The sequence below is a fragment of the Bubalus bubalis genome, chromosome 2 (assembly GCF_019923935.1).
Source record: "Bubalus bubalis isolate 160015118507 breed Murrah chromosome 2, NDDB_SH_1, whole genome shotgun sequence".
In the NCBI taxonomy this organism is placed as follows: Eukaryota; Metazoa; Chordata; class Mammalia; order Artiodactyla; family Bovidae; genus Bubalus; species Bubalus bubalis.
Genome location: NC_059158.1, coordinates 156692272 through 156763970, shown reverse-complemented (window position 1 = coordinate 156763970; position 71699 = coordinate 156692272). Strand labels below are relative to the sequence as shown.

The window sequence follows — 71699 nt, the reverse complement described above, 5'->3', positions numbered from 1 at the left end:
GCGCCAGCCCCCGCCAAACCGCCCTAATCTGCGTCCCAGAGGACAGGCGAGGGTACGCAGGCCAGGGACACGGGACAGAGCGGGCGAGCAGAGGCAAGTTAGGGCAAATAAACCAAAAAAAGGGGCAGATGCAAGCGGATAGACGTTTAGGCCTCATCCTGACCAACACTCACCATGTTACCGCAACCTAGATCGGAGCGCAAGAGGAAGATGGAAAGTGCGCAGGCGCGGTTTTAGGCCGACAACAGGAAGTGGTGTATGCGAGGCCCAGATAGGAACTGAACTCTATGGTCTGGAGGTTTTCTCGCTCCGGTTCCTCCAGGGTAGTGTGGTCGGAAACCTCTCTGACAGAGTTAGGGTGATTTACAAATTGTAGCGACAAACTGTGTAGCAGAAGCTCTTTCAAATATCGACATTATCGTACATATATCTCACGAAATCCTGCAAAGGAGGTACGATTTCCTCCATTTATAGACAAGATTCAGATTTTAAGTAATTTGCTCACTCATTGGCACTTAGAGAAGTGCTTAAAATATGATTTCAGATCTCACCGCTTTCTACATTATGCCTTCTAGAAGCGGCAAGCCCTGTGGTTGTGGGTAGTGGGGATATTTAAACTGAGTTTTGTCTTTATATATTTCTGCATTTTTCTAATTATCTCTTAAAATGAATATGTATTTATAACTGGAAAAAAAATTTCTAAGTCCATTAGAAATGTGTACACCTCGCACTCAGATCTTGGTTTCTAATATCATTCTACAATGAAAGGAGCCAGGACTCCTTGGAGAAATGACGATCCCAGGACTGCTGAAGGACATATGCAAGATGAGCCTGGAGTGTTGTAGTGCCAGAAAGTAAGGAAGTGCATAAAAACCAAAACAAAAAACCCTGCTGTGATGGAGCTGTGTCAAAGAGACAAGGCAACCAGCTGAAAGAACTCCCAATGGATAAGTCTGGAAATTTTTGAACAAAAAAATCAAGTTTTGTTGATTTTTAACCCAGAGTAGAAAATAAATGACCATGAGTCCATGCTGATGTGAATAAATGATTGAATAAATAAATAAATGGGGGAGAAGAGGCCACTCACTCTTGCAGAAGAATTCTAAATGATTTATGTGGATTCTCCGCTCTCTAAGAAGGGGGATATAACTCCTCACTCCTTAACTGTGGGCTGTGTAGAGTGATTCCTTCCAAAGAGCACAATATGAGAAAGCGAGGAAAGAGTAACCACACAATGGAGAAACCTGCCAAACACTAGCAAAGCCGAGTCAAGGTCCGTATCAACAATTATGAATCATGGAGACAGCATGTCCCTCTGATACGGTGCGATGGCAGTGGCGCTTTACTTTTGTGGTCTTTCTCCAAACCCGTAACCCAAGTCCAATCATGAAAAATCAGACAAATGCGAATTGTGAAGTGTCCTACAAAATTAAGATCATAAAGAAAACAGAGTCTGAGAAATTATCACAGTCAAGAGGAGCTTAAGGAGACATGAATGTAAATGTAAAATGGGATCCTGGAACAGAAAAAGACATTAGGTAAAAACGAAAGAGCTCTGAATAAACTGTGGACTTTAGTTAATAATAATGTATAAATATTGGTTCATTGGGGGCTTTCCAGATGGTGCTAGTGGTAAAGAATCCACCTGCCAATGCAGGAGGCATAAGAGACATAGGTTTGATCCCTGGGTTGGGAAGATCCCCTGGAGGAGGGCATGGCAACCCACTCTAGTATTCTTGCCTGAAGCTTGACAAGCTCTGTGCATAGGGTTGCAAAGAGTCAGACACAACTGAAGTGACTTAGCACACACGCACATATTGGTTCATTGATGATAATAAATATACCATACTAATGTAAGATGCTAATAACAGAGGGAACTGGGTTTTTTAAAAAGTATATGGGAACTGTGTAGAGTCTGTTCAATTTTTCTTTTTAGGCCATGCTGCACTGGCATTTGAGATCTTAGTTCCCCAAAAAGGATCAAACTGGTACTCCCTGCAGTAGGAGCATAGAATTTTTTTTTCCTTTGTTTCACTAACAAAGATTTATTATTTTTGTCTTTCTAATTTAGTTATTTTTAATTGAAGGATAATTGTTGTATATTAAGTTGGTTTCTACCATTCAGTTCAGTTCAGTCGCTCAGTCGTATCCGACTCTTTGTGACTCCATGAACTGCAGCACCCCAGGCCTCCCTGTCCATCACCAACTCCCAAAGTTCACTCGAGCTCACGTCTATCAAGTCAGTAATGCCATCCAACCATCTCATCCTCTGTCGTCCCCTTCTCCTCCTGCCCCAGCATCAGAGTCTTTTCCAATGAGTCAACTCTTCGCATGAGGTGGTCCAAGTACTGGAGTTTCAGCTTTAGCATCATTCCTTCCAAAGAAATCCCAGGGCTGATCTCCTTCAGAATGGACTGGTTGGATCTCCTTGCAGTCCAAGGGACTCTCAAGAGTCTTCTCCAACACCACAGTTTAAAAGCATCAATTCTTCGGCACTCAGCTTTCTTCACAGTCCAACTCTCACATCCATACATGACCACAGGAAAAACCATAGGTTTCTACCATATAGCAACATAAATCAGCCATAGGTATACATATACCCACCCTCCCTCTTGAACCTTCCTCCCACCTCCCACTGGGAGCAAGAAGTCTTAACCACTGCCAGGGAAGTTACTCTTCTTAAAAAAAAAAAAAAATTATTTATTTATTTGGGTGTACCAGTCTTAGTTTCGGCATGTGGGATCTAGTTCCCTGACCAGGGATCAAACCTGGGCCTCCTGCACTGGGAGCATGGAGTCTTAGCCACTGGACCCTGGGAAGCCCCATTTTTTTTTTTTTAATAAATCTTAAACTTTTCTAAAAAATAAAGTCTATTTGAAAAAAAAGCCCACAAGCCAAGATCACAAGTCAACTCCATGAAAACAGAGTCTCAGTTGTCCACCTTTGCATCCCAGGACTGAACACAGAGCCTGGCGTGACAGTGATAATGGATACATGTTGCGTAGGGAAATGGTACCTTGCGTGGTATAATGTTGATGATGAGTTTTTAAAGGGATTTTTATTTGTCTGGGCTTCTCTGCATTTCAAAGTCAATCCACTTATGTTAGAACTAAAAAAGGCTTTAGAGCTTTTTTATAGCTCCAAGTGGAAACTGAGGCCCAGAGAGGTCAAGGGACTTATCCAAGGTCATAGAGCCAATGAATGACTTCCAGACCAGTGCTCTTTCTACTGTGTCACAAGATTTGAGCTGATTTCTCAGCTGCAAAATGAATATACCATAACATCTAAGGTTCTTGAAAAATGAAAGTGTTAGTCACTCAGTCGTGTCCAACTCTTTGTGATCCCATGGACTGTATGTAGCCCACCAGGCTCTCTGTTCATGGAATTTTCCAGGTAAGAATACTGGTGTGGGTAGCCATTCCTTTCTCCAGGAAATCTTCCAGACCCAGGGATCAAACCTGGGTCTCCTGCATTGGAGGCAGATTATTTACCTTCTGAGCCACCAGAGAAGCTTAAATAACTTCTATGAAGTGCCTAGTGAGCATTTCTAAATGATGGTTATTATTGTTGAGATGATGATACCTGATTTAAATATCTCTTGATGCTTTATCAGTCCTATTTTCTGTCCTCCCACACTCAGGGAACTACAACAGATTTGTTTTCTACTTTTACCTTAAAAATATGCCCATCTCTTTTCTCTTTAATTTCTTTAGCTTGAACACAATGAGACTATTAAAGTCTTGGCTATTGCTACCTGCCTCATGGGTACCACCAATGGAGTAGGATGTGCTCAGCATCCCTCAGTTTCACCAGAGGCTCCATTCACACGTTCTCTGCCTCGAGGATGAAAGATGGCAGGGGGCCAAGGGAATAAGTCTGTCTTCCCTCAGAAGAGAAACACACTGCCTTTAGGGGATGATTTCTGGAAATTTCTTTACCCAAACTATGCCCTGCCTCCAGAAAATTATAAATTAAAATATATTGCAAACAAATGGGACTGGTGAAGGACTGTTGAGGAACAAGTACTGGGGAATTCCCTAGTGGTCCAGTGGTTAATCCCTCAGAAGTGTCCGACTCTTTGTGACCACATGGACCATAGCCCGCCAGGCTCCTCTGTCCATGGGATTCTCCAGGCAAGAATACTGGAATGGGTTGCCATTTTCTTCTCCAGGGGATCTTGCTGACCTAGGGATCAAACTCAGGTCTCCCACATTACAGGCAGATTCTTTACCATCTGAGCCACCAGTGAAAGTGACATCTTGGGCTTCCCAGGTGGCACTAGTGATAAAGAACCTGCCTGCCGATGTAGGAGATGCAAGAGACACGGGTTCGATCTCTGTGTAGGGTAGGTCCCTTGGAGGTCATGACAACCCATTCCAGTATTTTCACCTGGAGAATCCCCATGGACAGAGGAGGCTGGTGGGCTATGATCCATAGGGTCACAAAGAGTTGGACACGACTAAATCGACTTAGCAGGCACGCCAATGGTTATGACTCAGCACTTGCACTGTGGTGTGACTTGAGTTCAGTCCCTGGTCTGCTATTGCTGCTAAGTCACTTCAGTCGTGCCCGACCCTGTGTGACCCCATAGACGGCAGCCCACCAGGCTCCCCCGTCCCTGGGATTCTCCAGGCAAGAACACTGGAGAGGGTTGCCATTTCCTTCTCCAATGCATGAAAGTGAAAAGTGAAAGTGAAGTCGCTCAGTCGTGTCCAACCCTCAGCGACCCCATGGACTGCAGCCTTCCAGGCTCCTCCGTCCATGGGATTTTCCAGGCAAGAGTACTGGAGTGGGGTGCCATTGCCTTCTCCAAGTCCCTGGTCAGGCCCAGCCAAAAAAATAAAAAGAAGCAAAACAAGCAGTCTCCCGGTCCTTCTGTTCCAGCTATTCCAGTCTGTGCCTCTAGGTCAAGCAGGAGCTGGGTAAGCACAGGCAGCCTGGCACTGGGGCAGCCTGAGCTGAGGTGAGCTCCCCTGGGTTGGGTCTAGGGTTTAGTTTAGATCATCTTTTAGTGCATTTACCACCTCCCACCCCATCTTCTGTATGGCTTCCCCTGTCTCTGACCTTCAGAGGGATAGAGAGAGAAAAAGCAAGAGAAGAGAGAATGCATAAGTAGAAATGCAGTAGAGTGGCTGAAAATGAGACACTCCATTATAAGAGGAAATTGTTCATGTTCAGAGCAATTTTTTCAAAACCAAACAATTCTCTTTAAATAGCAAGCTTGAGGACGTACAAATAGCACTCTCATGAAATCAGCTCTAAGTGGCTTCAGAGAATTGTGTGTGGAGTCTCAATTTATCTTATCTGTGGGCTTGTAAATCTCATCCCCATTAAAGGACCATCAGGTGTACAGGTTGTTAATGGTGATGTGTACCCATAAAAGTCTCCATCAAAAGCTCTGCTGAGTCACCCCCACTCCACCAGAGCCAACAGAATTCACTTTTTGCTTTTAGAAAAATAAATAAAAGTTGCTTCTAAAGAAGAGTGCTTTTAGCTGTTTCATCAACCAGTTCTCTTGGGGGCATATGGAACATTTTATTTTTGAAAGAAATCTGAGGTGCATGCAACATCCTACGTTCATCTCACGATGCAGACAGAAAGGGCTCATCCCAGAGTCCTGGGCCCCTGGTTGTTTCCTCACTTTGTGCCTGAAGAGCTCTTTGTTCATTCTTCACTGGTGGCCACAGATGAAAGTGAAGTCTGCACAGGACTGTTGAGAGTGCTGCGGGCCCAGCTCGACTGGGAGGGACTGACCAGCAAGAGGAGGGCAAGGCTGCCAAGGCCTGGACACCTGGGAAGGATCGGGTGTCCGAAATGGATTTTTTCCTTCTTCCCTTCTCTCTCCACATTTACTGCATGGCATGTAGGATCTTAGTTCCCCAACCAGGGATGGAACCCATGACTCCTGGAGTGGGAGCTCAGAGTCTTAACCACTGGACTGCCAGGGAAGTCCCTACTTGGCCACTCTTAAAAGGGATAAAGGAGATCACTATGACACAATGGCCAAATATGTTATGTATAATAAAAGGAGCCATTGCCAGTATTGAAGAGTTTGATACAATTTTTATAAAAACAAATTTTATGTATGTTTACACAGATTTGTTTGCGTAGGGAGTAAGTTACCAGTGGCTTCATCCCAAATTGTTGAGTTATCCCAAAGAGTTATCACATCTAGGAATAGGGCTGGGAGTAGGGTGGGGATGTAGGACTTTCATTTTTGTATTCAAACATTCCTAGATTAATATTTACATAGAATTTATAATAATGACTAGAGCAGTGGATGAAGGGACAGGCTTTTCAATAAGTGGTACAGAGCTAACTGCATCTTCATATAGAAAAAAATTAACTTTGATCTTATCTCACCCTTTGTACCCCCAAATAAACTTCTGGTGGGTTGTCGATCTAAATATTAAAAGCAAAACAATAAAGCTTCTAGAAGGTATTGTATTTGCAACTTTGGGGTCATGGTTACACAGGTGTTTATTTTATAATATTTTGTTAAATTGTAAATTTGTTTCATGGACTCTTTTGCATATTCTATATCATTACCCTCCCCAAAAAAAAGATTAGAAGGAAGAGTAAGAGTGCCTGGTACTCAATGTATCTGTTGAATGGTTTGGGGTAGGGAGCATGTGGGCAGAGGGTGTCATAATACCCCAAAGACTGTGACTCACAGGCTTCTCAATGCTGTCTGCTATGATAAGGAATCCATTTTCTTCTTGGAGAAACCCCCTTCCCTTGGAAAACACACCACCAAAATAAAACTTAGGTATGAGAGACTGTCAGTGAATCCTCCTTAAGCTTCTAAACCTTTTTTTAACCTTGTAATCCTGAACTTGGTAAGAAGTCAGAGGATAGGGTGAAAAAATAAGATTGGACTTCTTTTCATCCCCTTTGCAGTTTAAAATTCACTTGAAAAGGGCTTCAAAAAACATCATTTCCAATAGATAAGAATGCACAAATAAGGCAAAACCCAAGAGTCAGCAGGCACCTCCAGCTGTTTCTCAGCTCTCCCTCTGACCTAGAAAAAGGCTTCTGGGAAACCAAGTAGGAAAAGACATGATTAATTCACGCACAAGTGGATTGATGCCAGCAGGATTCCTTACTGCCTCTCAGAGTCTTCCTGATGCCAGCCCTCGAGGCAGAAATTAACCAGGGTCATTCAGGGAACCAGACTTCACTTGACAACCTGGTGAGGAGAGGCAGAGACAGCTGCAGAGGGCCTTTAAGGGGAACACTGTTGGCGGGGACAAGAATGGGATGAGATGCCCCCAGATTTTCTTCATTCCAACTGGGACATTTCCAGAAAACATGGTGGATGGTGGTGTGCATGTCTGGATTGAACTGCAGAGTGAAGGAGGAAAAGAAGTTAGTGTGGAAATCCTTCCTTAAACCCAAAGGTATTCACTATCTAAATAAGTCCAAATATCTTTTACTGAATCACACAGAAATGGCTGGACAGATCTCAACGCATTTCAGAGATACATTTGGGGAGGTATAACTTAAAATATATAGGCTGCATGAGGTAAATGAAATTTGCTTTGGAGGACTTCAGAGACATCTTGGGGGGGGAGGAGGAATTTTTCTCCAGAGTAGCTGAAACTGAAGTTTAACTGGAGGCCTCAGATAGTGGCTCAACAGGCCATCTTATTGATACTAAGACTACAAAGGAAAATGGTTTCAAATCCGAGCACCCTCCCACTGGCAGGCACTGACCTGACACCTGGAAGTACCTCAAAGACAGGCCCTGGGATGAATGCAGCAGGTTATCTGTTAATTTGATTTGGAAGTGATTCTTCCAACTGTATGTTTCAGAATCCCCTACACATTCACTTTTACTTTGAAGCGTACCCCTCATATCCTAGCCACATTCCTGGAGTGAGAAGGGATTATTAATGGAAGCAGGAAATGAGGTCCTAAGCAATGAAAGAACTTGACCAAACAGCAGCAGCTGGGGATGTCCACAGACTCATGGGAGAGGGCTTCCGAACATTTCTCAAGCTGTGTGATTTAAGGGCATTATGCAGGGGCTAAGGAGAGGCACTGGGACACGCTGGGGAGAAACGCTTCTTTCTGAAACTCAGGATCTGACTATGATTCCAAACCTTTTTGCTTCCGGAGTCTCGACTCATTTCAGCAATTTGTCCTTAATGAAGAGACTGTATTGTTTCCACTAATGAGCTCCCAGGACAGCAAAAATCACATGGGCAAACTTACTGTAGGATTGTTAGCATTTCTTTTCACAGAGATTCTGTCCCCACTGGGCCAGCTCCTAACAGGCCCCCTGGTGCACGACTGACCCTGTCCTTCTCCATATCTGCATCATTCACATGTCCACTGCAGATGGACAACAGCCATGCTGCTGCTGCTGCTAAGTCGCTTCAGTTGTGTCCAACTCTGTGTGACCCCATAGACAGCAGCCCAACAGACTCCCCCGTCCCTGGGATTCTCCAGGCAAGAATACTGGAGTGGGTTGTCATTTCCTTCTTCAATGCATGAAAGTGAAAAGTCAAAGTGAAGTCGCTCAGTCGTGTCTGACTCTTAGCGACCCCATGGACTGCAGCCTACCAGGCTCCTCCATCCATGGGATTTTCCAGGCAAGAGTACTGGAGTGGGGTGCCATTGCCTTCTCCGGGACAACAGCCATGCAGTGATGTAATTGGCTCTCCAGAACTGCTGCTCATGAGGGGACTTAATACAGCTTATGTGAAAGAGATGGGAATACCAGACCATCTGACCTGCCTCTTGAGAAACCTGTATGTAGGTCAGGAAGCAACAGTTAGAACTGGACATGGAACAACAGACTGGTTCCAAATAGGGAAAGGAGTATGTCAAGGCTGTATATTGTCACCCTGCTTATTTAACTTCCATGCAGAGTACATCATGAGAAATGCTGGGCTGGAGGAAGCACAAGCTGGAATCAAGATTGCTGGGAGAAATATCAAATAACCTCAGATATGCAGATGACACCACCCTTACGGCAGAAAGTGAAGAAGAACTGAAGAGGCCCCTTGATGAAAGTGAAAGAGGAGAGTGAAAAAGTTGGCTTAAAACTCAACATTCAGAAAACTAAAATCATGGCATCCAGTCCCATCACTTCATGGGAAATAGATGGGGAAACAGTGGAAACAGTGTCAGACTTTATTTTTCTGGGCTCCAAAATCACTGCAGATGGTGACTGCAGCCATGAAATTAAAAGACGCTTACTCCTTGGAAGGTAAGTTATGACCAACCTAGACAGCATATTAAAAAGCAGAGACATTACTTTGTCAACAAAGGTCTGTCTAGTCAAGACTATGGTTTTTCCAGTAGTCGTGTATGGATGTGAGAGCTGGACTATAATTGATGCTTTTGAACTGTGGTGTTGGAGAAGACTCTTGAGAGTCCCTTGGACTGCAAGGAGATCCAACCAGTCCATCCTAAAGGAGATCAGTCCTGGGTGTTCATTGGAAGGACTGATGTTGAAGCTGAAACTCCAATACTTTGGCCACCTGATATGAAGAGTTGACTCACTGGAAAAGACCCTGATGCTGGGAAAGATTGAGGGCAGGAGGAGAAGGGGACGACAGAGGATGAGATGGTTGGACGGCCTCACCGACTCAATGGACATGGGCTTGGATGGACTTCAGGGGTGATGGACAGGGAGGTCTGGCGTATTGTGGTTTGTGGGGTCCCAAAGAGTCGGACATAACTGAGCAACTGAACTGATGTGATGAAACAGCGGCCTCTGCTCTATGTTAATCACTCTTAGAAAAATACTTAAGTTCCTGTTTGGGAGGAAATGATAGTAAAATTTAGGTAGACCATTTGTCCTCTGGAAGCTTCCAACAAGATTACTTGTTGTTAAAGACAAATGTAGTCAGGTGGAACAGCTCGCAAAGTTAAAAAATAAAATGCAAAGCTGGGAGTGAGATGGTGTGAGACAACCTCAGGTAGCCCAAGGGAGAGCCCAGGCAGGAGTTCTCTCCCAGGTCTTTGGTCCTGGATTTTCTCCAGACAACCACAGGTAGTTCTTATGTCAGTGGGTGATGAGGAAACCAAAGTCCTGATTATTCATGGAGATCTGGGGCCACAGCAGAGAATTCAGTGGCAGGATAAACCTGTAGGTGCAGCCTCAGCTGCTAATCCCACAATCCCTCAGAAAGACAGAAGCAGCATCTCATGCCCCTTAAGCTTAGGTGTTCAGGTGAACTTTCTGAAGAGCTCTGACCCTGCGGGGAAGTCAGGAGCAGCAAATCGATAATGGTGATTAATAGGAAGCAGTCATCAAAGGCCAGGTTTGACCCCAGAAAGCAGCAAGGTCAGCGTCTTCCTAGTTATTCCTTGAGGCTGGAGCTTATAGAGGACGTGATCCTCAGCCCAGACTGTGCTGAGAGATCAGAGAGCCTGAACAGCAGTGAGGGGGCTGCGTGGCCCCCAAAGAGCCCCTCTCTCACCTGCAGCGGTCTGGGAGCCCAGGAAAGGGTGCTCAAAGGGATAGAAAGGGGTATATCCCAGGGTCTTGTCCTAGTCTGTTGAGCAGAGAGCTGACTGGGAGCCTGCAGAGAGACCAGGCTAGGTTCACGGCCAGGGCTGAGGCCCTCAGGAGGGAGGCTGTCTAACACACTGCTCTCCATCCCCCCGCCTCACCAAGCATCGTGGGCCTCCTGCCCTGGCCAAGTGTCACACTGACCCCTAGAGTGGGCCCTTGAGGGGGCCTGGCTGCCATGCTGCTCTGTCTTTTCCCAGCCGAGACACCCTCAGTTCAGCGTCTGCATCTACACAATGAAAATGCAGCCACCTACCTCAGGGCTGGGGTTCACCATGTCCGTACGCGAAAAGTGATCGGCTGGGTGGGTGCCCATCTGCAGCACAGTGCAAAACCGTTAGGGCCTAACCTTCTGTATAGCTCCAGGAACCCTACTCAGTGCTCTGTGGTGACCTAAATGGGAAGAAAATCCAAAAACGGGGGATATATGTATATGTTACTGGGGCTTCCCTGGTGACTCAGTGGTACAGAATCTGCCTACAATGCAGGAGACACAGGAGATGCAGGTCTGATTCCTGGGTCAGGAAGACCCCCTGGAGGAGGGCATGGCCACTCACTGCAGTATTCTTGCCTGGAGAATCCCATGGACAGAGGAGCCTGGTGGGCTACAGTCCATGGGGTCACAAAGAGTTGGACACAACTGAGGCAATGGAGCATACATGTCTACGTATAGCTGATTCACTTTGCTGTACAGCAGAAATGAAAACACATCATTGTAAATCAGCTATACTCCAGTAAAAATTAATATAAAAAATCATTTAGACCTAAGAATCCACACCAGCAAATGTGGGCCTCACTCCAAGCCAGCACTTACACCTGCCCCCTGGCTTTGCACACCACCAATTAGAGCAGCAATGCCTTTATTTTTGAAACACTTCAAAAAAAAAAAATCCACTTCCTGGATCCCCATTTGGATCCTCTTCTCCTCTTCCCAACCCAATATTGTGCAGTGCTCAGCTTTGGGTCAGATTTGCTTTGCTCCTGAAGCCACCAACCCCCTCGATGATCTCATGCGTCCCCATGACCATAAACACCATTCACATCAGGGGAAGGCAGAGTTAGAAGACTCAGATCCCCTACTGCCCACAGAACATGTCTGCTTGGATGAACCTTGCTATGGCTGGTTTTCCAGTCACACACTGAGATGCAGTTTGGGATGGAAGAGGCTTATCAGAGATGGCCTGTGAAAGGAAGTGGGAGGAAGCAGGGCAGAGGCAGGTGAGCTGTGAGGCTGACAACCCAGTGTGAAGTGGGAGTTGTGCAGTGAAGACCGCCCACTGGTGGTGTCTTGCATCAGACCCACCTTGCTCAGTCCCTGATGCAGGCTGCCCCAGGAAAGGTGTAATCAAGAGTGCTCTGCGGCCTGAGACTCATCAGAAGTGGTGGGCAGGTGGAGGCTATTTGCTGAGTATACTTTCACAGCTGGGCAGCAAGCTCCTCCTCCAAGGGAAGCTGGGCAGGAGTCGCCAGGGCTGCCACAGCTTGTACGGGGGCCACTTCAAACTTGGTAAGTCCACAACCAACCCTGGACTTCTCCCTGACCCCCAACCTCTACTCTCCCACCTTTGTGTGTGTGTGTGTGTGTGTGTGTGTGTGTGTGTGTGCTGGGTCTTAGTTACAGCAAGATCTTCGCTCTTCATTGCACAGCACGTGGGATCTTTAGTTTTGGCATGTGAACTCTTAGCTGTGTAGTGTGAGATCTAGTTCCTGACCAGGGATCGAACTGGGCCCCCTGCTTTGGGAGCATAGGGTCTTAGCCACTGGACCACCAGGGAAGTCCCCTTCTCTCCCATCTTTTTAATCTCAAAGTGGCTAAGAGTACTAGCAGTTTGCTGAGGCCAAACCCCCAGGTCTCAGAATTGACTCTTATCTTCCTCAAATGCCCACGGTCAGTCCATCCACAAATCCTTTCAGCTTTACATCCAAGATCTATCCAGACTCCAACTGCTCACTTCCTTCACACTGCTCCCTGTTCAACCACACCCCAGAGTGTCCCCCGTGGTCAGTGGCTAGAGCTCAGTAGCCCCTCCTACCAACTGGTCCCTCTGCTCATCCTTCCCCATCTATTTTCTACACTCAAACTGGGTGATCTTTTCAAAATATTATCAGACTGCCTCATACGCCTGCTCAAAACCAGTCAGTGACTTCATGTTCAGGATGAAATTAAAAAATCAACCCATTACCAGGACCCAGTGCTACACCATTTGGACTCAGTCTCTCTCTTCAATGTCATCGCCTTACTCTTCCCATGTGCTACTCCACTCCTCTCTCCCCTCTCTAGAGCTGTGGTGCCAACACAGGAGCCACCAGACACAAGTGGTCACTGGGCACTAGAAACGTGGATATTCAGGCTGAGATGTGCTGGTATGAGTGTCAAAGATTTTGAAGACTTGGTATGAAAAAAAAGAATGAAAAGGTTCAGACTTCCCTGGTGATACAGGGGACAAGAATCCACCTGCCAATGCAGGGGACATGGGTTCGATCCCTGGCCTGGGAAGACTCCACATGCCTCAGAGTAGCTAAACCTGTGTGCGCCACAACCGCTGAGCCTAAGCTCTAAGGCCCATGAGTCGCAATTACTGAGCCTGTGTGCCACAATTACTGAAGCCCACCAGCCAAGATCCCATGCTCCACAACAAGCGAAGCCACCACAATGAAAAACCCACACATTACAACAAAGAGCAGCTCCTGCTCGCCACAACTAGAGAAAGCCTGTGCAAAAGTAACGAAGACCTAGTGGAGCCAAAAAAAAAAAAAAAAGAATGAAAAGTTTCTTAATTTTTTAATAGTGATTATGTTGAAATGGCAGTACCTTGATTGTCCTGGGTTAAAGTATTACTAAGTTGGTCCTTCTTTGTTTTTAAAAATACTCTTTAGAAAATTAAAATCACATATGTGCCTCATGTCTTGTTTCTATTGGATGGTGTTACTTTACACCGGGGGTTGGCAAACTATGGTCTGTGGTCTAAATTCTGCTCACTGCCTGTTTCTGCAGGGCCTGTGAGCCAAGTCCAGTTTTTACATTTTTAAATGGTTGAAAATAGAAGAATGGTAATTCATGACATATGAAAATTATATGAAGTTCAAAATTCAGTGTCTGGAATAGAGTTTTATTGGAAAAGAGCCCGAGTCGCTTGTCTCTGGATTGTCTATGGTGGACTCTGCATCACAGCAGCACAGCTGAGTGGTTCCAACACAAACATCCTGGCCCATAGAGGCAAAATTAACTACTCTCTGGCTATTTATAGGAAAAGCTTGTCAACCCCTGCTCTACACGCTTAGCTTACTTTACCTTTCTTCATAGAAAAATACTGCCTCTCCTGTTAATAACGTTGGCAAAAGCGTGTACTTTCCTTCCCTGTTTAGGGAAATGCTGTCAGCACCTCAGCAGGGCCTGGCACATATTAAGTGCTCTATAAATATTTGCGGAATCAATACATTAAAAAAAAATCTAGATTTCAGGGGCTGTGGAGGAAGCACCTTGTTAATTAAAGAACACGATTTACCGTTACTACGACCTACTATCTGTTTCTCGGTAGGTCCAGCTAAGGTTAATTAAGACCCAGGCAAACCCACACACAATGAAAGGAAATGCTGACACTTGACCTGGTAACCCACTGGGCTTGGAGACAGAGACCAACACTGAAGTAAGGACGAGAGGAGCATCCGCCTCAAAAAAAATAAAAAGCCTTATGTTATTTTAATAAATTCCACTATTTTTAATGCTCCCCCCCCCCTCCTCTTATAGAGGAGAGGTAAAGCTGTCCCAGTTATCAAAAAATTCAAATCTCTTCTTCTTCACTGGGCTGCCCATCAATGATGTGCTTTCATCCAGCTTGTCTCCCGTGTCCTGGGAACCTGGATCAAAGGACTCTGCTGCCTCCAGGAGCTCCATATCGTTTCCATCTTCCTCGAAGGACTTCTGAAATAGGTCGTAGATCTTCTGCTGCTTTGAGTCCTTCATCAGAGGAAGAAAAGACATCAGTACCCAGGCATTAACATTGACTTTTCCTCCACCTCCGTGGGACCAGCTCAGTAAACTGTTTATCACTCGAGCAGCCTTACTGCCTTCATGTCTGGCTTCTTCTCTACTGCTTGTTGGGAAAAAAGAAAAAGAAATGGTTGTGAAAGCAACAAAGGATCTGCTCTCACACTAATTTATGTTGGGAATGCTTCTCCCTTCTAACTTTACAAATCACTATCTCAGTGATGAAATAGTTTCAAAGCTCTCACTTCCTCCAAGGCCTTTTTCCACTAAGAGGTTAGTTAAACTGCTAAGTCAACTCCCAAATCAGTGTGTTCAGCCTGGTTTATACCTAATTTTCAGAGTGGTTATAAAACATACACTTAACATACTGATAAGTAGATACATGCACCCATTTCTGACTCCCCTGAAGTTACAACGATTACAACTGTGCCTATGTGCCGATGACAACAGCGCAGGGCTAAAATCACACCCAGTGGTCACGACACACGCGCTGGGCTCGCTCTCACCCCTCCACTGATCTCTCCTCTGTCTCGGCTCCCAGCCCTGACCATCATCCAACCCAGAGGCGCATATTCAGTGTCTCCAGTGACTTCCCACAGGTCCATAAAACCAAACCTGTCTAAAAACCACAGCCATCTCTCACCTCAACCCTACATCTCCGAACCAGCTCCTGCTCCCTGGTTTTGATGGTCTCCCACTTCTCACCCAGTCCCCCGGGCTTGTGATCACCGGGGTGTCCTGATTCCGTATCTCACACATCAAGGTTGGCTTCTCCCTCTGAACCCTCCTAGGTTCCTCGCAGGCAGTTTGTTTACTTGGGCCACATGGCTCTGGACCTGCCTGGACCTGAAATGGTTTCACTGCACTTCCTGCCTCAGGCCTCTTCCCACATCACCTGCCCACAGGTCTGGCCCAGGCCTGATTTTTCCCTCTAGACTGCCCTCTACTAAGATTCTCCTGTCCCGTCACTGGGCACCCTGTGTCTACCTCATCAAGTCTGCTTCCAGGCCCTTTGTAGTCAGGTCTCAACCCAACTAGCCACTCTTTCTTTGCTTTCATGAAAGCCTTCCACAGTGACACGAAGTTCTTGAAAACTGATGCTGCAAGGACTCTAGATTATTCAGTAACCTGTGCCCTACATTCGCTAGCCATTCAGGATCCCAAATATTCAGATGGGACATGACATTAAAGGTAATTAAGATCAGGCTCATAGCAGCCATGTGCCCTCCTCTACGATAACCTTCACCAAGCTTCTGTCTGGGCAACTAAAAGTCAAGGAAATGCTGCTCAAAAGGCAGCCTACTTCAGATAGAAGTAACTGTCCACGTTCATTGGAGTCTGTGACAGCAAAGCTCTGTGCTAATCTGGAGCACACACAAAGGGAAGCAAATTCTAAGATCAGACAAATATTTCACTTTCCCTCTCAGCAGGCAGGCAGACATGACCTTTTTTGCTTTTGGCTCCTATACAAGGAGGCAACATTTTCTTGTCCTAACAGTTGATAAAGCTTTCAGTTTTAATTACTAATCAAAATAAATATTGATAAACTCCGTTTGTATTATCTTGCATTTGTACTTTTAGGCAGAAAGTCTTAATTCAGAGCAACTGAGGGTCAGGCCAGTATAAATAAATGAGTTATAAATAAACCTATTCTTATTAGTTGAGAATCCTTTAAAAATAAGGCTCTTTCTTTTTAAAGGGCAAATAATAAGCAAGGCTGTCAAAACAGTCATTATTCAACTGAATTAGAGAGTTCTTTAAAAATTTTAAAAATAAAGTTTTTTTTAAAATTGGTTTATTAACTGTAAGGATAATTTATATTATATCTCCCCTGAGTCCAATTTATCCCAATAATTACATCCTGAAAAAAGAATTTAGTTTTAAGTAAATGTAAAGATCACACCCTCAGACAAGTCTTAGAATCACCTACAAGACCGTGTTGATTTAAACTCAGCTTTGATGCTCAGTGATTCCACAGGAAGGAGAAGGCACCTCAGTTTTCTGAAGAGCAAGGCTGCCTTTCAGCACAAGGCTCAGACCTCTGTCCAAGTTCACTCTTTAGAAACAATCCTCTCGGGACCTCCTGAATTCTCACCTTCCTCGTCAAGCACCTGAGCAGGTGAATGAAGACCAGCCCTGGGAGTCTTTGCACCACTCACTCCTCTCTTCCTTGTTTCACAGAAATGGAGGAAGAAGGGCTGTGGGTGCCATGGGGCTGGAGAGCTAGGCCAGGGCAGGCCTGCTGGGCCCAGGCTGTTCTCACCAGAGGCAAACAGATCTCCTCTCAGCCCTTCTGACGAGGCCCAGCTGGTCACGGAAGGATGCTCATGGGCCTCTTACTCTCCTTGATAATAAGAGGCTGTCACACAGGGAATGCTGGCGGAGCCCAGAAGCCTTCTGCCTTGAGCTGGCTTCACGTGACCAGTGACTGTGGGCCAGCTTGTGTGAAAGTGAAAGTGTTAGTCACTCAGCCGTGTCCAACTCTTGGCAACCCCATGGACTGTAGCCCACCAGGCTGCTCTGTGTATGGAATTCTCCAAGCAAGAATATTGGAGTGGGTAAACAGAGATTTGCAGGGCAGTTGTGGGCTAGTCTTACTCCTATGCAAATCTCTGCTCACCCCTTTATAAAACGGGGAGACACTGAGAATAAAACGCAGCTACAGAGCGGAAAATATGTACATGAAAGCAACACCCTATGTGAAACACTCCCCACTGTGGGCTGGGGACATGTTCTGGTGCCAGCCTGCTGAGTGGTGCTATGTACTTTTTGCAACAATTTAGCAGTTTGCATGGGGAGTTTTTTGTCAGTTTGGCCTGATGGCAGCATTTGGAGGCCCTGGTTTTAGGAGGATCTAGGAGGGTATGTGAAAAGCAGCAGGAGTTAATGTCAGCACTTCTCCATAAAGGGATGCACACATGGATTGACCTGAGAACGACTGCAGCCGTTTATTTCGGCTCTCAGTCTGGGGGAGATTCCAGGAGTGATTTACACCTTCCTATTCCAAACCTCAGGATGCCCCAGTGCAGGGAGCCATGGGCTGGTGTTACCTTGTAGAAGTAATCTGTGGCTTCTGTCATTTCTGAAAAATTGGTCTCAGAGAGCCCGGCTTCACCCAGAACTTTAATCTTCTCTTGAATCAGGGGCCTGTTGGGGAAGAAAGGAGCTGCAGTGTGTGGACCCAGCAGACTGATTACAAGACCACCCCTCCTGTGCTTATGGGACAGCTTACTGTCTCACATCTCTGCAACTCTCCAGGCACAAACACCCTTCCTGAAACACATACTTCCTCTCTATTGTAAACCAACCAAGTCAGGGCTCAGGCATCAGACTCAAAGTTCTTTCTACTGGGAGATGTGTATGAAATAAATGCCATTACAACAAAATTTTGGACCTTGTGCTGTTATGAGCTGCCTGAATAACAAATCCACTAACAGAGACAGGGAAGAAGAAGCAAGCCACACACCAAGTAAAGGTAAGATACCTCAGTCATCATGCTAGAAACAGAGGTAGGCAGTGGAAACAAATTAGATAATCAAGAAACTTATTATCAGGAAGGGAGAAATGGAACTGGGAGGGAGCATTTTGAGATCGTTCTCTTAGGTAATGGATATGAAACTCCATAGAGTTGAAAATTTTATCCCAGTTCTGCTAAGAAAGCACTGCATGACCCAAGTGAGCCACTTCTTTGGATGGCCCAGCAGCAGCACTGAAAATGTTGCCTTACGGTACCAGCAGACATCACAAGGGGACAAAGGGGGCGTTTCCCTGTCTAAGCAAGAGCCTTCACGTCTGGGAACAGAGTATTTTACAAACAAAATTTCACCTACATTTCGTCCCAGTAAGTTCTCCTTGTTTTCTCAGGTCAGTGGGAAGGAGCCACGTACTCTTATTCCTGCAAGGCTTCCTCATTCCCCCCACCCCCCTGCAGTCACAGTAACGCTGTGCAGGGGGCCAGACAGGGTCATGATGAAAGCGGGAGGGCACTACCAGTGAGTCTTCTGTGTGGGTCCCTGGAGAGCTCCCCCAAAGCAGAGTGCTCTCAGGGAGCAAAGAAAATACATCACTGGCGTCAAGCCCAACTGCTGGGCCAGCCAGCGGCCTCACCAGAGGTAGTCATCAGCCGTGCCTCTCGCCACCAGGTAGTGGATGCTCACGGAGCTCAACTGTCCGATGCGGTGCACCCGGTCCTCAGCCTGCATCAGCACCTGCAGGGCGTGGGGCAGGATGGAGACAGGTCGAGGCTGCTCGGTCCATCACAGCCCTGCCTCCTCACTGTGGGTCACACGGCTGGGGGCCTGCGAGCCTGTGCCCACAACCAACCTGTCGTCTGACAAAAGGGAGAGGCAAACACAGCACTGGGCACCACGGGGAACTCAATCTGTAGCTGCGGCTGTGGACGCTCCCCAGGGCTGGGCCCGGTGCTGGAGGGAGGCTGAGCTGCAGCTCTGCCACCAGCCGTGACGAAGGGGACCCGGCATACTTTCTGTCTTCCGCCGAGGAATGAAAAGTTATCTTCTAAATAGATAAAATACTGTGCCTGGGCAGAGGCCAGATAGGATCGGGGGTAGGGTGGCTATTTTATACCGTGGTAAACCCTACAACGAACAATGAAACCCACCAGCCATGGTTTCTATTCTAAAAAGCCTTCCGCCTCTAAGCCCCCCATCGTCATCGTTATGGCCATTGCCAGCGTGTAGCAGTGAGAGCCACACGCAGTCAGGACGTCAGGAGGGAAAGACCTTCTTTCTTCAGTTGAGGAGAAAACTTTACAAGTCCCAACAAATGTCTTCCGTCTGTTGCCACAGTAGTCAGCTCATCAGATAAGGCCAGTGGGCACCGTGGCGGTGTCCAGGGAACACCACCGTGGTCGCCCTGCTGTGGCCCCATCACTAAAGTGGCTCCCAGGGGTGGTGGATAAAAGGGGCTCAGGGTGGGAAGGCAGAGGCCTGGGACCGGGGCTGCCACGTGCTCCCCTTAAGTGAGCCGCCAGCGTCTTCAGGGAGAGGTGGATCCGGAGGTTTCTTCAGAACATCAGCCTACCCATTGATAATGAGACGGAGTCGATAATCCTGCTACAAAGCAGGGTGCTGTGAAGACCTAAGATCTATTTATGAAGCTGACGGACAACGAGGGGCCATGACGCTAGCACCAGGGACAGCGCACACAAACCCCGCCTCTCACCGCCACCCTGCCCCTCCCGACGAGCGCCCCTCACCCCCGGGTTCCAAAACAGCTCCCCGAACACCACCAGGTCAGCCGAGGAGAAGGTGAGGCCCATGTTGGCGGCGGTGATGGACAGCACGGCCACGGCAGGGCCCGGGGACAACTGAAACTCCTGGCAGAGGTCCTCGCGGTCGGCCGAGGAGGTGCAGCCGTCGATACGGATGTGCTGCACACGCTGCGGAAATAGGGAGAGAGGCGGTTGGGCAGGGGCGCGCAGAGAACGGCGCTGCTGGGGCTCTGAGCTCCAACAGGCGCCCTCTGAACTGCTTTCCGAGCTTTTTTCTGGCCTTTCCTTTCAAACTGAACCTTGTGTTGACAGAACTGTAGGTTCGCGTGTGTATTAAGCAATAAAACAGAGGGATCCCTTGTCCATTACCCCAATGATAATATTGGTAAAAGTTAAAGTATTGTTAGTCGTTGGGTTGTGTCCAACTCTTTGCAACCCCATGGACTATATATAGCCCACCAGGTTCCCTGGTCCATGGAATTTTCCAGAGTTCTCCCGAATACTGGAGTGGGTAGCCATTCCCTTCTCCAGGGGATCTTTCCCACCCAGGGATCAAACCTAGATCTCCTGCATCGCAGTCAGATTCTTTACCATCTGGGCCACCAGGGAAGCCCAATATTGGTAAAACTATAGCACAATTATACCCAGGAGATTGACTTTGATACAATCCACTGACCGTATTCAATTTTCCATTTTACTGAGACTCATGTGTATGTGTTCTTTACAGTTTTATCCCACATGTGGGTTTTCACATATCTGCCTTCACAGTGGAGACAGTGAATGGTTCTAACCACACAGGAATGCTCTGTGGCCCTTTTATAGCCCTGCCCACTTTCCTCCTGCTTCACTCTCACCCCCCTGCTCCTTACTAATCTGGCCTGCATTTCTAAAATGTTCCATGTCAGAAATGCTATATAGAGTCAAACACTATGTAAACTCTGGGGCTGTGGTCTCTACTCAGCATCACGGCCCAGAGACTCATCCCAATCATTGCATGTACAGACAGATAACATGTACCTATAATTATACCTCAGTAAGGCTTCCCTGGTAGCTCAGACAGTACAGAATCTGCCTGCAATGCAGGAGACCTGGGTTCGATCCATGGGTTAGGAAGATGCCCTAGAGAAGGGAAAGGCCACCCACTCCAGTATTCTTACCTGAAGAATCCCATGGACAGGGGAGCCTGGTTGGCTACAGACCATGGTGTTGCAAAGAGTTGGAAATGACTGAGCAGCTAATACTTGCACTTTCAAAGCAATTAAAATTTAAAAAATTTTAAAAGATGGGTTAAAACAACATGTTCATGGTTCTAAAAGCAAGAAAAATCCTTCAGAAAGTCTTCAGCAATGGTTCTGGAAAATTTCATCTCACTGCTTTGCTCAGATCTGACCTTGGCCTGCTCAAAACAACTCAGCAGCCAACACACAAACAAGAAAGCATCCTGTGCTGAATTTCAAAGGGTGCTTACCTTCCTCTCAAGCTCCTTAGTAATTGCATCCAGAACCACCTTATGGTGCGCAAACACAAGAAACTTCTCTCGTCCACTTTCTAGCAGGTCCAGGATATATTCACTGCATTTAACAAAGACAACAATAAATTGAAAACATATGCAATCCGACTGAAGTTAGTTCCTGAAAAGTGACTGCATCTGTGGCAGACACCTTTGGGGTACCTGCCTCCCTGGCCCATCCACTCCCTCCTCTGAGAGCTGACCTTTCCCTCTCACCCTCAGAAGGTGTAGGGAAGTCATCTTCTGCCACGTACAGAATTCTTCCATACTTTTTAGTCATCTCCCAAACACAAATAAGTCAAAGTGTCTTCATGTTTTACATGTTTCTGACAGGTTACTGAAACATTCTTATAACCTAAGATCATACTAGATAATTAACAGTTTTCACTTTGGCTGCTACTATCATTCAAGTGTGTTTTCAATAAAAACTGAAGTGCTGTCTATAGATCTGAAAATGCCTGGGCAAGGATTAAGGGATTCTTGACAGTAATCAAATTTCTTGCAATGTAGTATTGAGAAGTAGGAAATGGCAACCTACTCCAGTATTCTTGCCTGGGAAATACCATGGACAGAGGAGCCTGGGGGATAGAGGAGTCATGTCGCAAAGAGTCAGACACCGCTGAGCATGCACACGAACACATGTACTCATACTCAGGAGATGCGTCAGGGATAGCCCTCCAGCTCCCTTCCCCATCAGACTGCATGCCAGGGCCTGCAGTTAAGGCAGTGTTGAGTGAATTCTTTTCGAGGCCAAGGAATAGCAGGTGAAAAGGCATTGTTTATGTGGTCTTTTTTCCTCCCTTTAATTTATTTCTCTTCTCCATCCACTGTGGGTTTTTTTAAAGTACTTATTTTTAAAAAAATATTTTTATTATTCTTATTTACTTTTTGGCTGTGCTGTGGGACACGTTGGATCTTAGTTCCCTGATCAGGAATTGATCCCACACCCCCTGCATTGGAAACTTGGAGTCTTAACCACTGGACCACCAGACAAGTCCTTAGCATTGTGTTGTTTTCTTGACTTTCTGCTCCTTATCTTTAGCTGTGGCCTTAAAGAAGGCAGTGACCCGTGAGCTCTGTAGGGAGGAGGGTCGCTCAGTCAGCAGACCCTAAGGCTTGCCCTGGCACTAGCGCCCTGCAGAGGGTTCCCAATCTCAATACAGGTCAAGGCTCCTGCACAGGCAGCAGGAAGGTGAGCCTCAGTGGACAGGACACACACCTGGGTGTCTGGGCAGAGAACAGACACTGCTCTCCTTAGGGGTCAAATCTCTAAGGCTTCCTATCACAGTATGGGCAGGTGGTGAAAAGGTAAGTGGACGCTCTTCTTAACACTTAAGAATTATTTTCAAAAAACACTGTGGTCAGCCACAGTATGGAGTTGAGTTCAATCTGTGAATTGTTGGTACTAATAGAATCTAATTAGTTTGAGAGACAAAATTTACCGTGATATAAGCAAAAACATTTATTACTACATCATCAAAAAGTCACAAGGCCATAAAATCAACTTGCTCAGGCCATAAACACCACGGCCCCCCATTTTCCTAATGCTTTTCTCCCCTCTGCGTCTCAGACATGGCACCGCTGCTCTGCCTTCCTCAGTCCCTAGGCTACCAGGCTGGAAATATTTGCCAACCACAATAACCTTGGCATTATATTGAAAGATGTCCATTAAAATGAAAACCAACAACAGTAAAAAAGAAATGAAAGAAAGAAAGAAAAGCAACTATCAGAGGAAATTGGAGTTTTAAGATTTATAATCTAATTTCTACTTACTAGCTGTTTGATTCTGAAGTTTAAAGATTTACATGAGATTTACTCAGTTTCTACATTTTAACTTATTCTACTGATCTCACGAAGAGGCTGTAAATGTGAAATGAGTTAATAGATGTCAGAACTGTTGGAAACTATAAATCACTATAATTTATCATAGGATTTTGAAAAAGTATGTATAAGATATGTTAGGGACTGAATGTTTGCGTCCCTGCCCACTAGCTCATATGTTGAAATCCTAACCCCCAGTGTGATGGTTCGGGCTTCCCAGGTGGCCCTAGTGGTAAAGAACCTGCCTACCAATGCAGGAGATGTAAGAGATGAGGGTTCAATACTTGGGTCAGGAAGATCCCCTGGAGATGGAAATGGCCACCCACTCCAGTATTCTTGCCAGGAGAATCCCATGGACAGAGGAGCCTGGTGGGCTACAGTTCATAGGGTCAAAGAATTGGACTGAAGAGACTTAGCACGCACACACACAATGTGATGGTATTGGGAGCTGGGGCCTGTGGGAGGAGATGGAGCCAGAGTTCTTACAAAAGAGAGCCCCGAGAGGACCCGTGCCCCTTCTGCAAGGGAGGACACAGCAGGAAGACTGCTGTCTACAAGCCAGGAAGAGAATTCTCACCAGACTGAATCTGCCAGCACCTTGAATTTGGACTTCCTAGCCTCTAGGACTGTGAGAAATACAAGTTTGTTAAGGCACATGGCCTATGATAGTTTTGTTATAGCAGCATAACCATACTAAGTCAAGGTATAATCAAAGTTTCTTTACAAGATGGGAAAATAGCTAGATTTAAATTTCTAGGGGGAATGGGTGGCTCTGAGCCAGCACTCAAGGGACCCTGTCACAAGCTGAGAGAGCAAAGGAAGGGCTGACACCCTTGCCATCTGTTATCCAGCAGCATATGAGAAATGGGTTGGTGGGGGCAATTCCGGCTGGTATCTGAGAGAGAAGTTTTCAGGCTATAAAAACCACACCTGGAGTTCATTAGTCCCATAGCAGTATCATAAATGAAAAGGGTAGTAGCCAGAAGGTGAAGGAGGGCTGCCCAACACTCAGTGGTCCATGTGGAGAGCCTGCAATTGGAACAATGAGGTGAACTCACTCTTCAACCACATATGAGGATGCAGAGGGAGAGGCCAGGGAGGCTGGGCGATGCAGGGGCTGAGTGAGGGGCCGGGTAGGCTGTGTGGCTCAGTTTAACCCAAGCTGAATTCCTTTCATTGTAACCTAATCACTTGGACCATTATCGTGCCAGAGTCTCATACAAATGTTAAACAATAAAAATTAGGCAAGCTCCACGTCATTAGACTCGCTTCAAGCTTCTATCACAGTGATATGTGAAAAGCAGTAGGGGTTTCTTTCTTTAGCAAAAGCAGACAATTTTTTTCAAGTCACTGAATAATTTTAAGGACAGAATTCATCACTTCAGCTTTAGTTTAAAAGGCGGAATGAGACTCAAGTGTGACAACAGCCACTTGCCCGTTATCTTTTGAACAAACCCTGACATTCACTTTCTTTCTTATTTAGGTAAATGATGGCTGAAACATGTCTTTGGAGAAGACTAGAGACTCTCTGAAAGGCAGCTTCTAAGTCTTCTCTGAGTGAGTGAGTGAGTGAAGTCACTCAGTCGTGTCCGACTCTTTGCGACCCCATGGACTGTAGCCTACCACACTCCTCTGTCCATGGGATTTTCCAAGCAAGAATATTGGAGTGGATTGCCATTTCCTTCTCCAGGAAATCTTCCCGACGCAGGGATGGAACCCAGGTCTCCTGCATTGTAGGCAGACGCGTCTTCTATGAAACCCCTAATTTCCTCCTACAGGCAAGTGAGCACAGTTCTTGGAAGAGGAACACTTCGCTTCAGTGTTTGGGTTATTCTGCCCTCCTTGGAAGTGGCCACAGCTCCACTTCACTTGAGTTAAGACATGATCACTCAGGGACCTCAGTCACATCCAGGAGGTGTTCCAGCTACAGGCCTACTTATGCCTCCTGAACCATGAGGCTGTGCTGCCTTAAACTGTATATTCAAGGCAATTAGGATTCAAGTCTCAGATGATAAAGAGTTTGCCTGAAATGCAGGAGACCCGGGTTCAATTCCTGAGTCAGGAAGATTCCCTGGAGAAGGGAATGGCTACCCATTCTAGTATTCTTGTCTGGAGAATTCCATGGACGGAGGAACCTGGTGGGCTACAGTCCATGGGGTCACAAAGAGTCAGATATGACTGAGTGACTAACACAATCATTTCTTACAGAACAATAAAGCCATCCTGATGGACTAAGGTAACAGGTGTTTCTTTTTAAAAGAGAGAGAAAGGAGGGACACTTGGTGACCACTTACATGACAGATGGAATTTTAGCTTCAGCTGTTCTGTTGAAGAAGAGAATGAGGGCTTCTTTTTGCTGCTGCTTCTGTGGAAAGAGAAAGGGAGAGTTTAAAGTCTCCCACTCTGAGAACTCTGCAATAGACTGATGTAATTATTGCCACCACGAGCTTTATAGGTCCCAATATCATGTGGCAGAGCCAAGAGTCCCTGACTTATCTGCTTGCTTTAGCCACACTGTGGCAACTGTCTGGACCCTGGGAGACACGGCGTTATAGCTCCTCCGTCAGCCTTTGAGAGCTGTCGTGAGAATCCAACAAGGCAAGGAACATACGAGCTCTTTGGAAGGACATCTCAGGTGGTACCTCAACAACCATACCAAGTTCAGGTGCTCAGCTGAAAGGCAGCCTTGCTGAGCACACCTGTTTACTACAGGTATTGCAGTCTGGTGACAACTTACATGTGACACTGGTCCAAGACGTTCCCCTAGTCCTTTCCTCCTGCCAAGTTTTGTCCATACTCAACTGACTGAGCTCACCTCTAAGACGTGCTGAATCAATTCCAATTGACACCCACTGTATTCAAATATCATCTCAATACTTTTATTCATGTGTTTCTGCCCTGTCTCCCCATCAGGCAACTGACTTCCCTTGAGAAGAAACCATATTTTCTTTAGTGTTTGCATCTAAATAAATCCCACTAAGGAATGCTAACATAGGAGGTGCTTAGATAGTTTCATAATAATATGAGAGAACATTTACCCCCGCTCCTGGGCTCCCAGAGATGACAGGTGCTCTTACCGGCCTTGGTAGAGCCACCACCCCCTTCCAGTGTGGGTTTACAGATGCTCCCACAGTCTGGGCCTGGGCCCTGTGAGGCCAGTGACTGACACGGCAGCTCCCTCATGGGACAAAGAGATGACCCAGCCAGTACTAACACCCATGGCCCTGAACTCATTACAACTCAGAGAAGCAGCCACGGCGGGACAGACCTTAAATGAAGGACACCACAAGACGAGAGGAAAAGCTACCTGGTCAAAATCGTTGTTTGGCTTTAAACAGCATCTCTTGTCTAGGTCTTGACGAGAAACAAGAAAAAGACCCAAGAGCCACAGGAATCCATGGGGGTACTGACGGGGCAGCAGGTCCATTTCATTTTATACATGGGTGTCATGCTGGTGGCCACTGTTGCTCCTATTTTGTGCAGCAGTTCAGTTTAACAACTCAAACTTCCTAGGAACTCAGGGCGAACATGTGGTTCTGTGTGTGTGTGTGTGTGTGTGTGTGTGTCGGGGCGGGGGGGGGGTGAGTGTGCCTTGTTTCTCAGCCTCGGGTGTGGTCAGGACTCCGATGAGGCTCCAGACACACACCCAACTTTCCGTGTGTGGCCCATAAGCTCACATGGGGTCCACTCGTGTCCCTCAAAGGGTCCCTGGCAGCAGGTGAGGCTCTCCAACCGAACGTGTCCCTGGAAGGACATGCTAACGGGACAGTGTCAGGCTCCCATCTGGTGACCTCACTGGCAGTGTGCATGCCTCGAGCAGACTGCACCCCACTCAATCGACAAAATAAACCCCTGGGTCCCTTCAGAGACTCCTGTCAGATCCTTCCCCCAACCCACACTTACTCCACATCTGCTATTAGAAAAGGAGAGGGCAAAACAGATGGAGAAATGGTAAAAAAGCACTTTCAGAAACCTTGCCCGGAGATTTAACATGCCCAGAAACGATGTGGGTGTGAGAAAACAAACATCCTTATTACACATGGCTAGGGGCTTAGCATCAGCAGCAGCAGCAGCAGGGGGATGGTATACTGGGCTAACCCTTTTGGTCAGTATGTAGCAAAATATGCCCATATCCTGTGATGTGTGTGTGTGAGTCACTCAGTAGTGTCCGACTCTTTGCAACCCCATGGACTGTAGCCTGTCAGGCTCCTCTGTCCATGGACTTATCCAGGCAAGAATACTGGTATGAGCTACCATGCCCTCCTCCAGGGGATGGTCCCGACCCAGGGATTGAACCCAGGCCTCCTGCGCTGCAGGCAGATTTCTTTACCGTCTAAGCCACCAGGGACTCCCTATCCTGTGATACAGCAACTCAATCCTTAACATTTATCTTCAGGATAGAAATGGAGGTACACAAATTCAGATGTAAACCGCCTTTTCAGTGTAGTGTCATTTAGAATAGTGAAAAACAGAAATAACTTAAATGTCCAACTACAAAGACTGACAAAATTATTATATAGACATGTGAGAAAATATTCTGCAGTGTTCAAATTATTGTTGTTATTTAGTTGCTCAGTCATGTCCAACACTTTTGCGACCACGTGGACTGTAGCCTGCCAGGCCCCTCTGTTTCCCAGGCAAAGATACTGGAGTGATTGCCATTTCCTTCTCCAGGGGATCTTCCCATCCCAGGGACCGAACCTGCATCTCCTGCATTGAACAGGTGGGTTCTTTACTGCTGAGCCATTGGGGAAAACCAGTCTTCACATACTGTGTTTTAAAAGAACACACAACAACACTGAAAAGTGCACAGATACAGTTTTGTAACTTGCTTTCTCCCCTACTTGATGTATGCTTATAAGATCCGAATTCTGCTTTTAAAATATGTATGTTGCAATATCATATATTAATGGATACATATGGAATCTAGAAAAATGGTACTGATGAATCTATTTGCAGGGCAGGAACAGAGACACAGACATAGAGAATGAACTTGTGGACACAGTGGGGGAAGGAGAGGGTGGGATGAACTGAAACAGTAGCACTGAAATACATACATTACCATGTGTAAAATGGATAGCTAGCGGAAAGTTGGTATATAACACAAAGAGCTCAACCCTGTCTTCTGTGACAATGTAGAGGGGTGGGATAGGGGTGGGAGGGAGGCACAAGAGGGAGGGGATATATATGTATACTTATGGCTGATTCATGCTTTTGTGTGGCGGAACCAATACGTTATAAAGCAATTATCTTCCAATTGGTAAGCCTGGCATGCTGCAGTCCAGGGGTTACAAACAGTTGGATACGACTTAGCGACTGAAGGACAACCACCATCTCCTCCAATTAAAAATAAAAAAATAAAATATATACGCTTATTATGTACGTAAGTTATATGTATATTGATATATAAATAATAAATATTTTAAAGCAAAATACACATAGATTTAATAGAAGAAAATACCCAAATGATACACGTCAAAATTATCAAAAGATGGGTCAATTTATTTTTTATCGTATAGTGATAAAAAACATTTAATAAATGCGACCCTGTGGATTGTAGCCTACCAAGCTCCTCTGTCCATGGGATTTTCCAGGCAATAGTACTGGAGTGGATTGCCATTTCCTTCTCCAGGGGATTTTCCCAACCCAGGGATCGAACTCGGGTCTCCCGCATTGTAGACAGACGCTTTACCGTCTGAGCCACCAGGGAAGCCCACATATTATAAACACTTTTCTTGATCAGACTTTATACAGTAGATATCTGCTGTATTTTTAATGTAGGAGAAATCAATAGTTTATCTTTAAAAAAAAAAGAAGCTCCCCAAACTGAGTAGACATAATATTAGCCCAATAACTATCTTACTTCTTTTGCCAGCCCTGGACTGGGAAATTTTAAATAACCCACATTCTTTGTTCCTGCCTCTTAGACTTTTATTAAATTAGATCCACTGGGGTTCTGAATTTCTCTGTGTGGGAATTTGAATGGATTGTCAAACAGCAGAAAGGTGAGCTGATACCATCCCCAGGAAGTCTTCGTGAACCAGTTCCATTTTTCTGCTCCTAGTCCTGCTGATCAAAAAACGGCTTTAGACAAAGGATGATTAGAGTCAGCTTTTCTTAGCTGGTGAAAAGCTATCTATTATTTCGGCTGAAAATGAGAAAAAGCTTTCGCTGTACGTTATGTTTTATAAATTGGCTGCTTCACCTTGGCTTCTGTGATTTAAAGCTTTTCAAAAAATGGCATCCTCTGGATGGGAAGGTGTGAGGGAACAAAGAGAACCGCTTTTTGACAGGTTAGCCAGGCTTTGCTTGAACCACCATAATGTGTAAAATCACAGGGAATCTTGGGGCTGCAGAGTCACTATTAAAAATGGGGGTGGTGGGGTCCTTTCTGCAGATTCACAGACTAAACACACAAAACCATGATTCTCCAGTTTAACTCTTTCAATTCAGGGTTTCACAGCCAGTCAGGGCTTGGAAGGCACATTGATGGCCATCTGGTCCAAGCCCCCACAGACACTGGTTCTATTTCCTGGGTTAAGTGGGGGATGGACTGCTCCCAGCTGGATCCATGGTTTGCAATGCACTAAATCTGTGGCTTTATGGTAAGAAAGGTTCTAATGTTCTAAAGGCTCATGCTCAAAATTCATTTGCTACTTGGATTTTCCATTATAAAAAATGAATTTACATTAAAGAAGACAAAAGAAAACAACATTTTTCAAGAATTTATCCTATCAAAAAGAATACAGTATTTTAGCACCATGCTGAAGGCAGTCTTTATCTATTCAATTTCTCTCTCTTAAAGACAGACTTAAATTTCCCAAGACACCAAGGAAGCACAGAGCAATTCTCAAGCACTGTACTGAGAAGAACTCAAGGGCTCTTCTCCACTGGATTCTTGAAGAATTACAGTTCAATTTAGGGTTTTTTTTTTTTTTACAATCTGAAAAACAGCTTTAAGACTCTGGGCTGAAGAAGCAGTGACGACAATCACACAACAGGTGGGATTCAGAGCAACTGCCACCAACCCTTTGTACTTTTCCAGCACCAAGCCTAGGAGGCAGGTCGTGGCTTCCCTTGTCAGGGAAGAAAATATCAACAAATCCCAAAGAATCTAAGGGATCTGCATAGCCCCGGGGAGTTATAAACATCCAATATTCCTGATTTCCATGGCTCAGCCTAGTCAATGTCACATCATCCCCTATAATTCAGAAATCAAACATGCAGGTTACACCTGAAATCATAAAGTGCCACTCACCTAACCATGCACATTGGCCTAAAGTTTAAAATCCTTTCAAACCTTGCTGCACTAAGTTCAAGATTCCCATACTTTTTTTTTGGCTATTCTGCACAATTGACAGTTGCCTCCTGACCACTTAAAATGACTTTCATCCTCAATTCAAATCCCCACTGACTGCTTTGTCAGTTGTCTACACTGGCTGTTCTCCATGTGGTTCGAGAGGTGAACTGGTACAGGCAAGGCTATTCTCTGGAAACTCCCATGAAATACTGATAGACTCTCTTCCACCACACATACAAGGGACTGAAACACTTCATAAAGCATTCTATAAACATTCATACCTTTGCATTTAAAAATAACATGCATCTGAATTTTTTCCATTAATAGTATATATATGCTATACATGTTCATCGGTTTTCTTGTTTGGTAGATTTCACTGATGGGCAAAAGTTAGCAGACTTGTTAATGGCTTAAAGTTTTAAGAAAAAGCTTAAAATTGAGGAAAAATTTCCATTCATTGAGTTTTTATCTCAATGAATGAAAAAGGCCACTGACACTGATTCTAGCAACAGAACACCTTAGTTCTTCTGGTAGTTCCATGGAAATATAATTTGAGAACCACTGGTCTGTATGTCCACAGTGATGTTATGGAACTTTATTTGAAAATTCCACAGCAAAGAGATTATGCCTGCTCATTTCCTCCAGGCCACCCAGATTATTGTGTATGATACAGCATAAATTAAACACAGCTGGATAAGGTATTAATATCAGTGCAAAATCCTACACTGTTTCTTAAAAGCTACTAGCCAGTTTTGCTCATCACATGGGAAGATAACATTAAAAAAAAGAATCACACATTCTGTCTCTTGTCATTTTATTTATTGTGTACTCTCCCAGGAGGCTGGTATCTCATTTAGATCTAAGTTTCTGTATACAGGGTAATACCAAGCCCAGATAATGCTTTATGATAATGTCAAAAAATGTCAATGACTGTTATTTTCTTGGGAACAAAAATTGCAAGGTTTTTATCCCATGAGGACAAAAACGGAGCTGGTATAGATTACTTTATAGCACTTAGCACAGTGTGACACTAAAGGCAGATATGAAATGAAAGTGTTTTGAAAAGATAAAGCCACCGTAGTGGAAAGAGCCCTAAAATACAGAGCTAACAGGCTTGCGTACAGCATCAGCTCTGCCATGGAGTAGGTGTGAGACCTTTGGTCGAATCCCAATCTCTGTGAACTTCAGTTTCCCTTTCAATAAAATGGAGGTTCCAACTTCCTGCCAACCATAAATGACTGTAATAAGGACTAAAGGGTAAGAAGGTTTGACAACTCTGTTATATAAATGTTAACTTGTTACTTTGACTAAAGCAAGTGACATGGGATGGTTCGAGGGTTAACATGTATACCAAATACCCTTAGGACTAATTTCTAACAACTGTGACTACACAGAGGTACTCTCAAAATACACTAAATGCAAATTCCAACTTTCTTTGAGGCATTAAGAATATGTATCACCATCCTGTCGTTCCCCTGGGGTTTATTTTTATGACTGTCCATCAACAGTGATCTACCCAAGGAGAAAGCTGAAAACTCATGAGAGATTTGGGAAGCAGACTAGATAGGCTGAGAAATGAAGCAGGCTCACCATCCTGGCCTTGAGAGGTAGGGAAAGGTTACAGAAAGACAATGTCAGGGGACTCTGGTCACCCCCACGGCACCCCTCCTGGGAAAGAACGGCAGTGCCCACGTGGACTTCCAAATCCCCATCTGCTGCCCCGACTCACAGTTTTGTCCCTGGTGGTCATCTCCTTGGCGGCGGCATCCAGGGCGGCTCTGGTCCTGGCATTGATCTGGCCTGGGGCGACCACCACCATCTTGCGCTGCTTGGCTGGGAGCTGGGAGAGGACGTCACCCTTGAGGCGGCGCAGCATGACCGCCTCCTCCAGCAGGAGCTTCAGCTCCCCCAGGTTGGAGGAGCCCGAGTAGTCCCATCCCCAGGGCTGCTGTGGAGGCAGAACCAAGACACAGCCTGTGAGACTCCTCAGGACTCGGGGACGGGGCAGTGACCCCCAGGGACAACATCCTCACAAGGCTCTCTTCCCCTGGCCTTGTTCATAGAACTTCAATTGGCTTTGAGGGATGAATCAAACCTCCAGGAAATCAAATGAGAAACAGGAAGGGAACAGGAAGAAACAAAGTTGGAAATGAGGTGAACCAAAAATGTGTATCATGGCATCCCACAATTTGGTTTTAAGCTTTCTAGCAGCAAAGGGAAGATGTCAAGTGGTTTGGTGCCCATTACATTCAAGAACAAGCGAGAGGGACTCCCCTGGTGGTCCAGGGGCTAAGACTCCTTGCATCCAATGCTAAAGGCCTGGGTTTGATCCCTGGTTAGGAAACTAGATGCTGCAGCTAAGACCTGACTCAACCAAATAAATAAATATTAAAAAAAAAAAAAGAACAAACGAGATATTCAGCTTGTCAGGCTCTTCCTATGCATCAAATGAGCCTGAAAGACTCTTCCTCAGGGCTTCCCACAGAGTCCACTGCCCAGGGTAATAGACGATGCTGTGATATCTTTATTTGATGGGGTTAACAGGGATTTATTTACAAAGCTGTTCTTCCCCAGTGCGGGTTCACCGAGCACGGCCTGGTGAACATCACAGTGGCCACAGTGGCAGGGGCAGAAGGGGAGAACCAGACCGCAGGTGCAGCCGCATCTGGTGGGTTTTAAAGCACCCAGGCCGTCCTTCATAAAAATGGTTCCTTCATCCAGCAGCTCACAGGTGGCAGCGAGTGAGAATGCCTACTTGCTGCCATACAGCTGGAGGGGACGTTACCAATTAAAAACCCTGCCCTTAGCTAACAATCTTACCAGAAATAGGACTGACTTCTATGGTCTTGTAGAAAATGAAGGAGCCGGGGTGCCTGCTGCCTTAGGGTTTCAGCTGCTCATTTTCCCTCATGCCTCACCCCACCCTGTACTGTGAACCGCCGTGGGCAGGGGCTAGGCTTGCTCTTTTTCGAGGGCCAGTGGACCTACTGTAACGGTGGAGATGTGGCAGGTGTCCTTTGCTAAACTAGAGACAGGAAGAGACAGCCAAAGGTAGAGAAATAAAATGATCAAAAACTGCTTCTTTCTTTTAAAAAAAAAAAATGCTCTGAAATCACCTGGAAGTTCTCAGCGAATGCCTTCACACCATGGGGTGGAAAATGAGCTCAGCATGGGGCATTCCCTTCAGTGGCTTCTTTTATTGCAAGAATCTGGCCACAATTTAAAAAAAAAAAAGTAGATCTGGCCTACTGGCTGCATTATATAAAAATCATGCCAGGAACAAATGGATATCATAATTAATTTAGGTATCATGCTCCAACATTCTAATATTATCAGCTCTTAATCTTGCAGGTTAAAACCTGATAATACCAAAGGTTTTAATATATGGAATAACTGCACTTCAGCAAGCTTTTACTGAAAACTTATCAGGCAGCAGGCATTGTGCTAAGTGGAAGGAAGGATACATTGGTCTAAGTGGAAGGAAGGATACAAAGATGGGGAAGGTACTAACTTTGTTTTCTTGGGTGCTGGGGCAGCAAGGAGGAGGGCAGGGTGAATTTGAGGATGTGAAGGACTGCAAAGATGGTGGCCAGGAACACAGGGAGGGATGGTGTGGTGGTAAAGGCAATGAGCTCTGCTTCTAGCTCTTACCACCCCTGGCTCAACAAGACACCATCATGGACCAGACTGTCGAGGAGGAGAAGATCCTTTGCAGAAAGTGGATCACTTGCAAAGAGGACAGAGGTATAAATCACATATGGGAGCTCTGAGTGATCAAGACAACCGTGTCCAATCTAATTTGGACTGATCCACAGGGAAACTTAGTTAAAGAAGTGTACAGCTTTATATATGTTCAAGGACAGAAATTTCTTGCCTCAGTGACCAGCTAAAAATGGTGTGCAATTAAATTTGCCAGGCTCCACAAGTTACACGATAAGTACTTTGAATATAAGTGGATATTTTTAAAGTACTTGGAAAGCTTTTTTCTTTTCAGGAAGTATTTTAAAATAACGCAGATGATCTTTTTTATGTCATGAACTTGCACAGCAAGGCTCTTCTCTCGGTGGCGTGGGGGGCGGCCACTTCTCCAAAGTGTCAGGGCCAGCCATGCAAACAGCAGCTTGGCGTATTTGTGATTTGGTCACCAAACAGCAATCCTTGAGGTCTGAAGTAACAAGGCTTTTGAGTCGAGCTAGAGCCTCTGTGACAGGGGCACCACCCGCAAGAAGAAGCCGGCATGAGAATGAATAATTAACTAAGGGGGAAGTCTGAGGGCTTCCTTGGTGGCTCAGACAGTAAAGGGGGAAGTTTGGCATCTGACTTTTTTTTTCACTTTTTTATTTCCCACAACATTAATTTTTATCTTCAATTTAAAAAAAAAATTGAGGTTTTAGAAATCGTGATAGCATTTGTGTCTATAAGGTTTGCTCTGCCCTTTTTGGAGAAGAGAAGCTGTGTGGACTGCGGCTCTGTGAACTGCAGCTCCAGGGGCAGCCGCTCCTCTGGCTCTATATTCACAGACAAATAATCGGTAGGTCAGAGGCTTCTGGCCTGCGGACCAAACACAGTTCACCATCATGAGTCAACATCTATGAGCCAAGGCGCACTGCTGCGAGCCCACCAGGGCAGCCTGAGACCACGCCCCCCACTCCACCTGTTCAAAGGCATCCTCTGTCTTCCATGCACCAAGCAGGGGGGCCTTGGCTTCATCTAAACTCACCTCAGTGTCCTCCAGTCGGGCAAGAGCTGCAGGCTCTCGGAGCTCCAGGCACATGTGCACCGTCCACTGGTCGCTTTACCAGAAAATACTATCGAGCATTAGAACTAGGAGGGGCTGCTCTAGTCTTACCATAGAGGACACTCCAAGGTCAGAGTGAGGGGTGAAGCGGAGCTAAAATCTGAATCCAGCCAGCTCCATGGCCGGTCCCTTCTGACCACGCCATGGCCGAAAAGAAGGAACAAGAAGCAAAGTGTAACTGTTGTATTTAAAATGGATAACCAACAAAAACCTGTTGCATAGCACATGGAACCCTGCTCAGTGTTATGTGGCCGCCTGGATGGGAGACGGGGTTTTGGGGAGAATGGATACATGCATATGTGTGACTGAGTCCCTTCACTGTCCACCTGAAACTATCACGACATTGTTAATTGGCTAGACCCCAATACAAACTGTTTTTTGGTGTTAAAAAAATTATAAAATAAAAAAGGAAAGTGTGACAATCAGGGTGAAGGGTGGGTGGGGAAGAGAGGGAATGGAGAATAAATACCCGCTTGGCTCCACAGTAGCGAAGTCCAAAGGCATGGAACTGAGGGAAGAAGGTCGGCCTGACGGCGAGGATCTGCGTGTAGAGCTCCGCCGGCCGGGACATTGCTGGTGTGCCTGACAGTAAGATCACCCTCTTGGCAACCTAGAACACAAAGAGCCAAAGACGCTGAGGCACACAGAGGACATGCCCCAACACCCTCTCACTAGGAGTTGGAGCCGATGACCCTGGAACAGAATATTCCATGGAATCCCGCAGGAAGGAAGACCTTTGCTTCCTGGCATTCTGACCATCGGTGCTTCCCAAGTTCACTTGTCTTAGATCCAAGGATCTAGATTCCAAACTCACTAAGACTGGCGTCACTCCAGGGCTCTGTGTGGCATCAGCCTGGGAACTCTAGGCGGAGGTACCACCATCAGAGAGAAGGAGCACATGTGCTCTGAGAGCGTCATGGCTGGACCCCTTAAGAGGCTGGGCGTCATCCTGCACGCTGCCTTGGCCGAGCCCTCGGTCCACGCCTATTTAAGCACTTAGCCCCTTGCACTGAGTTCTATCTTGCCTGACCCCCTCAACTAGACTGCAAGCTTCTTGAGATCAAGGACTGAGCTGGGTTCCCCTTGATTTTCTGTAGCACAGTGGCTGGCACAAAGTAAGCACTCAGTGGGTATTCACTGCATGCCAAAAAACATTCACAAGGAAGCTAACCAGTGTCCTAGGGACGGCAGAGTAAACATGAGGAATCCAGCAGTGGAAGAGGAAGCATGGGAGACTGCAGCAGCTCTGAACTTTTTCCAGGATGGATTTCTGACATCCAAGCAGAACCTGTGACCAGACAGTGGCGCCTAGGACCAGCCCTTTCTCACTCCCAGGAGGAAGAATCCGCGATGGCCTGTGTGTTAAGCCTCTATTTGATTTTCTTTAGAGGAAAAACAGAAAAAACAACAAAAAAAAGTGTCACTAACCCAGCTGCACAATGCTTTGAGCCTGGAGATCCCTGGCTCAAGTTCGTTTTGCAGTTAATAAGGACTTTAAAAGGTGGGACCTGGATCCATCTCCTCTAAATGCAGTCCAGGCCTGCAGCAGGCTGCGCAGCCAAAGGCAGGATGGGTCTAAATAGTTGGTCGATTCCAATGACAGGCTTCAGATTCCTCATTACCCTGACATCCACCTGACCCAAGGAGATCAGACCCCAAATCCTACTTCTTACACAGATGAGAAAGAAGGTGAGGAAAAAAAAAAAGAAGACACTCCCCACTGGATTATAACGCAGAATGGTCAAAGATCACTGGAGGTAAAATCCATTTCAGCTCTGGGAAGGGACCCTACTGTGGGGCTCAGTTGTCTAGAAACAGCTTGCTAACCACTGTAGCCTTGAGTTAATGACGGCAGCCTAAGGCAATTGCATGCAGTCAATCACCTAGGGGAGGAAATTAGGTTTTCAGATGGATACACGGCCTCATAAAAATAAATAAATAAAGGTGCAACAGAGGGAAGAAAGATGATTCTTTATAAATATACAATATATACCTTTCTCAAGATGCACTTCTGCCCTCTGAGCAACCACCGGTACCTAATTCCATTATGACAGGAGAGCTATGAATTTCTCCAGCTGTAATTTTCCACAGTTCAATTACCCAGGCCTTCTAATTTCCTGCAAGGTTTGATGTAGATTCATTAAAATAACAACGAGCTTCTTGAATGACGCCTGTGGCATCGCTTGCCTTGGCTCAAGACTATTTCAATGAGACGGGAGAAATGAAAAGTCTTATCAGTAAGAGCAAATCAGCTCATCATCCCGAACCTATTCCCCACATCACTGGCATCACCGCTGCTACAGCCTGGGGATGGAGTCTGGGTAGCAGCTCACAGATTGGCTGATGGAAATTAACTCCAGGGTTCTCTGCCAGGGAGTAACAGGCCAGAGTTAATATGCAGTCAGCCTTCTCATATACTGTCCAGACCCTATAGGGCGTGATGGGACCGATGAAAATGGATGCTTGTGGGTGTTAAAAAGGCAGAGGCAGCATTATGGAAAACGAAAAAGGCCAGCTTTGAAAATAAACCAATAGGGCGTCTCATCTACTATGGAATGATTTAAACGGCTCAGCCCCATCAGTTCACTGTCATCACCGTCACGCGTAAGGCCGTTAATCATGCCTGCTGCTCAAGGTTTGGATGTCACCCTCCACCTCCGGAACGTCCCGTTTAGGAAAGCAGAAATGCATACAGCTACACAAATCCGCACTGAACTGAATGCCTTGAGTTAACTCTTACTGAACCCAAAAAACCCACAGTGGAATAACGCAAAAAAAAAAGATTTCTATTTAGTGTCAAGAGAAATTAGGTGATTCTCACAAGCAGGGGATTCCTTCTGTAGATGGCCTGATCACCCTGGGGGAGAGAGCAGCCCCTCCAGCTGACACCACTCCCGCTCTGACCTGAAGAGGCAAAGAGCCATCTCTTCAGAATGCAGAGAGGCTGGGTTTCCTACTCCCTGCTTTTATGTCACAATGAAAAGATGGCCACAGGGCTTTCCTGGTGGCTTAGACAGTAAAGAATCTGCCCACAGTACAGGAGACCCGGGTTCAACCCGAGTCAGACAGATCCCCCGGATAAGGAAATGGCTACCCATGCCAGTATTCTTAAGTGGAGAATCCCATGGACAGAGGGACCTGGCAGGCTATGGTCCATAGGGTCACAGAGAGTTGGACACAAATGAGAGACTAACACACTTCACTTGCTCTGAAAGAGTGTTTTTACAGGGCTTCCCAGGTGGCACTAGTGGTAAAGAACGTGACTGCCGATGCAGGAGACATTAAGAGACTCGGGTTTGATCCCTGGGTCAGAAAGATCCCCTGGAGGACATGGCAACCCACTCCAGTATTCTTGCCTGGAGAATCCCATGGACAGAGGAGCCTGGTGGACTACAGTCCATGGGGTCGCAGAGAGTCAGACACGACTGAAGCAACTTAGCATGCATGTAGTACTGCATATAACACCCAGAGCTTGGCTACAAATCCACCGAAAGGGAACGGATGATACACATTACGACAGATTTATGCAGCAGAAAACTACTTGTGAGAATGAGATCCTGTCATTGGTAATGAAATGGAATGATTACCAAGATACATCATCAAGGGGAAAAAGAAAGGTAAAAAACAGTGGTAGAATACCCTAGGGAGGGAGACAGGAACACACATCATGTCCTGACGTGGGCACAGACCAATGTTTAGAACTAAACCAGGGGACTGGGGATTCAAGGTGAGCACAAGTTATTCTTCAGTGTACACTCCTTTGTACTATTTGAATATGTCATCTGGTGAACCTGCTTTAATGAAAAAGGAAAAGAAAAAGCTCATACACGGTAGATCACTAGTCTTATCTGGTCTAGCCAATCAACAGAGATGAAAGGACTCTACTCACACAGAAAGAGAAACACTTATTTATTAGGAAGGATGGTGGGATTCTTTCTTTCTCTACAGAAATAATCTAACTGGTTTAACAATAAAAAGCACTATAAATAAAACACCACTAAAGAAAACTCAAACACACACCTCACAGCTCAACAGGGCAAAGTCTGACACCCTTCAGGGCTGAGGTCACGAGGAGAAAAAGACCGTGTGATGATTTGGGCTGAGCGAGAGTGAAGATGGTGATGCATGGCCAGACTGAATTTCAGAGGCAGCTGTCAAAAGGTAAATCACTACCCAGAAATCCTGAATGTAGGAATTTGTCCTAAGAGGACAAGGTATACAGCTATGAATATATGGATGGTGTTCACTTGCAGAATTATTTATAACAGCTGAACAGTGTCCCACGCTAAGGGTTAAGTTATGGGATGCGACTACACCACAGAATGCTCCTAAGCCATTAAAAAACGATCTTGTCCTACAATTGACATGTTAGAAAAATAACCAAACTGTTAACAGAGGTTTTCTGTGTTGGGAGGGATGAAAGGTTATTCTATATATATATATTTTTTTGTGTGTGGCCATGCCATGCAGCATTCAGGATTCTAGTTGCACAAGCAGGGATTGACCCCCACCCCCCAAATCCCCACCCCTCTGACAGTGGAAGCTTGGTCTTAACCACTGGATCACCAGGGAAGTCTCAAGATGATTTTAGTTTCAGTTTTGTTCCCTATAGCTTTCTGTCTTGCTTGCTTTCACACAATTGAACACCATGGGTGTGACCTGTACAGTTCCACTTAAGCAGATATTTTTCAACAGCAGGTTGAAAATTCAACCACACGGATGAATCGGAGGATGTGGGGGAACCACAGATACGGAGGGCCAACTAACTATAAGCAAGTTAAAGGCGGACTAACCTCCACGTTGTTCAAGGGTCAACAGGAAATGAAAACAGAACCCACTTTGTTTAACAGCCCGGGAAAACAGTGCCATAAGGAAAGAAAGATGCCACCTTTCCCAGGGTACAATGACACCAATTTCCTACAGCACATCCTCTGCACGCAGCTGCTGTTTCCATCCATGAAACCCAGATGCTCTGGCCTAGCTGTCTCACAGACAGTGGGATGTAACCTGATTACCTCATCACGAACATCTGCTGAAAATCTTGACATACTAATTAACAGAATGTAGTTCTAAGAGATCCACGAGTGGAGTGAGGGGAATAGTCAAGTGGTATTAAATTAGGCCCTTATGTGGCTTTTCAAAGGCATTATTTTACTTCTTCCCAACTCTCTTCTTATTCCAAAAAATACCTAGCTTGACTCGTTTCCTTAGAGCATCTAGATCAATGGTTCTCAAGAGAAATGGGGAAGCGTAATTCTCTTCCTCCTGCACCTGGGCTTCCCTGGTGGCTCAGCTGTAAAGAATCTGCCTGCAATGTGGGAGACCTGGGTTTGGTCCCTGGGTTGGGAAGATCCCCTGGAGAAGAGAAAGGCTACCCACTCCAGTATTCTGGCCTAGAGAATTCCATGGGGTCGCAAAGAGTCGGACACGACTGAGCAACTTTCACATGCCACACATGCCACCTGGGACACTTGGCCATATCTGGAGATAACTCTGGTTGTCACAACTGGGGGTACCAGTGGCACTTAGTGGGTACAGGCCAGGGATGCTGTTAAACATCCTATTAATACAATGCCTAGGAAGGCCCTGTGGACAACAAGGAGTTACCCAGCCCAAAATGTCAACAGTGCCAAGGTCGAGGAACTGTGATCTAGATGAAAATACAGCAGAGAGATGACAGGTCTGATCAACAGAATTAACACAGGATGCCTCATCCTCCACCCCCACTCAAAGGTGCCAACAGTCCAGCACCATGCAAAATCAATGTTATGGATGACAATGGTTTTGAGACACCCATGAACAGGCTATATTTACGGGTCCTGTTTTGATACGTTAATTCACCCAAGTTCTACGGTAAATCCAGAGTAATATATACTAGTTCGCAGTTAAAATTTGTTTTAAATGTGTCACTTTGAAATATACCCAAGATATGAAAAATATTAACAATGTTTAAAAGGTCTGGCTCAGAAGCACATATTTCAGAAACCAATATTTAAGTCCGGCTTGCCTGCCAGGCGATGAACGCATTAACAAGACAGTTGCTAAGAAGCTTTCCTAGTATATCTTTAATGATAGCATCTACCTACTGTGCAGTTCCTTTTGTCTAGACAATCAAGGGTACAGATTTAATTTTAGTTATGGCTGTAATATTGAAACCATGGTACCAAAGTCTATTAACATTTTTCAAAAGAAAACATATTAAAACCTCCCAAAACAAGGGTCACCATTCTGGGAAAAACATTTCATTTATGTGTGTGCAGAAAGGGCTCTCAACCTATAAACATTTATAGGTAACTTGAGCAGAGAATGAAGCTTTTACGTAAAGTACTTTTAAGTCGAGAGCAAATACAATCCTGCTTTGGAAGATGTATCATGTTACCAGTTACTCAGAATGCAAAACAAACTTGAAATGAGTAGATACTTGAGTGTGTTTTGTGGGCAGTCAGAAAAAATTTTCAAGTGCTAGTAAGGTTCACCAACATTTAGCATATTAGTTTTCTCCAGCTTAGTACAATAAAGCTTAAGGCAATAAAAGCTGCATTTTTAAAACGATACTGCAACCCAAAGACTGCTTTACTAGAACCCAAGATAAAACAGGCACTTTTGTTTGCTCAGTTCATACAAATCAAAGGAGATTGCTCCAGAGTCATCTGTGAGATATTTTCACCTTGTTATGAGAAAAAAGACTACCTTTCCAATTGTACAATATTTTTCTCCTAAAGGAGGAAAAAGCTCACTACAAAAAAATGGAAGGAAATTTAGAGCTTTCCCCGTTGGGAGTGGAGGGACTGGAACACATCAAAAAAGACACCAAAGTGTGTGACACACGCAACATGGCCCTTGTACTGCAGGTCAGAATAGAATGCTTTTGCACCGATTCCAAGCTGCACTGTACACACATAACACACACACAGCACACGCATACACCTTCTGCTTGGAAGCCAGGGCTCATGCGGTCAAAGTATTCAGCACAGGTTCAGACCACCCCCCAAAAGGATGTGGACAGCTGAGTTTTCTGTTAACAAATCAGTCTTAGGATGGCCCCAGAAAATGATATCATCTTATTAATATTATTGATTATTATATTTTAATATTAATTATTATAAAGCAGGTCTCAGCTTTGTGGCTGATACCCACAATACCCAGTTGATACTCACACTTAGTTCTGAGTCTGTATAACTGGTTGCCCTTGGTTCCCAGCACCCCAAGAGCTCTGCCCCACAAACCACTGAGCAGACAGGCAGGTCCTCCTCAACAGTTTAAGACGAGACACTGCTGGAGGCTGTAGCTCTGCCTTGTCCAGGAGGACCCCAAGGAGGGTCCGGAGTGAATCCTGACCCGACCCATGACCTTCAACAGGTCTTCATGTATGACAGATAACTATACTGACCACTAGCTCCTCAGCAGGACGTTAGGAAGAAAAGTGAATCTGGGACCGAAGTCCCAAGTAGAGATGCCCTGAGTCAATGATAAGTCATGTCCATGGCCTGCAGCCCCAGACTTGCAGCCCCTGCTCCCCTTGGACCCCTGTCCAGCCCAAACAAAACACAGGGCATCTCAGCACCCCGTGGGCTCAGGCGCCAAGTCTGCCCTCGGCAGCACTCACCTTGAGGAGGGGCATAGCTGCACGACAGCGGGCAGTCTTAATGTTTTTGAGGAAGTGGGATTCATCCTGTAAAGAAACAGTCACATAAGTGGACACGGCCAAACCCTGCATGGACGGAGAGAGAGCCCACATCAAGCTTGACCCTGGTACAGCATCGCCCTTCTTGTTCAGGGAGACGGCTGTGGGCGTGGCTAAGGACCAGGCTCTGGCATCTTCTCAGCAATGTTGTAGGCAAGCCGCTTCATCTCTCAGGGACAGTTTTCCACCTGCAAAGTGGGGCTGGTGATGCCCCTGCCCTGCCCTGCCCACCTCACTGGCTGCACTGAACAAATCTCTTCGCTGGTTTCTAAGACACACCTGCCACTAACCAGTGTGCTGAGGACCTGGGTGTGCCCGTGCTGGCGCCTGGTGCTGCTGCCCGGCGTGTGCAGTCTCCTTCCCCTCCCTGAGTACCTCTTGGCTCCCACGTCTCTGAAGGCACTGGGATGGATTGTGACAATCTGCGTGTGCCTCTGTCTGTCCTACTGGGCTATGGCTCCCTGGAGGCCAGAGGCTGACCTCCTCCCTCCCTACCCGCGGCAGTGCATGACCCTGCACAGGGGATGACCCTCTAGTTGGCTGAGCAAACGGATGAAGGTGGCTCCCTTGCAGTCAACCTGCTGCCGGGAAACCCGAGGCAGAGCCTCCACTGCAACCTTACGGCTCAGAGGCTCACCAAGAGCTTTCTAAGAGCCCTTCCCTTTCACTCTCTCTAGATGAGATGTGCGCTTGACAACATGAGCAGCAAGGTCTGGGGAGCCACTGTCGACAGAGAATCCTATTTTGAGAGGAGGGAAATACCACTGGCAGTTTTCCGGTCACACGTTCGCATAGAGACCCTTTCATGTCACCTGGAGGCATCGGGGTCGCCTGTTCTGCCAAGAGGAGAAGTGAGGATACACTTACATTGGCGTTCATCCATCACATGCTCCACCCCGGACCGTCTGTTACCTGGACTTGGGGTGGGAGCTGGCCGGGTGTGGGCGGGGATGGGAGAGACTCGCACCTTTTCAGGGTTATATCTGTGAGCCTGTGGACACACTGAGTGCTGGAGAGGAGGCCAGCCTCTCCAGACTATCCTTCTGGAGCATGAGAGGAGTTAGAAGAGGGTAAGTGGCAACTACAAGACATACCGTCACATCTGGGAGCAAGACTCTGAAAGCTTCTCTAAAAAAGGGTAACGAGCGCTTTTGTGTGTGCTTTTGTATGCTTTTGTATGTGTTTGTGGTGGGAGGGAACATCTTTATATCGGCTGAAAGAAAATCTATTAGCTGTTTGAACTGCACGCCTGGGTCATGCCGACAAAGAGGGCAGCAGATGAAGGCACAGGCCTGTGCTGTCCAGGCTGTAGTTCCTGGAGTTCTGGGCTGTCTGGGGTCCATGGGCTCCATCATGACCCCCCGTGGGGAGAGGAGGCGGGCTGGAAACCTCCAGCACAAACCCAGCAGATCACCATTTTCCAAAAAGCCCCCAGAAGATCCTAGTATGTAGCCAGGACTGAGAATTGATATTTGAGAGAAATGAATTACCAGTTTCTCACAAAATGAAGCCAGTGATTTCTCTTCTAGAAACCTAGGGAGGCTCCATGAGGTTACAGATGTGGACATTCGTGGAGCTTTCAGGGAGCCTTTCCCCAGGAAGGAAGTACTGAAAGACTGTGTCGAGTCACTTACAATAATGACAACTTTAAATGGGGGTTTTAGCTGCTTTTCTAACTTGCTCAGAAGATCAAAACTGACAATGTTGACCAAGCCATCTGTCAGGCGGTCCTTCCCGGTCACCACGACATTGATGTCGACTGGGTTCAGAGACGGCAGCCACCGACGGAAGGCCTGGGGGTGACAGGAGAGAACAAAACCCAAGTGAGGCTCTGGCCCGGCAGCCGCCAGCTGGGACCCCCGCCAAGCCATCACTGACTGTCTCCAGGTGGACCAAGGTTAGCGCCCCCTGCAGGTACACTCGGTCACCCCCCTCCCCACCCTCCTGCATTTATCTAACCCCCGTCTCTATGAACGGCTGTAGCCTGAGGAAGCCGACAGCTGCCCCCGAGTAGCATGAAGCTGGGGAAAGCTACAGACGATGGACCACGTCTTCCTTCCTCACCGCGTCTGCTTATGGAGAGCTTTATTCGTTTCACAGGACCACTCTGATCCTTGGGTTTATGGTAGACAAGCTCATGGCTGAGTTGACAACACAACGGTCGTGCCGCGTTCTTCAGCCAAAAAGTTGCCCAGCAGACAGAGTACCTCCTACCCACACCACTTGCTACTGGGTGTAAAATCTTGAGCCCCCAGTTAGGAGGTGTGACCTCAAGTCCCAGAACCGCCCCTCACTAGCAATAAGCGTGGTGCTTAGCCTCTTTGAGGGGCAGTTTTCTCATCTGTGAGTGGGGTTAATATCTCGTGTCTATTGCACATGGCTACTTAAGGATAAAGGGAAATAAAGGGAGTAAAACTATTCTGAAACCTAAGTGAAAGGTGCTGTCAGCAGGGACACCAGAGGTGCTCAGGAAGCGTCTGTAATGGACGCAGGTGAGTTGGAGCTTGGAAAGTTCCTGAAGGCCTGGCCTGATCCCAACTCAGAAAACCAGGGGCCTGACCTCAGGAGGCTAACTCATCTCCCTTCTCGCCCTCAGCTGACACAGAGCCTCCGAGCTTCCCTGGGTCCTGCCCCCGAACAGTCATGTGGTGACTCTGACTCTGAGGAAAACTGTCCTTGTTAATGTGATGACACCAGGAGAACTGACCTGCTCCCAGGTGAAGCGCACAGATGACGGCACCACCACCAGGAGGGGCCACTCCTTCCGGTAACAGGCCGCTATGCAGATGGCTTGGATGGTCTTCCCCAGGCCCATGTCATCGGCAAGCAGCAGGCGGCCTCTTTGTGCTATAGCGAAACTGAAGTGGACAAGGTCAGGATACAGCACGGCACACCTCCCAGGGTGGTGGTTAAACTGCCATCGGATATCACGGGAAGCCACACTGCTGCTTGGGGGGGGCTACCTGTTCATGAGAGACCTCTCCCCCAAGAAGGACGACAGGGGCCACAGTGGGCAGGGTGGTAATAATCTAGAGAAGACCACAAACAGGGACAACGTGCTGTGCTTAGTTGCTCAGTCGTGTCTGACTCTTTGCGACCCCATGGACTGTAGCCCACCGGGCTCCTGTCCATGGGGATTCTCCAGGCAAGAATATTGGAGTGGGTTACCATGCCCTCCTCCAGGGGATCTTCCCAATCCAGGGATTGAATTCAGGTCTTCCACATTGGAGGCAGATTCTTTACCATTTGAGCCAAAAGGGAAGCCCATGAATACTGGAGTGGGTAGCCTATCCCTTCTCCAGTGGATCTTCCTGACCCAGGAATTGAACAACAGTCCCCTGCATTGCAGGTGGATTCTTCACCAGCTGAGCTACCAGGGAAATGTGTAGTCAAAGAGTAGGGAGAAGCTCCAAGACCTTTAGGTCATGGAAGCGAAGTGGGTGGAGTTTCCAATAAGATGAGTTGCTCTCTGCCTGGTGCAGGTGAGGCCCACAGGATGGAAGGCAAGAGAGTGGGAAAGCCTCCCTAAAGAGGGTCTGGGAGGGCCGTGCTTGTCATGGGAGGGATCTGGTGGGAAGGGAAGGGAAGAAAGGAAAGAAGGTGGGATCAAAATATGGCTTTTCTCAAGGTCAGAGAGGACTCTGTATGCATCAGCATGGCAAAGACAGAAAACACTGGAGAAAAGAATGATGTCCAGAGAGAAGGATGGAGCAAGAGTGTTGGTCTAGGAGGGGCACTGCGGCTCATTACCTAGCAGCCTGCAACCGTGACCATGACCCTCCAGGGCAGTAGCCCTGGCTAACAGTTTGTGAATAAGGCATGGGATTACTACTCCATTCCTTCAGAGCCCCACTGGCCTGGGTTGGAGTTCCAAGTCCACCACCTGGGAGCTGTGTGCCTTTATGCAAGTGATCTATATCCTCCTTGTGCCTCAGCTGTCACGTGGAATAACAGCCAGACCTACTCCAGAGAGTGTAGCAGGCGTTCATAATGTCTAAAAAATTTAAAACAGTGCTTGGTGCCATTGTAACTGCTGGGAAAGTGTCCCTCTTATAACTAGTATTCCCCAAAATGAGAAAAATAACCAAGATACAGTGACAGTAACTTGCTTGACCCACATGATGAATCAAGGAAAAGCTAAAAGGATCTCTGAAAGCCAGATACCTGGTCTCCTGCTCCAAACACCATTCCTCTTTCATTGGAATTCCTGCAAAACTGATCACTTGCTCAGGACCCTGATAATAAGCCAGCTGACTAGTTCTTCTCCTTTCCTTCTTACACAGAAAAGACAGAGGACATCCCCTCTTCTGATCAGCAGTTGGCATGGCCCACAAGAACTCCAGGCTGCACAGGTCTTTCTGAATTGCCTGAAAACAGCATTTCTGCCCTTTGGAAGCCAGTGACCAACCAAGGTGGGAAAGTGAGTAGTGGGCCTATGGGTGGCATGAGCCGAGGACACATACGTTACTTCTTACACTATTTCGAGTAGAGTTTGTGCGCCCTTGCCATCCAGAGTCCTGATTAACTTCATTTCAGTTGCTCAGTCATGTCCGACTCTGCGACCCCATGGACTGCAGCACACCAGGCTTCCCGGTCCATCACCAACTCCTGGAGCTTGCTCAAACTCATGCCCATTGAGTCGGTGATGCCATCCAACCATCTCATCCTCTGTCATCCCCTTCTCCTCCTGCCTTCAATCTTTCCCAGCATCAGGGTCTTTTCCAATGAGTCAGTTCTTTGCATCAGGTGGCCAAAGTACTGGAGTTTCAGCTTTAGCATCAGTCCTTCCAATGAATATTCAGGACTGAATATCCTTTAGGATTGATTGGTTTGATCTCTGTGCAGTCAAAGGGACTTTCAAGAGTCTTCTCCAACATCACAGTTCAAAAGCATCAATTCTTTGGTGCTCAGCTTTCTTTATGGTCCAATTCTCACATCCATACATGACTACTGGAAAAACCATAGCTTTGACTAGACAGACCTTTGTTGGTAAAGTAACGTCTCTGCTTTTTAATATACTGTCTAGGTTAGGGATTAACTTAGGGAACTAACTTAGGGAATTCCCTGATTAACTTAGGGAATTTGAAATCAATGGTTACAATCAGGCTTTGGTGATGGCACACCTGGGCTGTTTAATTCTAATCCCTAGATGCTTTTGAAAGGTTGTGAAAGAGAAGTATTCATAAAAGAGGGAGCATCTGAACCTACTTCATGGTGATTGATAAACCTGAACAGGAGAGAGCACAAGAAGACAAAGGAAGAACCTACTTGACTCCAGCTCTCTGAAAGGGCAGCAGGCTAGACACAAGCTTGGAGTCCACCCTGGACAGGTCTGCCTCGGGGATGTCTGCCACAGGAGAGAGAGACGTCTTCTGGAGCTGAGCGGCGAAAGCCAGGGTGAGGGTCTTGGGCAGAGGATCCAGCTGAACTTGTGGAAGGCCGCGCACTCTTTCCACTAGAAAGAACAGAGGCATAAGAATTGGAGAGTTAATGCCCAAGACTTCTGGGAGAAAAAAGAAGGAGCTTTGAGATACAAAGTTCAAGGGCTGGAATTCTGCAATGTGCCACCTTCTTCAAAAAAGTAACTGGAGAGAAAACTGGGCACTGACAGATGCATGGCAGAGCACCAGCTTTCTCCCTCTGTGCTTAATGTCCGCAAACAAAGAGGGTGCTCAGTAATGCAAAACTGATCTTCACTACGCTATGCAAACACTGGAAAGAACTAACATGTTTTTGTGACTGATCTTTTTTAACCTAAAGTCATTAAAAAAATTATTTTAGTATTTCCTTTCAATAAATAACAACCCATATTCTTCAAAAATTAGCCCAGTTAAAGCAATACTTAGAATGAATAAATCTTGCCTTGTTTTCATTCTCCTTAGGTTTTATTTTGGTTTTGATACTTGAGAAGACAGAGAACTTTAAGCTACATGCTGTCCACAGGCAAGAAAGCACTGCAGTCCATGCAGAGAAACTGTGAGGTGTTTCCAAGAAAGAAGAGCAGCTGTGGCAGCCTGGATGGGAGGGGAGCATGGGGAGTATGGATACATGTGTATGGCTGAGTCCCTCTGCTGTCCCCTGAAACTATCACAACATTGTTAATTGGCTATATTCCAATACAAAATAAAAAGTATTAAAAATAAATAAAAGCAAAAAAAATTAAATAATAAAATTAAATAATATCACAAGCCGGGAGGTGGGGTGGGGGGGAGGGAGAAAAATCAGTAGGACGGGAGCGCTATTCACAAATCATGACAAAGGGCAGCGTCTATGCAAAGGCCACCGACTGAGAACAATGCACATGGCCTTGCACTTTGGACATTTTCCATAAGAGAAAAAATATCTCCTCTTGGGAGAGGTGGCCTGTGGACCAAATCAGTCTACTTATTGTTCTGATAAATAAAGTTTGTGGGGAGACAGCTGTGCCCATGTGTTAGTAGACGGTCAATGGCGGCTATCGTGCCTAATGGTGCAGCTGAGTCACTGGGACAGAGAGAGCACAGCCCACACAGCCTGAAATATGAACGGTCTGGCCCTTTACAAAGGAACTTTACCAACCCCTGCTTAGCTTAGAGTCTACACTGGGCGTGGCCATGGCTCTCTTTGAACTAAAGCTTATACTTCAGGGTCTTCACTTTCCTTCCACACGCGCGGCTTCCACATGCCAATATAATGGATGGAGAGACCTTTTCTAGTTAGAGCCATAAAACTAGCTGGGAAAAACAAATGAAAGCAAAGTAATTGCATTGATTTTTCTTTTCTGAAGGAATTTAGCTTCACCTGATTTCAAAAGAAAAACAAAACAAAACCTCTTTATTCAGTAAAGAAACAGAAAAAAAAAAACAAACCCAAGTTCCAAATAAAACAGAATTCTGCAGGGTGGGGGAAGGCAGGATAACATCAGTTAAAATTTAAAGTTAGAGAAAAGATTGAGCTAGAAATCCCTGGTAGTAGAATTATCATTGAACTACCAGTCACAGCCTGCTGTCCCACAGTGGCAGCTTTCAAGATGTCTTCCCTTTCATCATTTCCTTCAAAAAATCTAACTAGAAGAGTGACCACTGTCTACAGATCCTCAATTGCTCTTTACCCTTTAACTCTCAGGGGCATCCTGGGAGAGTCATAATAACCCACCAAGGGGCTCATTGGATTCTCCAGGAATCCAGGTGAAGGAATCAGAGAGAGAACTTGGGTCCATTTCATTTCTAACCCATGTTACTTGAAATTCTAAGGCTGCTGGGTCTCTATTCCACAGGCTCATGTGTTCTTAATTTCCCCACAAGGTATTCCAAAAGCCTTCAGCCACAACCATCAACTGCCGGTTGTAAATACTGAAGTGAATATGGAGGCTGAGCCATCTACCACCACCTTAAATTGGGTTGCATTTTCAATATATTTAAATCCATTTGTCTTTCCCTAAATATTTCTGTTGTTGTTCAGTCACTAAGTTGTGTCCGACTCTTTGTGACCCCATGGACTGCAGCATACCAGGCTTCTCTATCTTTCATTATTTCCCAGAGTTTGCTCAAATTCATGTCCATTGAGTTGGTGATGCCACCTAGCCATCTCGTCCTCTGCCACCCCCTTCTCCTTTTGCCTTCAATCTTTTCCCAGCATATTTCTGGAAACCATTTGCATGAATAGCATCACCCTGATAAGAAATTAGGTAACGCTGATGGCTTTAATAAAAGATAGACTGTTTGTACTGATGCCAACATACACTGTAAGCTTCCAAATTAAATCCGAGCGTGCTGATTTCTGCACACTTCAAGAGGCTGAGCACTCCATGTGCTTTCAGAACCCATTTTCATTTTAATCCAGTGATCTTCAGCACTCAGATACCTGATGAAAGCTAAGAAAGGGCTGATGATCCAGCGGGGGTGGGATGCAAGGCTTTGTGCGCATTATGTCCTTTCAGCCACTCAAGGGGGAAAAAAGAACGCTCTACTCTGTTTCCTATCAACTGCTAGCTCCCCAAATCCTACGCTGCGGGTTCAGCCCACAGAGTGTGTTTCTGAGACCGCCTGAATTCTCTGTCAGCAACTCTCTGCTACCCTTTCCCCGCGCTGGGAGATCAGATGGATGTGCTATCTGGCTTCATGAGTCATCGAGAAGTCGTTTCTGTAAAACAGCTCTCTGGCAGAACGCTGCTGGCCCACATGGCGGAGAGATGTGGATGTGAATGTTTTCAAATAGCAGCCGACAAGACGAAATCACTGATTTGGGGATGAGGAACCCTTCTGGACTGTGACAGGCAGGGGAAAACAGAAGGCCTGCTGCCAATTTCGCTGTGGCCAGGAGGCCGTGAGTCATCACTGAGAGGAGAGGGAGGAGGAACACTCAGAGGAGACTGGCCTGACCTGGAGACCGGAGCTGCCACTGTATCTGCAGTGGGCACTCACACTCTCAGGTCTTACTGTTAGGTCACTAGCTCAGGTCAGTAATCTGATTTCACATACGAGACCTAGGGGTGGGAGACAGGTCCAGACTCCCCAGGTTTATGATCTGTTACCAGAGGAATGGAACTGCGATATATGCAGCACTTCATCTCCCTAGTCTCTTAGTTCACAGACCTGGTTTCTCCATCGCCTAGCAGGTCACATCACAAACTCAGAATCACAATTTTAATCAGACTTTACTGTGACCCTGCAAGGCTCCCTGACAAGGAAAACAACTGTTTCCTTTCTCTGGGTCCCGATTTTCCCCAATCTATGAAATGGGGAAGGGAGAAAAGGTAAGATATACTCAACTGAATGCAGAGTTACAAAGAATAGAAAGGAGAGATAAGAAAGTCTTCCTCAGTGAACAATGCAAAGAAATATAGGAAAACAATAGAACAAGAAAGAATAGAGATCTCTTCAAGAAAATTAGAGATACCAAGGGAATATTTCATGCAAAGATGGGCACAGAAATGTTATGGACCTAACAGAAGCAGAAGATATTAAGAAGAGGTGGCAAGAATACACAGAAGAACTGTATAAGAGAGAACTCAATAACCCAAATAACCGTGAAGGTGGGATCACTCACCTAGAGCCAGACATCCTAGAGTGCAAAGTAGCAGGCCATAGGAAGCATCACGACAAACAAAGCTAGTGGAAGTGATGGAATTCCAGCTGAGCTACTTCAAGTTCTGAAAGATGATGCTATGAAAGTCCTGTAATCAATATGCCAGAAAATTTGGAAAACTCAGCAGTGGCCACAGGACTAGAAAATGTCAGTGTTCACTACAGTCCAGAAAGGCAATGCCAAAGAATGTTCAAACACAATTGCATTCATTTCACAAGCTAGCAAAGTAATGCTCAAAATTCTCCAAGCTAGGCTTTGACAGTACGTGAACCAAGTGAGAGCTTCCAGATGTTCAAGCTGGATTTAGAAAGGTAGAGGAACCGGAGATCAAATTGCCAACATCCATTGGATCATAGAAAAAGCAAGAGAGTTCCAGAAAACCTTCTACTTTATTGATTACACCAAAGCCTTTGACTGTGTGGATCACCACAAACTGTGGAAAATTCTGTAAGAGATGGGAATACCAGACCACCTTACCTGCCTCCTGAGAAATCTACAGATCAAGAAGCAACAGTTAGAACTGGACATGGAACAACAGACTGGTTCCAAATTAGGAAAGGAGAACATCAAAGCTGTATACTGTCACCCTGCTTATTTAACTTATATGCAGAGTACATCATGTGAAATGTTGGGCTGGATGAAGCACCAGCTGGACTCAAGATTGTCGGGAGAAATATCAATAACCTCAGATACACAGATGATACCACCCTTATGGCAGAAAGTGAAGAAGAACTAAAAAAAAAAAAAAAAAATTGGCTTAAAACTCAACATTCAAAAAACTAAGATCATGGCATCTGGTCCTATCACTTCATGGCAAATAGATGGGCAAACAATGGAAACAGTGACAGACTTTATTTTTTTGGGCTCCAAAATCACTGCAGATGGTGACTGCAGCCATGAAATTAAAAGACGCCTACTCCTTGGAAGAAAAGTTATGACCAACCTAGACAGCATATTAAAAAGCAGAGACATTACTTTGCCAAGAAAGATCCATCTAGTCAAGGCTATGGTTTTTCCAGTAGTCATGCATGGACGTGAGAGTTGGACTATAAAGAAGGCTGAATGCCAAAGAATTGATGCTTTTGAACTGTGGTGTTGAAGACTTTTGAGAATCCGTTGGACTGCAAGGAGATCAAACCAATCAATCCTAAAGGAATTCAATCCTGAATATTCATTAGAAGGGCTGATGCGGAAGCTGAAGCTCCAATACTCTGGCCACCTGATGGGAAGAACTGACTCATTAGAAAAGACCCTGATGCTGGGAAAGATTGAAGGCAGAAGATGGGGTCAACAGAGGAAGAGACAGTTGGATGGTGTCACCAATGCAATGGACATGAATTTGAGCAAGCTCCAGAAGATGGTGAAGGACAAGGAAGCCTGGCATGCCGCAGTCTGGGGTCGCAAAGAGTCGGACGTAACTCAGCGACTGAACAACAACAACCAGACGTGGAAAATCAGCACTCGGGGTCACTGTTGCACCTCTGTTATATTCTGTGAACCATTATCACCCCTGCAGTTGTGTCCGACTCTTTGCAACCCTATGGACTGTAGCCCACCAGGCTTCTCTGTCCATGGGATTCTCCAGGCAAGAGTACTAGAGTGGGCTGTCATGCCCTCCTCCAGGGAACTTTCCCAATCTAGGGATCAAATCTGTGTCTCTTACATCTCCTGCATTACCAGGTGGGTTCTTAACCACTAGCGCCACCTAGGAAGCCCATCATTATAGTGAATGCAAAAAAAGCAGTCCTAACTCTAGAATTCTTAAATCAAGGTCCATGGGATTAGTAATATAAAAAACAAAATCTTTACATGTGGGGACTTCTCTGGTGGTCCAGTGGTTACAAACCTGCCTTCCAATACAGGGGACGAGGGTCTGATCCTTGGTCAGGGAAGGAAGATTCCACATGTTGCAGAGCAACAAGGCCTGAGCACTGCAACTAGAGAGGCAATGTGGACCCCGAGCGCTGCAACTAAAAACCCAAGGCAGCCAAATATAAATAAACAAAATAAATTTAAAAAAAAAAAAAAAACAAAACCTTACACATGGCCATTCTGTATTATTTTTCCCAGTGAAGACTCCATTGTTTCATCATATATTTCAATGAGTCCATGGCCCACAAGACTTGGAACCATTATATAACGCTACGTGAGCTGCAAGCCATGGTTTTTCAACATTACATTCGTCTGCTAATGCTGTAAATGTCCTGCTTTTTGTTGTTCCATAAAAGTCAAAGGCTTCATAGCTCACATATTTACATGTCTTTCTGTGGCTGAAAGACAAAGGGCTGAGAGAGAAAAACTCACTTTGACTGCTCATCAAAAATTCAGCTTCGGCCAAATAATTTGCTCATGCCACAATCTCCAAACAGTTGCAGCTAAGGAGTCTCAGATAAATGTCAGCCACCCTTTTTGCCTCAGCTAGTGGCTGCTGACACTAAATAAGTAAGTCATCATATTCAAACTGAACCCCAAATTTGCAGCAAGTTTTCCCTCAAGGAATCAAATGCTCTTCCCTCATATTTAATTTCTGTCAGAGGATAGATATGGATTAAATACCTTCCCTCCCCCTTTTTTTTTAACTGAAGGGCCAAACGCAATCCAGAATATTGAGCTACCTACCTGATGTCACACAGTAAATCACATAAGAAGGACACAGAGGGAAGAGACCTCTTCCTTACACCCCTAGCCTGGTGGACACCTCCCCACCTCCACTGCGCTGGAGAATGTCTCTCCCGGCCTGACAGGTACCATCCCCGGGACCAGAAAGTTCTCAGGGGTCAAGCAGGGGGAACCTGTGCTGTGCCAGCTGCACACCCACTGCAGGATTTGAAGTCTGGAAGATGGGTGACAGACAAGCATTCCAGGACAGGCCAAGATATGACCACATCACCCCACCCCACCCCTTCCTCAGGCATACTGGAATTCATTCATTGCCCCCACCCAAGCAGAACACAGAGAAGCAAAATGATAAGCCCAAACTGACTTCTTCTCATAGTTGTATCTGTACACATAGCCCTTCCCTTGGTCAGGCTCCAAAGCATGTACTAAACACTGATGTGCCCTGGCCTTGGCTTCTGCCTCTGGCAGAACTCAGCCCATCATGAAGCCCGTTACCACTATGGCTCAGCTGCTTCCACAGACCTTCTGGTTCTAGCAGTAAGTGAAGAGCCTGCTCTTACAGGGGATCTAAAGTAGCTTCCATCTAACCTCAGCAATCCTAGCTTGCCTCTGATTCCCAAAGCCCACGAACGCTCACTTCTCGTTCTTCTGTGATGGGTGGGAGGGTGCACAGGCCTCGAGTATCTGACTAGCACCGCCGCAGCCTGATGGAACATGTGGCCCTGCATTTCCCTGAGCTGTCAGAGAGCCACTACCACAGAGCGCAGGGGCGTGGCTGAGAGCATCTTCGCCTTTCCCAGTCCTGTACTCAAGCGTGCCATGTTATCACAGCGGAGGGGAGGAAGGAGGTGATTCTTCTAAAATAAGTTATATTGGGGCTTCCCTGCTGGTGGAGTGATTAGGGGTCTGCTTGCCAATGCAGGGGACACAATCCCTGGTCTGGGAAGACCCCACATGCATCGGGGCAACTGAACCCACGTGCCACAACTCCTGAGACCTTGCTCTAGAGCCTGTGCTCCACAACAAGAGAAGCCCGCACACGGCAGCTAAAGAATGGTCCCTCACCACAGCTACAGACAAGCCCATGTGCAACAGTGGAGACCCGGTAGAGTCAAAAGTAAAGAAATCAATCTTCAAAAAAAAAACTACATTAAATCCGAGGCATGTGATTAAGGCTTAACAACAGCATGATATAAACAAGCAAGGTGGGCAGCTCACTGAGTTTACTGTATTCTTCCAGGAGAAAGCTCCACTTCCGGGTCTTGACATCTGCAATAACAAGAGACAAACAGGCAAACGTGACACCGTGCCCTCCTGCAAGGTCACCACACTTACTGATTCATCCCCTGGTTTCACAAAACCCCAGGAAGCTCGGGTGGTGGGCACCTTGTGCTGACCTTGCGCTGGGCAGCGGGGATAGAGAGACTGACAACACCTTTCATCGAGGCTTTCACAGAATTCAGGGAGGAAAGACAAGCAGCCGTGGAGATGGCACTGGGCTGCTAAGGGTGGGGACAAAGGCAGTTACACGGACAGAGGACCAGGGATGGCCTAGCAGGTGAGAAATGCCCTCAATCTCCAAGGCTGGGATAATACTATAGCTTGTACTTATTCAGTGCTTACTTTAAGCCAAGAAACTTATATGACCATGTCCTTGGCTCTTCAATGTGCTATAAGCTGGGCACCATTATTAGTAGCCTTATTTTGTGCATGGCAAACAAGCTACATGTGGTCGGAGTGGTCAAATCCCAGGTCTGCCACTTCCTGGCTGTGTGACTTTGGGCAAGTTACATAACTTCTCTGTGCCTCTGTTCCCACCATCTGCCAAAGGAGGATCCTAGAGCCCTGCTTCGTAGGCTTCTTGTAAGGATTACATAAAATTTAAATGTAAAATGCTTATAAAAGTGGTCTGGCAAACAATGCACTCAAAAAAAGGTAAACAATGATAACTTATTATTGTGATGACGATGCCCTCTTCTGATTAGCGGAGCATAGCATCATCTACACACGTCATTAACTAAGAAGGGTGAGCATTTCCCTACCCAGCACTGACTCGTTACTTCCAGTTTTCCTACCAATCTACCTTTTGAGAAAATCAAGTAAGCTGCAACTCAGTAAATGCTTTCTGGGTAGTACAAGAGAATTCTTCTCTGTCTGGTTACTGAGGAAGCAAGGTGGTTAGGGAAAAGGCATCACGGACACCAAGTCCACGTCAGGAGAGAAGCAAGGTGGCCCAGGTGTAATGTGACAGAAAGACCCAAAGCAGACAGCCCACTCCTGATGTGGAATAGTGCAGGAGGCCCTTTCTGACAACAGCTGGATCCTGACGGCGGCAGGGCAGCAAATGGAAAGGCCCGTGAATAACTGCTATGGTGAAAAAAAATCCAATCATGGTGTTTTAACATCTAGTGGGTCTGGGCAGGGTTTGGGCGTGAATATTTTTGCTGTTCTCATTCCTCCACAAACAGCAGATCATGTCAGGAGTGTGATTTCAAAGGCGACACTTATCAGAAGTCACAGGTCATCAGTACTTGCCTTTTGAGGGCCACCCCAAGCAGAGGTCGAAGACCTAAGGGGTCCAGGGGACGGGGGGACAACACTCTTTGGACTTGGGCTGGGCCCTGTGCATCACACCTAAACCCTACTCCCCAGCCAGGTGTCACCAGTCAAAACTCTATCCATCTAAAGGATAACAAGGCAGCAGCCAGCATAACCCTCTCCTGAAGGATCCCCAACCTCGAGGAAGGCTCGCTAAGCAAGCCACTCCACAGAGGCTGCATCCACAATGCTGCCTGAGCATAATGTCTCAAAGGCAAGAGGTTTAAAGGTTTGCTTTCTACCTGCCTGTGTGTGCTGTGCTAAGTCGCTTCAGTCGTGTCCGACTCATTGCAACCCTATGAACCATAGGCCACAGTCTCTTCTGTCCATGGGGATTCTCCAGGCAAGAATACTGGAGTGGGCTGCCACTTCTTCCTCCAGGGATCCTGCCAACTCAGAGACTGAACCCGAGTCTCTCATGTTTCCTGCATTGACAAGTGTGTTCTTTACCATTAGCGCCACCTGGGAAGCCCTTCTAACCTGCCTTAAAAAAAGCTAAAACCATTTCAAGAATGGGAATACAAAAGCTACACTGTTTTGCAAAGCAACAAGGCCCAAGCTAAGAATGAAACCCAGAAGTTCAGAATTCTGCTCCTTATTCTGATGTGGCAGCTTTTGAAGAACCTCACAAAAAAACATCAAGCAAAACTGCTCTGCTTTGTCTGGTGGATTTCAAGCCTAGCTGATTATTAGACTCACCTGAAGATTTTTTTTTTAAACGCCAATATCCAGGGCCCCACCTCAAGCCAATTAAATCAGTAGCTCTTGGTGGGAACCCAGGCATCAACATTTACTCTGGGGGTTGGACCGGCCACTCTGTGATTTACCCACTGCTCTAGGTGGTTGGGGGGAGAAGGCAATGGCACCCCACTCCAGTACTCTTGTCTGGAAAATCCCATGGACAGAGGAGCCTGGTTGGCTGCAGTCCATGGGGTCGCGAAGAGTCGGACACGACTGAGCGACTTCACTTTCACTTTTCACTTTCATGCATTGGAGAAGGAAATGGCAACCCACTCCAGTGTTCTTGCCTGGAGAATCCCAGGGACAGGGGAGCCTGCTGAGCTGCTGTCTATGGGGTCGCACAGAGTCGGACACGACTGAAGCGACTTAGCAGCAGCAGCAGCAGCAGCTAGGTGGTTGGGAGGCGGGCTCAAGCTTGAAAACCACTGGCTTAGCCTATGCAAAGAGTCAGACGTGACTGAGCGACTGAACTGAACTGAGTCTATGCAAAGGCAATTATTTTTATGGAAAACACCTATATTTCAAGCTCTCCTAAGGACAAAATAAAACTAAATGGGTTTAAGTGGTTACAGCAGGAACTTACCTGCTTCTACCAAGCAGACACTGCCCAGGTGACCAGGGAAGGAGTCTTCTCCTTGAGAGGCCTTTAAGGACAAAGCACACCCCACTATGTGCTCAACTATCGGTAACAATTTAAGGAACACCTTTCCACAGGAAGAGGAGCAGGTTAGGAAGGCTTTGCCAAGAAAGTCACTTGTGAATATTTAAAGAGACGGGAACACCTTGCTCTGAGATCATGGGCCACTGTGCCTTCTGGGAATTAGGCAGAGGCCAACTACTTGCCGTATTTTCTGGAATCCATCTGTTTAAACAGCGCAATCAGGTCTTCTGAATAGCCGATGTCTGCCTCGAAGCGGGCCCGGGAGATGAGCACGCACTGCCCTTTGACAAAGGCCAGGGAGGGAGCTGCAGGAAGCCCTGTCTTGGCTATAATGCCACTGCTGGTGGAGGGTGACTCCACGTGGCCCTCGGCCCCTTCCAAAGGCTGCAGGGTGATCCCCGGGAGGCGCTGGGCTGCTTTCACTGCGAAGAAGAAAAGGACAGAGGTGATGACCTGGTAACTTTTAAGGCCCTGGCATGCTCAGGCAGATAGGAGAGGAGGCAGAAGCAGGGTGACAAGGAGGTTTCCTAGGCAGGCAGGAGACAAGAGGTGTGGTTAGATGGGGAAGGTGAGCAGCTGAGCTTTAACTGGAGGTTCAGAGATCTCAGGATTACCTGAATATAACTCTTCTATTCTTTAGGTTTTCCAATTTAAAACTTAGAATTCAGAAATGAACAGGGAGAAGAGGGGTCTCACCAGGATGAGTAAACTTATTAGATAATTCCTGCAGCTATGTCAGAGAAGCCACTGAAGGAAATCAACATACCTGAAATCAGCCCCTTAACCCTGTTCCCAGGTCACTGCTCTGTCCCTCACTGGGAGGACAAGGAAGAAGACACAGGACTGTCAGGCCACAAATGCAGTTTTGAGCCTTATTTTCTCTATTACTGAGGCATTTTATAGATTAATAGATTTGATGACATAAAACTAAACAGTCAAAAAATTCAAACTGAAATGAAAGGCAAAACTACTGAATAAAGACATCTGCAAGAAATATGAACAGAGCTCATACTTAAAAAAAATACTGAAACCACTAAGATACGTTAGGTAACCAACTCAAAGGGGGGGAAAAATGACCAATAGACATTTGAGAAACATGCAACTCTGCAAATAATCAGAGTAATAAAAAGCCAATTTTTACTTATTAAACTTGCAGAATTAGAAAAAATAGATATCTGAAAATCTTGGAAAACAATCTTGCAACACAGAGCAAGAGCTATAAAAAGTCATAATAATGCTTCAAGCTTTAGGAAGTCTGTCTCAACTAACATAAATTGAAAACACAAAAATTTATAGACCAAGGTGTTCCTTACAGCTTTGATACTAGGGAAACTGGAAGCAAATTAATATTAAACCAAAAGAACATGATTTACCCAATTTATGACACATTCTTACAATGGAAGGTTATATAGGCTTCCATTAATTAATTAATTAATCTTCCATATATAGCCATTAATTTTTTTTGGAAGAAATTTTGGAAAACACAAAGGTACAAAAAACAATATTAAATCATCTTTAGGAGGCCAAAGCGGTTCAATAACAGACATGTACATTTTCATCATTTAGAATGAACTGTTTAACATGCACCATTAAAATAAAAATGCTTTAGAACTTCCCTGGTTGCACAGTGGGTAAGAATCCGCCTGCCCATTTAGAGGACATGGGTTTGATCCCAGGTCCAGGAAGATCCCACATGTCTCCGAGCAACTAAGCCCGTGCGCCATAACTACTAAGCCTGCTGCTGCTACCACTGAAGCCTATATCCTACAGCCTGTGCTCCGCAACAAGAGAAGCCACAACAGTGAGAAACATGCGTACTGCAACTAAGAGTAACTCCTGTTTGCTGCAACCGGAGAAAGCTCATGCAAACCGCACAAAGCAATGAAGACCCAGTGCAACCCAAAATAAATACATAAATAAAAAATTAATAAAAATGCTTTATGCAGGAACACTAAGTGAAAAAGTCAAGATACAAATTATATTAAATATATAAAACATTGTATATTTTAATGCACAGGCAAAAAGGCTGGAAGGAACAAAACTAAAATGCTAATAGTGAGTGGGGACAGATGGGGGGCAGATGAGGGGGCTGGTTTTTCTTCTTTTGCCCATTGATACACTTTCCACACGGCCTACAAAGAGTTTTTGGTAGGGTTCAAAGAGTGTGTGGTAGAGTTAAAAAGTCAAAGTTCAGAGGTGAACCCAATCAAATAACAGAAAGACTGACAGTCTTCATAAATTATACTAATGAAAAGTGTAATCTACTAAGATGACACAGCAAACATGAACCATCTGAAAATGAAGAGAGAAGGATAGAGGCACAAATTCATGATTGCTGCAAGGGTTTTCAAGATACACTTTGGTAGAATCAGACTGTGCATGCAAAACACTGACAAGGATACAGGGGAGCGAAACAGTTCCTGTTCAGCAAAATTCACCTGAAAGCTACACTGAGAATTTTGTGCCCAACAAAGTTTTAAAAAAAAAAATATGTGGAGCATTACCAGAAATAATCATACTGCACAGAAAACCTAAATGAATTTGCAAAAGCAGACATCATCTGAGTCACCATACATTATGGACAGAGAGAGCAGGAGTAAAAAGATGACAAATCAAACAAAAGAGAGACTTTAATCATTCTCTATAGGTTACTTTTTTATACATATATAAAAGTATAAAAAAGAAAAAAAAAAAACAGGACATGAAAAAGATTTCCTAACGTTGGAAATCACTGGTTTAATATGCAACAATGCAACACCATGTATCAAGACCTGCAGTGTTAACTCAGAGCACTGTCTCTCCTCTTCCTAACACGCAATAAATGGATTAAAATAATGGTAAGGGCTTCCCTGGTGGCTCAGTGGTTTTGAATCCGCCCGCCAATGTAGGCGACCCCTGATCTGGGAAGATCCCATACGCTGCAGAGCAACTAAGCCCGTGCACCTCAACTCCTGAGCCTGTGCTCTAGAGTCCGGGAGCCACAAGTACAGAGTCCACATGCCACAAGTACTGAAGGCCACTCACCCTAGAGCCTGCGCTCTGCAACAGAAGAAGCCACTTCCATGAGAAGCCTGCATACCGCAACTAGAGAACACCCTAAGTAGCCAAAAGTAAATAAATAAATAGATAAAATAATAAAAGAAATAAAATAATGGTAGACATGAGCTCTCCCAAACCTAATGGTGTACATTTCAAGTGGAGGAGGCAAAAAAAAACAAAACCACACACACACAACACAACACAGGAAGTTCTGCAGGGGCTGTCTCATCACTTCCAGAAACTATACTAGTGATTCTAGAGAATTCTACCCCATGCCCCAAATCTGCAGAGGAGTAACCTCCCCGTGGATCCTCTGCTTTCCCCTTTTTGAACTGGGTGGGGAGAGAGAGGGCACTGACACGGCCAGCGAGGAGGAGGAGCAGAACGGGGCTGACACTGACCAGGTGCAGGCTCCAGGCTTCAGAAGGCGACAAAACCTTGGTGCGGGATAGTCAACAAGATCACAAAAGACAGGAGTGGTGCACCTGGGAGCCCTGACCACCAACAGATGTGGCACAGCCTGGCACCAGCCAGGGCAATGCCCCTTCTCTGTGCCCTCGGGTTTGTGTTGTTGCTGAACTGTTACTCTTCCTGGCAGCAGGGCCTGCACAGTTGCCTGGCATGGCTGGAGCCCACAATCTGGTGGGAATAGGCCCTCTGAAGTCAGATGGGCTGGGTTTGAATTCCAGTTGCACAACCTATTGGTTGTGTGTGAGCCTATGTTAGTTACAGAGCCTCTCTGGACCTCAGTTTTGCCATCTGTAAAATGGTTGTTTTAAGGAATAAAAGAGTTAGCAAATATATAAGGGGCTTAGAACAGCCTTGCATGTAGCAGGTTCTGATAAGTGCTAGCTTTTGTTAATATGATCAGTGATGTCCTCCCAAGGACCTGCCTCACTAGGCTGGCCATGGTGAGAAGAGGAACATTGGGATGGTACCCCAAAAGCCATGTGAACCACCAGCTAGACTACATCTGCTACTTCTAAGGAACTCCTCAAGAGCAGCTTCTCCCTGCAAGAGGGGGCACTACACACCTACTTACTTAGGGGACCATAGTCAGTCATGCTGAAGTTCCACGTCTTGGTGGCAGGATCTGAAACGAAACAGAAGTACCCAGTTTGCCCACAATAAGGCCAAAGACTTGGCATGAGCAGTACTTGGACATTCAATAAAGGCTTGTTGAATGAGTGAATGAATGAATGCACGCATGCATGCTAAGTTCAAGACAGTTGACTGTAAAGCCCCTACTGAGGTACAAAATCCCCGGAGAGGGCAGACAGCAAACATACCTGAGGATAGCCACTTTGGTTCTGCCCTTCTGGATTAACTAACCTGAGTGTGCCACTTCACCTGGCCAAGCCAGTTCTATCGCCTTTAAAATGGAAATAACATCTGCTTATCACATCAAAAAAAAAAAAAATGCTGTTTGGCTTAAGTGCTACATTGCACACAAAGCACCTGGCAGCAGGGGAATGGGCCTGTGAATAACTATGCATCCATTCTCCACAGGGCCACGAGGCAGCCCCCCAGGCGTGGCAGCTATTGGAAGGGATGCCTATTACAAAAGGAAACATGAACTAAAATAGAAATTTTCTAACAACTGGATGGACAGAATGTGCCAATGCATCTTCTTCATGTTTATGAGAAACTGTTAGAGACTCTAGAAGTAGGGAAAAAAAAAATCTGAAAGAACCATTTGGAAGACTCATTACCGTAACTTCTGCTGGGTAGACTCTTAAACACTGCGATGAGCGCCTCACTGTACCCAATCTTCACCTGGAATCGCTCTCCGTTCCGGATACACCTTCCCTGCTGGGAGCCTGCCACTCTGTGCAGCGGGGTCCCTGCTTTCTGTTGCAGTCTTCCTTCTGTCCTGGGCATCACACTCCCTGAAATGTTCTGCCCAGAGGTGGAGGGTCTTGCCGTCCTGGCCTCTAATTCAGGATCCCTAGGAGGCTGTCCAGAGGAAGAGGCTGCTGTCTCCTGAAAATTCTTCACTTTGGCCAAAGGCTTGTGAGTTGTGTTAGCGAAGGGTGTTGACTGGGTCTCGAGTGAAGCCTGAGGATGACCTTGACCTAACTCACAACCCCAGAGCTGTTGGCTGGGGACCCCTGGAGGACTGTTTGCCAGGGGCGGGGAGATCCCAGCGACAGTCACTTGATTTGGTGGGCGGTATATTGGGCAGGCTGTGGGCATCTCTTCTGGCCTCTGCCACATTCCCTTTACCTGCTCGGAGGTGTTGGGAGGAAAACTGTGGGGATTTTGAGGTCTCTGGTCACCATGAGATGAACTGCTGGGATTTTGTTGTTTGAAAAAGATGCCATGGCTCCCTGACTTAGAAGGATCTCGGGGGAGGTTTTGGGATGGGCCCTGCTTGGACTGGGCAGGTTTCTGATGCTGTTCTGCTAATAGTTTCTCAGCTCTTCGGGCCAGAGCCTTCTGCCGATTTGCTTCAATTTTTTTCCTCTGCTCCTCTGTAAGAGGCAAGGACATTTTAATGGGGAGATGCTCATGCAGGAATGTCAGTCTGTAATCGGAAACTTGGCAAAAGCTGAGAAAGGAAAAACAACATGGAAATAGACATTAATTTTTAAATTTTTTTTTCTTACCTTGATTTCAACAAGCTTTTGTCCCAGGAAATGCACAAGGAGTATAAACAAAGGATATATTAAAATTTCTTTTATAATTAAACATATACACACACACATATGACAAAAACCATGACCCTGATAAAAAAAGCAAATAGCAAGGTCAATCAAATCCAAAGTTGAAAAGGTATTTCAACTGCAATATTTTTCTCCCTCTCATCCACCAGCCAAGATGAGTTAGTTATCAGATCCCAAGCAAGTTACGCAGTGCAACCTAAATCCATCAGATAAAGAGAAGGGAGTATTTCAAACTAGAAAGGATAATGGATTAGACTGACATAGACCAAAACAACTACATACCATGATGTGACATTTATAAAATAGCCTCTTTCCAACCTGGAAGAAGGAAAAAAACATTAACATCACACAGACTGCACACTAAATTCACCCCTCAAATTGAATCCTTTTATTATTCCTAGCAAGGCAATCTGCAGGTGGTAAACCTACAACCAAGGAGCAACAAGTGACTCTTGGAAAAGTAAAGTGAAAACAGTAATACATGCTCATTGTACAAAGCCAGATGCTACATACAGATGTAAAGAAAAGAGTACAATTAATCTGTAATCTCATCATCCATCAATAACCACTGTTCATAGGTGGTGGTTTAGTCATTAAATTGTATCCAACTCTTGTGACCCCACGACAGCCCACCAGGCTCCTCTGTCCATGGGATTTCCCAGGCAAGAATACTGGAGTGGGTTGCCATTTCCTTCTCCAGGGGATCTTCCCCACCCAGGGTTCAAACCTGTGGCTCTTGCATCTCCTGCTTTGGCAGGCAAGATTATTTACAACAAGCCACCAGGAAAGCCAGCTAGTGTTCATAGAGTACAGTATAGCTAGTGTTCATAGAGTACAGTATAATTCTTTTTTTCTATCCATATCCTTAGATACAGGTCCTGTATTTTGGAGACAGATGAATTTACTACAAATTAGCAATGGCACCCCACTCCAGTACTCTTGCCTTTAAAGTCCCATGTACTTTCCTCCTTTGGGTTTGGCAACTGAGTTCTCCCATCGTTTCTATGAGACACCATGGACTCCTTCCCCCAAATTCCATTTCTTTGTGCTCAAGCCAGCTAAAGTCGATGCCTGCTATTTACAACTAAAGCATCTTAGTAAGATTTTTTTTTTATCCTGGAGACAAATAGCATATCAGGACAGGATTTACAGATTAAAGATTGACTACCATAGATTAGGGAGAAGGCAATGGCACCCCACTCCAGTACTGTTGCCCGGAAAATCCCATGGATGGAGGAGCCTGGTGGGCTGCAGTCCATGGGGTCACGAAGAGTCGAACACGACTGAGCGACTTCCCTTTCACTTTTGACTTTCATGCATTGGAGAAGGAAATGGCAGCCCACTCCAGTGTTCTTGCCTGGAGAATTCCAGGGATGGCGGAGCCTGGTGGGCTGCCGTCTATGGGGTCGCACAGAGTTGGACACGACTGAAACAGCTTAGCAGCAGTAGCAGCAGCAGCAGCATTTCTCTTGAGAACCATTGATTCTAGATGCTCTAAGGAAATGAGTCAAGCTAGATATTTTTTGTATTAAGAAGAGAGTTGGGAAGAAGTAAAATAATGCCTTTGAAAAGCCACATAAGGGCCTAATTTAATACCACTTGACTATTCCCCTCACTCTACTCGTGGATCTCTTAGAACTACATTCTGTTAATTAGTATGTCAAGATTTTCAGCAGATGTTCGTGATGAGGTAATTAGGTTACATCCCACTGTCTGTGAGACAGCTAGGCCAGAGCATCTGGGTTTCGTGGATGGAAACAGCAGCGGATGCAGAGGACATGTTGTAGGAAATTGGTGTCACTGGAGGATTCATCAGCTGAGCCACCAGGGAGACCCTGGTTCTATTCCTGGGCCGGGAAGATGCCCTGGAGAAGGGATACATAACCCACTCCAGTATTCCTGGGCTTCCCTGGGGGCTCAGATGGTTAAAGAATCCAACATCTGCAATGCAAGAGACTTGGGTTCAATCCCTGAGTTGGGAAGATCCCCTGGAAGAGTGGTAAAGAACCCACCTGCCAAAGCAAGAGCCGTAAGATATGCAGGTATTCTTGCCTGGAGAATCCCACGGACAGAGGAGCCTGGTGGGCTACAGCCCATGGGTTCACAAAGAGTAGGACACAACTGAAGCACAGCACAGCAGGATCTTATACATACTGTATCCCAAGGCTGATTTTATCCCCCAATTAATTTACTTAGGTCCTTTTTCCAAGAGCTGAGCCACTTTTACAGCATTCTAGGCCCAGGCTCTACACTAACTTCTCTGGCTTGATTCAGAATAGAGTCGGTTCTCAATGTGCCACGGAATGTTTACAGTGATGACAAGGGGGTACGGGTGGGGTACTCTGAGAAGAGCCTGGGGTTAAAAAGGTTTCCTTCCTCCTGCGACTGTCTTTGACCAGAACACCCAAACATCTGTCCCCAGAGACCTCCTACTTCCCCCAACCGCCAACAGTAAGGAAGGGGTTAGAGAAAGGCTTTGTTCCCGGGGCTCCGCTCAAGTTCTCAGGTTCCCTTGGCAAAACACTCCTGCCTAAACTTTCCATCCAGGCTTTGCCGCGACCCCAAATTCTCCAGGCCCAAGGCCTGGTGCGCAGTCTCCACTAGCCAGGGGAGACGAGGCCGTGGGGTGAGGTCCCATTGATCAGCCCCAAACCATAAAGCCACCCCACTACACGGAAGCCCCTCTTCTTTTTGTTAGGACCTGGGTTCCACCCTATTTTGGGGGCGCGCATCTCCCCCCAGACTTGGCAGGACGGAAGCACCATTCCCACCCCTATCATCTCCACTTGGATTCACCCTTTCCGTTGGCCACTCCCTGCTCCAGGCTGGTATTTGGTCTCGTCCTTCTCCGCCGCCTTCCTCCCAGTTTACCTTCTCGGCTGGTGAGACCTAGACCGCGAGCTTCATTCTCGCCAGACCCCGAACCCAGGCGCGTCTCCAGAGCCCTCCTGAGCCAAGTTGCTCTTCCGGTGACCGGTTAGGCGCAGGTACTCGAGTGCTTGCCAGTTCGCTCGCTTTATTTCAGTTCCCTGGCCTGAGCGGTAGTGTTAGTGGCAGTGTCGGTCATCGAGGAACTACATTTCCCAGTGGGCAAAGCAGTCCGAATTTCGCTTTAAAAAGTGAGAGTTCAGGAGGCGGGAGGCCGGAGCGGTGCTGCAGAGCCTTCTGGGATTTGTAGTTTGAGCTTGGAACCTGGTGAGAATTAGGAGAGACGCAACGTCATGGGCGGGGTGGAAATAGTCCACCCTGGGAATTGTAGTCCTTCCATTTCCTGATGATGAAGCTGAAGCTCTAATCCTTTGGCCACCTGATGGAAAGAGCCGACTCATTAGAAAAGACCCTGATGCTGGGAAAGATTGAAGGCAGGAGGAGAAGGAGACGACAGAGGACGAGATGGTTGGATGGCATCACCGACTGGATGGACAGGAGTTTGAGCAAGCTCTGGGAGACGGTGAAGGACAGGGAAGCCTGGCATGCTTCAGTCCATGGGGTCCCAGAGAGTTGGACACGACTGAGCAACTGAAAAACAGTTCCCTGAAAGGTTTCACCAAACTCCGGATCATTAAACCAGAGTTGTTGAGGTTTCCAAAACTGAAGTCTTGCTGTGAAGAACTGTCAGAGTTGTGGGGTTTTTGTTTTTGTTTTTCCATGCTCTTCCTTATTTTTAGTAGCACCCAGGAAGGAAGCAGTATGAGCTGTGCAAAGTGTACAACATCATCATAACACAAGAATTTCATTTGACAAGTCAAAGATCCTGAATCTGTGGCTAATCTCATAGTACTATGGAGAGACGGGCAGTCGGGTTTGGTAGCCCTGGAGGACCGGTTCCTGATACTGATAACTTTGCAATTTAAGCATCACCTGCAGTTCCAACGCCCACCTGACCTTGAACCAAAAGAGAATTAGCGTTGTCATCACTGTCGTTGTCATAATCATCCTTTTCATCTTCAGTCGTTGTGTTGAGCATTTATTCTGAACTGTCTCATTTAATCCTCACTACAATGTTAAGGAACACACAGTATTTGTATCCCCCTTTTACAGATAGGAAAATGAACGGCTACTGGATAACTTTTTCAAAGCCTTATTAGCCTATTTGTGGTTCTGACTCTGGAGCCCACTTGAGAGAAAATTAGTAACCTGACACTATCAGAGCCAGTTTACCCCATTTCTGAGCACCAGTGTGAGCCCCATTTCCATTCCATAATCAACTCCACTGTTCAATATTGTTGGTAAATACAATATTCCCCTATCATCAGTATTGCTATTCTGTTTCCAAACATGGCACATTTAAAAACAAACAGGTATATCATTACTTAAAGATCTGGAAAAACGACCAAGATGTATTGTTCAGGAAAACAAAGCACATCAATGCATACATTTTGGTCCATTAAAAAAAAAAATCCTTACCTATCAGTGTGTGTAAACTCAGTTCACAGCCAAGGGAGGATGGGGTACACTAGTCTACTTTTTAATGTAGAATTTCCTGAATTACTTCAATTTTCTTATAATAATCGTATAGAACTTGTGTGACTTTTGAAACAGTGAACCAGGTTTTTTTTTAATGACAAAGGCATTGGCCTGTCTTACAGGCCTTGAGTGAAGTTAAGCATAGTGTTCAAACCTCAGCTCCACCCCTTTCATTGGCCAAGTCAACACAGTGACCCTACCTCTATTTCCTCATCTGTAAAGTTACAGTAAGAAAACAGTACCACCTTTCTAAATCTTCTTGTGGTAAGGATCAAATTGAGAAAATACAGGAGAAGCACTTAGGGAACTGTGAAATCTCAGAACAGATGGGAGAGAGACATTGCTATTATTTGAGATACATCTTCTTCGGTTCACTCACTCAGTTGTGTCTGACTCTTTGCAACCCCATGGACTGCAGCACACCAGGCTTTCCAGTCCATCACCAACTTCTGGGCTTGCTCAAACTCATGTCCATCAAGTTGGTGATGCCATCCAACCATCTCATTCTCTGTTGTCTCCTTCTCCTGCCTTCAAATATCTTCTTAGGCCTTTCATTACTTATACCCAGAAGCCATTTCCTACTATGTAGTGTGAGCAAAAATGAATGAACATCTGTCCCTGCCCTTTCTGTCCCCCAACAGAGTCAGTTAATTTGCTAAAAAGCTGGGTGCTGGGCACTCCACCCACGTCTGCCACCCATTCATACAACAGTCCGTGCCCTTGGCAGTTGGCTTACTTGTAAAATGACATATTGCCCTTTGATGTGGGCTAAGCAGGCATGGGGACCAGCAGAGCTTGGGTTCTAATATTCCTATAGATTCATGGGATCAAATCCTAATTCGGGAAGTCTAGATTAACTAAAAGATGTGCTTATTGTTCTAGCGCAAACATTCTAAAATTCTAAGAATAGGAAATTAGACTAAGAATTCAGTTTAAAAAAATTGTTTTCAGAAAGTAAACTAATCAAACACCACATCTGCTTTGTCAACAGCACCACTGATTAAGTACTATTACATGCAAGGCTTCTTTGTTTAAATTTCTGTACTTCCAAAGTTCTTCAGGCAACTTATAGTAAAAAATTCATTCACTGAAGAGATTTTAAAGTCCTGGAGGAAAACATGGGAGACAAAGATTAGAGGGAGAGGTGAGAGTAGTTGTAGAAGCCGAGCTCCGGATTGACTCAGCTTCCTCGCAGCTACAGCAAAAAAAAAGAAAAAAAGAAAAGTAAACAAACATTGTTCAAGGCCATCAGATAAACACCACACAGCTGAAACTCCCAAACAGCGGTCAGCTGGGCGGTGTCGGCTGGTGTGAAACATTGCCTGGTTGCCTTACATGCACACAAACAAAAGGAAAATGTGATAAGTAGCTTGTAAAGTTATTTTTTAATGATTTATATAATTACATAAAATTACATAAAATGGCTCAAAGGCTCATTTTGTTTTGGGTTGGCCAATAGTTCATTCAGGATAGTGTGGGAAAACCCGAGTGAACTTTTTGGCCAGCACAATAGTTTTTAAAAGATTAACTGGTTTTTCTTTAGGAAAGTGAAGAATGTCATAAATGTCTTCATTTAGCAAAATTAAAAGTAGTTTCCCTTTCAAAAATACCCAATAATATTTAGTCTGTGAAATCCAAAAATCTGACAGATGCACTTATAAGGGATTCCAGCGATAAGATCCACTTCCTGTTCCTCCAAAAGGTTACATTATTTGGAGGATAGAAGACAAATAGCTAAAATTGTCAGATTTAGCAAATGTCCCAAATATTTGTCCTCAATAGTTCATGAGACATGCTTTTATTAAAAAGCTATTATGTATCTGAAATTTTAATTTAACTGAGGGTCCTGTATCTTATCTGACAAACCATGAAAACAGTCCACCCCTTTTGTATCTGTTAGCAGTGAACCAATATGCATCAATAGTGTAGATACACGATTCACAAATACATTGACGACGTGGAATTTTAAATCCGGTTTTACAAATGAGGAGACAGAGGCCAGACCAGCTGCAGGTTCAGACAGCACCTTTGTGTATTGTAAAAACACACCCAGAGGATTTAGCTGTGCCTGACAGCAAGGACCAGGCAGAGGCTGGGCTGGTGGAACATCAGTCCCAGCGCAGGACTTTTTCTGACACTAGTTAAACACACAAGTAGCTGTTGCATGCTTGTCCTTGCTTAGCAGTATGTCTGGGTACCTACTGCAGCCCTTTCCCTGGAGCTTACACGCTAGTGATGGAGGCACTGGGCTTCCCCCTTCCCTGTTTCTGATCCCCTAGTGACAGTCCTTTGGGAAGGGAATTTTTGACAGGCACCTCAAGGGCTTGCCATCACTCAAGTTAATTATACCTAGAGCACTGTGATAAGATTTGGGAGCAGATGCAAGACTTTGGGTAGATAGAAGGCTGTTCCCACCTCGAGTGCTGCCAGTCAGTGAAGGTATTTGCATATCCAAAGCACAGAGGAGCCATGTGAAGGTTTATAAGCCCAGAAATTCACCTTCCTTAGCAGTTGTTCCATTCTGATGGACTTAATTGCTTTGAGTCTGACAGTTGAGTTTTTCTCCCTCCTCTCATCCGCAACCCCCATCTCCCTGCCCTGCCAAAGCTCTAAATGTATAAAGACAGAAACTCAGTATCATTTCTACTCTGTGGATTCCACAGTTAGGTGTGAATGTTCTCCAAGCATCTTAATTTCTCATAAAGATGAGAAATTATTATTCTTGCCTGGAAAACATCATGGACAGTGGAACCTGACAGGCTGCAGTCGGTGGGGCTGCAAAGAGTCGGACACGACTGAGCAACACACTTGGGTCTTAGTGGCTGTGATTAATTCACAAGCCTCTCCCTCAAACCTGGCACATTTCTGTTGCAACGACTTTGCCAAAAGCACCCCCCAACCAATATCCTGCTCCAGTTTTCTTAAACCTATGAAATTTTACTTTTTTGTTTCTCCAAAATCACAAACTCCGTTTTATGCA

At 45.9% G+C, this 71699-nt stretch overlaps 2 protein-coding genes across 3 annotated transcripts in view; both read right to left on the bottom strand.

Moving 5' to 3' along the window:
• Nucleotides 1-193, bottom strand: part of RPL37A (ribosomal protein L37a) — a 2283-nt gene extending 2090 nt beyond the window's left edge. Inside the window, exon 1 of the mRNA NM_001290889.1 lies at nt 174-193. Coding sequence (NP_001277818.1) covers nt 174-176 — 3 coding nt within the window. The 5' untranslated portion in view covers nt 177-193. The remainder of the gene's footprint in view (nt 1-173) is intronic.
• Nucleotides 194-14223: 14030 nt separating this feature from the next.
• On the bottom strand, nt 14224-67353 carry SMARCAL1 (SWI/SNF related, matrix associated, actin dependent regulator of chromatin, subfamily a like 1). 2 transcript variants are annotated; one of them, XM_044937776.2, is made up of 18 exons: nt 67049-67353; nt 64535-64570; nt 63299-64137; nt 62629-62679; nt 58730-58969; nt 55766-55816; nt 48131-48317; nt 45570-45720; nt 44497-44655; nt 42785-42850; nt 35648-35788; nt 32110-32328; nt 25375-25445; nt 21218-21320; nt 19735-19917; nt 18624-18724; nt 17567-17663; nt 14224-14486 (listed from the first exon to the last, which is right to left on the bottom strand). In XM_044937776.2, exons 3-18 carry the CDS (start codon nt 64077-64079, stop codon nt 14271-14273), a joined length of 2817 nt encoding a protein of 938 aa, XP_044793711.1. In that variant the 5' UTR covers nt 64080-64137; nt 64535-64570; nt 67049-67353; the 3' UTR covers nt 14224-14270. The 2 variants fall into 2 exon arrangements, with proteins under 2 accessions (XP_044793711.1, XP_006067290.3); XM_006067228.4 differs by having other exon boundaries at nt 67124-67353.
• Between the last annotated feature and the right edge of the window lie 4346 nt (nt 67354-71699).

Bases quoted from the DNA above. Each gene is read 5' to 3' on its own strand.
- SMARCAL1 (XM_044937776.2), bottom strand. From the start codon at position 64,079: ATGTCCTTGCCTCTTACAGAGGAGCAGAGGAAAAAAATTGAAGCAAAT. The intron at 19,918-21,217 runs GTAAGCACCCTT...CTATTTCCGCAG, and splicing joins CTAAGGAGCTTGAGAGGAAG to CGTGTGCAGCACATCCGTAT. The intron at 18,725-19,734 runs GTGAGGGGCGCT...CACGCCCTGCAG, and splicing joins AGCTGTTTTGGAACCCGGGG to GTGCTGATGCAGGCTGAGGA.